The sequence below is a fragment of the Eleutherodactylus coqui genome, chromosome 2, assembly GCF_035609145.1.
Source record: "Eleutherodactylus coqui strain aEleCoq1 chromosome 2, aEleCoq1.hap1, whole genome shotgun sequence".
NCBI lineage: Eukaryota > Metazoa > Chordata > Amphibia > Anura > Eleutherodactylidae > Eleutherodactylus > Eleutherodactylus coqui.
In genome coordinates this window covers 106,643,938-106,714,936 of record NC_089838.1, presented here as the reverse complement: position 1 = coordinate 106,714,936, position 70,999 = coordinate 106,643,938, and the positions used below count along the sequence as shown (strand labels likewise).

The 70,999-nt window shown below is 46.9% G+C and overlaps 1 protein-coding gene across 4 annotated transcripts; it reads left to right on the top strand.

Annotated features, from left to right (window-relative positions):
- The first annotated feature begins 13,038 nt into the window (after positions 1-13,038).
- On the top strand, positions 13,039-44,216 carry CSNK1A1 (casein kinase 1 alpha 1). Of its 4 annotated transcripts, none has more exons than XM_066591304.1 (11): positions 13,039-13,478; positions 18,777-18,883; positions 21,610-21,736; positions 22,834-22,932; positions 26,798-26,881; positions 30,267-30,406; positions 31,399-31,477; positions 31,661-31,735; positions 33,560-33,666; positions 34,457-34,605; positions 43,155-44,216. In XM_066591304.1, the coding sequence occupies exons 1-11, from the start codon at positions 13,356-13,358 to the stop codon at positions 43,160-43,162; spliced, it is 1,098 nt and encodes a 365-aa protein (XP_066447401.1). In that variant the 5' UTR covers positions 13,039-13,355; the 3' UTR covers positions 43,163-44,216. The 4 variants fall into 4 exon arrangements, with proteins under 4 accessions (XP_066447401.1, XP_066447402.1, XP_066447403.1 ...); XM_066591306.1 differs by having other exon boundaries at positions 13,041-13,478; positions 34,457-34,569; XM_066591305.1 differs by lacking the exon at positions 43,155-44,216 and having other exon boundaries at positions 34,457-34,610.
- Positions 44,217-70,999: the final 26,783 nt, after the last annotated feature.

The following is a 70,999-nucleotide window of genomic DNA, read 5'->3' as shown; positions in this document are numbered from 1 at the left end:
CTCTGGCATTTTGGTACTTTGTTGTAACATGATGAATAAGATAAATCTCCATAAATACACTGAACCCCGTAGATGAAAGTGTTGTAAACAGTCTCCTTGTATGATTATAGCTGTTATGGCGGAGGGTGCAGGTACAGCCTCCAGATACTTGGAAAAAGAATCAACAGCAAGGAAAAAGGCCGGCCTAGAACTGGATCTGCCAAGTCCACATGTAATGTAGACCATTGAGTTCCTCGTCACGTTCTGACAGTGACCCAGCTTGTGTGGGAAAATGACCCGTGATTTCACATATGACATTTCTTTACCCATAGTTGTACCCATCAGTTCTAGCAAGAGCCTTAACAATTCCAGAATGTTCTTCGTATAGGGCTTTAAGCACTAAGTGGGAATTATCACTTTTTTTAATTGAGAGGAGACAAAAAGGTTTGACTATTTTTTAAATTTTGAATGTGGCCACCCTCTCCAAACCCATTTCAACACTGTAGCCAAGACTAGATCCATGGCAGCTATGTGACCTATATCAGTAGCTTGTAATGAAGGACTGGATTGTGATTCCAGCATAACAACTTCAAACATAGTAGCTATCATGAGTAAGTAAGATAAACTATCCGCGCTCCAAGGGAAATACAGGGCTTCAAAATAGGGAACCAATGTCCTTCTTTATTAATTATCTTGAGCAACGCGTTTCGGTAGGAAAAACTACCTTTTTCAAGCTCTATACAAAAGTTTCATCATCAACACAAAAGGGGTCTTTACTGTAAGAGCAGTGAGACTGTGGACATGCCTGAGGACGTGGTGATGGCAAAATCCGTAGAGGAGTTTAAGAGGGGACTAGATGCTTTTCTAGTGCTATGATATTACAGGATATAGACATTAAAGGGGTCGTCCCGCGCCGAAACGGGTTTTTTTTTTTTTCAATAGCCCCCCGTTCGGCGCGAGACAAACCCGATGTAGGGGTTAAAAAAGAAAACCGGATAGTGCTTACCTGAATCCCCGCGCTCCGGTGACTTCTTACTTACCTGGTGAAGATGGCCGCCGGGATCTTCACCCTCGGTGGACCGCAGGGCTTCTGTGCGGTCCATTGCCGATTCCAGCCTCCTGATTGGCTGGAATCGGTACACGTGACGGGGCGGAGCTACGAGGAGCCGCTCTCCGGCACGAGCAGCCCCATTCAGAAAAGAAGAAGACCGGACTGCGCAAGCGCGTCTAATCCGGCGATTAGACGCTGAAAATTAGACGGCACCATGGAGACGAGGACGCTAGCAACGGAACAGGTAAGTGAATAACTTCTGTATGGCTCATAATTAATGCACAATGTACATTACAAAGTGCATTAATATGGCCATACAGAAGTGTATACCCCCACTTGCTTTCGCGGGACAACCCCTTTAAATAACCAGTGGGGTTGTTGATCTGGGATTTGGAGTCAGGTAAGAAGTTTCAAAACATTGATTCAGGGATTATTCTGACTCCCATTATGGAGTCGGGAGGAATTTTTTTCCCCCCAAGTAGGCTAATTGTCTTTTGCCTCATTGTTTTTTTTTAAAACAGGCTGAACTAGATGGACATTGTCTCCCTTCAGCCTAACATATCATGTTACTATGTTACCCTCTGAGAGTTGTGGAGAGAATGATACACGTGAGACAGTGGGACAACATTCTTGTTAACGTTACTGACAGAACTCAAAAGAAATACATTGTGAAGAACTGGAAGAGTCCAAGACCTAGTTTAGCTCTCCTGGGGACAGTCTCTCAATGCCAATGATACTCAGGAATGGTCAGTTAGTGCAAGGTTCAATGCAATCGAACTGCATTCTTCTCCAGGTGGAGGGGCACTTAGTTTTTTTTATACAGGTTTTACTTGCATTTATCTCGGTCAAACGTTTGGCCAGGTCAATGGCCTATGTTCATCCCCACAACCTCAAATTCACAGCCTACAGCCCTGATCACAGACTCAACAATATTTGTGCTCTCATCTCTTTACCTCTCTTGCACCAGCCATTCCGATGGAAAGATGCTCTCGACAAGGGTATACAACTGCAATGGTTCTGGCAATCAGTTAACCCTTCTGGATAAATTTGTTACTCTCGTCCTGTCGAATGCAATCTCCTGTCAACGTAAGATTCACAACCAGACATCTTATGGGGAAACTAGCTCTCAACTTAGACTAGCCACAAACACGTCATTAGTGTGAAATGCTCATGCACTTGTGCTATCAAGTAGTCTATGCCCGCTACTATTGGGTTGCCCATCAATCATGTTGTCTAGCGCCATTTCTTCCCAGGAGCCATATTGGTAAGGGCACAGTCTGACTAAACCCCTGAGAGCCACAGCAACACCGCATTATTACAGAACAGAACCCATCACATAGCAAATTTGATGGGAGGAATAAGGAACAGCCATTTTTCCTCTTAACTCATCCTACAAAAGCATTGAAAAAAAAGTATGGCAAACATGGCAACACAGACTAGTCACTAGACTCTTTTAATTGATGGGTTTAACCTCTACTTCTTGCAGATTGCTTTGTCTGGCCCATACTGCGCATCATAGCCATTTATCATAGAGCATAAATGGTGAAATAGTTAGTGGTAAGCCCAATATTTTTGAATAGATCCAAAAGAGGCTTGTGGTCTGCTATAATGCTGGAACTTCTGTGTAAGTACTTATAAAATGTCTTTACTCCTTCCACAATGGCTAGAGCCCCATGTCATTTGCATAGTTTCTTTCTATAGTATGCAGTCCTGTGCAAACGTTTTAAACAAGTGTAGAAAAATGCTGCAAAGTAAAAATGCTTTCAAAAAGAGAACTGTTAACCCTTTCCAATCCGATTTGTATTCTTGTTTTCCTAAGGAGCTTACTCTTTTTCTGACGTTATACAACGGCCCTATCTGCTGGCTAAAGCCAGTACTGCATGAGGTGAAACGTTGGATAGGCTCCGACAGCAGAGAGGCTGGCAATATACAGTAAAAGAACCCCGATGGACATCTTCCAACATCAGAGCTGTACAGCCTTAAATCATAATGACTTCAGACGTCAGACAGTGGATTGAAAACGGTTAATAGTTTATTGTTGTCAATTAACAAAATACAAAGTGAATGAACAAAAGAGAAATCTACATTTAATCAATATTTGGTATGACCACCCTTTGTCTTCAAAATAGCATCAATTCTTCTAGCTACACTTGCACAAAGTCAGGGAATTTGTAGGATTATAGTCAGGTGTTTAATTAACCAATTATACCAGAAAGGTGATAATGATCATCATTTTCATATGTAGGTTTACATACAGTCATTAACTGAAATAGAACAGATGTGTAAAAGGCTTAAAACTGGGTGAGGAACAACCAAACTCTGCTACACAGGTGAGGTTGTGGAAGACAGTTTCATGTCACAGACATGGCAAGACTGAGCATGGCAACAAGACATAAGGCAGTTATACTGGATCAGTAAGGTCTCTGCAAGACAAAGATTTCAAAGCAGACTGGGGTTTCAAGATGTGCTGTTCAAACTCTTTTGTAGATGCACAAAAAAAACCTGCCAACATTGTTACTTCCCTTACTTAGAAATCTGAAGAAACCTGTGGGACCGAGTTACAGATATCTACTTTTTGGAGATGTCTGACCAGAAGTGTCAGGGTTTGAACCTGGGAACTCCCATGCTCCAGGCGACGTCTTTCCCTAGTGAGCTACCCTGTTTCCCTGAAAATAAGACATCCCCTGAAAATAAGACATAGCATAATTTTCCAGAATTTTTGAGGATGCAAAATGATTTTTCAGGCTTTTTGAGGATGCTTGAAATATAAGCCCTACTCCAAAATTAAGCCCTGCTAACAGTTAATTAAAGAAGTCAATTTAAATAGTGTCCAGGCAGCTATACATGTAAAAAAGTTAAACCTTTTTGAACAAAAATTAATATAAGACACTGTCTTATTTTTGGGGAAACACGGTATTCAGCTGGCTGGACAGCTACCCTGCCCAACCTTGCCCAGTTTCTTGCTCCTGCAACCCAGCTCCTGATTAGCTCCACCACGCACTATATAAACCTGGCCCCTCCCTCAATGCGTGATTATTGTGCTCCCAGCCAGTAGTCAAGCTTTCTCACCTAACACTCCTCTATACTGCTATCTGGCATATCTACCTGTGTGTTAACCTCTGGCTTCTCTGACTACACTACCCACCTGCTCCTCTGTACCACGCACTAATACCTACCCGTGTATCGATCTCTGGCTTCCATGACTACACTACCGGCCTGCTCCTATGTACTGTGAACTGATACCTACCCGTGTACTGACCTCTGGCTTTCCCTGACCACGCTACTGATCTGCACCAGTTACAATAAGAGACTCCAACCCTGAACCGGGTCGTAACAAGAAGTTACTCTTTATGGAAGAATTGTGGGCCATACTTTTGACATAGAAACTGGGGAGCAGAAAAATGGCAGCAGGTGGCCCCGACTCATGAATCAAAACTTGAAATATTTGGTTATAACAGAAGGCAGTTGGGGCTGCATTTCAGCTGATGAAATTGGGTATTTGGTCAAGATTAATGGTGTCATCAATGCTGAGAAATCCAAGCAGATACCTATCCATCATGCAATGCTATCAGGGAGGTATCTGATTGGTTCCAAATTGATTCTGTAGCAGAATATACAGCCAATGTCATCAACAACTATCTCCAGTGTAAAGAGGAACAAGGAGTCCTGGAAGTGATGATATGGCCCCTACAGATCCCTGATCTCAACATCATCCTGTCTGTCTGTCTGGTATTTCATGAACAGACAGAAGGATTTGAGCAAGCCGACATCCACAGAATAGCTGTGGTTAGTTCTCCAAGATGTTGGTAACAACAGCCCTGCTGTATTACTTCAAAAACTGTATGCACACAGTTGTCTTCTATTCATACATTGCAACATTGTCCACACCTGCCTAAAACATTTGCACAGTACTGTAGTTCTTGAATAGTAAGCAGTTTGTGTGACACAAAATTGACCCCATTCCTTAAAGGGATGCATCACAGATGAGCACAAGTGGCATCTTTAGATCACAATGCATCAGAATGCTATTTGATGACAGCAATTTCTTGACATCATTGGAAGCCTTGTCATAAATGTATGTACACTTCCAAACTGCATTGTTGGTCACCGGTCTGTGAAAAGGTTTAGTAACAGTTAGTTTGTCTTTTAGAAAGGCATAATAAAAGTTCAAAAGACTTCCGTCCTCTTCCCTGACACTCATGGGGTCAACATTATTTCAATTGACATGTGCTCAACATGTGATGTGTATTATACCACTTGATTGGGTAGGGTTGCTTTTAAATTTTGGAGTGTTTTGCTTTTCTCTATGCCATGACTAAGAGTGGTAACGCTTGAAACGCGTAGGACTGTTGTGTGCTGTCACTACCTTTGTCATTTCTGTGGATTAACAATAAAGTTGAACTTTTAAGGAAGTGCTTTTTATCATATTTTCTGGATCACTATATATCTCCAAGGGTCTATTGGAGCTTCCCTGTGCACTCTTCCAAGCAACATTCAGGATGAGAGCTACATTTGGAAGATTGGATGGGCTGACCTTTTTTGTTTTTAGACTTCTTGTCCTGCTGAGGCTTTCTGAATCAGTGTTTCATACATTTTGAACTTAAGCCAGCCCAGTTTCCGAAAGATCACAGCAAGATCGCAGTGATCATTTCCTTGCTGTCTGGTGATGCTCGGGTTTGGGTGATACCATTTTGGGAACGCAATAGTTCCACGACCTGGACCCTCTAGACCTTCCTGACTACATTCCGGACTGTTTTTGAGGAACCCGGTTGTGTGTCGTCTACCAGCTCTACACATCTTCATCTCATCTCCGCCAGGAATCTCTGAACATTGGTCAGTATGCTATACACTTCTGCACCCTGCCCGTATAATTAGAATGCAACACCCAGCCATTCCAAACTGCATTCTGTGAGGGGCTCAACCGCAGAATTATGGATGAATTAGCAGTCAGAGAACTACCCACATCTCTGGAGGCCCCATCCTCCTAGTCTCCAGAATCAACATTTGTTTCAGGTTACGTCAATGCGAGGCATAGCATGGAAAGGCAAAGGTCCGGCTGGCTCCTAGTTTCTCCAGGCTTCAACTTCCTCCTGATTCTGACACTAAAGAATCCATGAAGGTGGAGAGGGCCACGCTTACTGCAGAAAAGCATTTGAGGAGACATGAAGCCTGAGCAACTCCGCCATTTGGGGTCAATGGGAGAGACTGTCCTGGGTGACACTCCTGTCCAAGGTTTCTACTTACTGTATTTTTAATGCATGGAGACTCCCAGTTTTCTACTGAGGCTTACCTGGACTCCGGTGCTGCCAGAAACTTCATCCACCAATTCTTAGTGGCCAAATACATGATACCTACGCAACCCTTGAAGAAGCCCTTATCCATTACTTCTGTTACTTTTGATGTGATTGGGTTTTCCACTAGACCTCTAGACTTACAGATTGAAGTCTTGTACAGACAGAAAAAAGTTTCTTGCCGAGTGTATAAACTCAGCGTTTTGGGGACTTCTTTGGCTGTGTCAACATTCTCCAGTCATCAACTGGCACACTGGGCAAATTTCGCATTGGAGTACTTATTGCAATACCCATTGTCTATGTACTGTAACTCCAATCCTAAGCTCACCAGTTCCCTCTGAGATTGCATATCTCCCTCCTCAATACACTTATGTATGCAGATTTTTAGTAAAAAGGAGGCCGAGACACTGCCTCAACACCACCTTATGACTGCCCTATTGATCTATTTCCTGGGGTATCACCACCACCCAGAGACCAAGTATGCTTCTTATTCTTGCCAGAGACCCAGGCCATGTCTGTCGGACTACATTAAAGAAAATCTTGTCTTTTCCAGCAGGTGCGGGATTCTTTGTGAAAAAGAAAGATGGATGCCTTCGGCCATGCATTGATTACAGAGGCCTAAATGCTGTTACAATAAATATTAAATATCAACTATCATTAATATCTGAACTGTTTGATAGACCTTTGTGCATCTGCAGCTACATCGTTGACAATCAAAGTTTGGTAGGTCTGTTCTAGGTCCAATGCGGCAAAGACTTTCGTTTGGCTAAGGGCCATTTCACACGTTCGTTTGAAGGAGCCCTAAGACACTAAATGTTTAGCTTGACAGCAGGAACAAGTATATGGATGTTCTTGTTCTGCTTTACAAATTGTGCATTCATGATTAGCACAAATCCTCGCTTCACTATTTCCTTTTATAACCTGAACAATAGGCATGGCCCAATTAGGGTACGTCACTGCAACTAAATCAACCTTGTTCTACTAAACAATCAATTTCTGTATTTATTTTCGCACAGACAGTAAATGGAACAGGGTGTGCTTTCATGTGAAATGACTAATTTTGGATCTTTTACCTTAAGATCTGATACATTCTTCAAGCACAACATAAAAGTTATTCTGGTTTCACGTGTTGTCTTCCCGTTAATTGAATACGTAGACGTTCAGAACAATTGACTTCTCTTATGATTGCACAATGACAGCAATAAGGCACAACTTGCCTCAGTTTTTTCCATGGTATACGAGGGGCTGCTGATAAGTCTTTGGCTTTACCCAGAAAGAAACGAGATAGGAAGATGAAACTTTACATTTATTCCACATACTCTCCACTGATGTCAACACACTTCTTACATTGGTATTCCAAGTTCTGTAAGCCTAGCAAAAAGGATTTCGGTTGTGCCTCAAACCAGTCATCCATAGCAGCCATGGCATCAGAAATGGTGTGAAATTTGCTACCCTTGAGGTGTTTCTTCAGGTTGGGAAACAGTTGATAGTCGGGGGGAGCTAGATCTGGTGAATAAGGTGGGTGGTCAACCAGCTGGAAGCCTAGCTCCATCAGTTTTGCCATGCTCACTTGTGCAGTGTGAGCGGAGGCGTTGTCTTGCAGGAACAAGATTCCTTTGGACAGTTTGCCGCACCTTTTGGCCTTCAGAGCTGCCTTCAATTGGCCCAAGCGTTCAATGTAATACCTTGCATTGATGGTGGAACCATTTTGAAGGTAGTCCACTAGCAGCACGCCCTCTTTATAACAGAACACAGAAGCCATCACCTTAGTGGCTGATTTTTGCACCCTGAACTTCTTTGGGCGAGGAGAACCACTGTGCCTCCACTCTTTTGACTGCTCCTTGGTTTCATGGTCATACAAATAAATCCAGGTCTCATCCATAGGGACCAGTCGATCCAGGAAGTTCTTATCAGTCCGGAAACGCTAACAAATGGACAGGGAAGTTTTCACTCGCAAGCTTTTCTGATCTGTTGTCAAACATTTTGCAGATAGCTTCCTAATGTTCAAATGTGCATGGATAATGAATGACACAAACACGTTCATGAGAAATCCCCATGATGTCTGCTATTCCTTTAGCTGAAGTTCTCCGATTCTCCAGTATGAGGTTGTGCGCAGCATCGACGATCTCCGGAACAACAACCTCTCTCTGTCGTCCAGGACGTTCCTCATCATTAATGCTGAAGTGGCCCGTTTTAAATTTGGCAACCCAGTTCTTAACTGTAGAATATGAAGGGCATTGATCCCCCAATGTCTGCGACATATCACCATGAATATTCTTCGCAGACTTTCCTTGCAGAAACAAGAATTTTATCACGCTCTCATTTGCTGTGAATATCGCCTTAGACTCCGCCATTTTGTTTTTCCGCGTGCCGAGATCACTGTTGCCATAAGCTACAAACACAGAATTTTGAAAACATATATTAGACACATAAGGCTTTCATGTGATGTAACATTCGTTACCATAGAAACAAAGAAAGAACACAAAGCCAAAGACTTCTCAGCACCCCCTCGTACATTGGCAAAACCCCGTTAATTCAATTTCCTATTTATTAGAATTTGCAAGTCTAACTTCAGATGGTAGAATAGAAAGACTATTTATTGGCTATAATTAAAGATGAGCGAGCACGCTCGGTAAGGTCAGTTACTCAAGCTCACTCACTCATTTGTATGCTCGGGGGGGGGGGGGGGGGGGGGTGAGTGGCCAGCGGCGTGGGGTAGCAGGGAGGAGAGAGAGACCTCTCTCACTTCCCCCCCCCCCCCGCTCAGAGGAGAAGGCAGTTACTAGAGACGAGCAAGGCTCGCTCAAGTAACTGACCTTACCGAGCGTGCTCGCTCATCTCTTGCGATAATGCATGGTTTCCTTTCAAATCAAGGAATAGTAATTGCTTAGACTCCATAATCCACATCTACTTTGCATTTTACTCCAATTAATGCCCATTTAGACCCAACGATTCTCACTCAAAGCCGTCTTTTGAGCGATAACCGTTGCGTCTAAATGCATGGACATCGTACAGTTTTCGTGCATGATTCGTTCCTCACTTAATTCTAGTTTTCTAGAACTGAGTGATTAACTCTTATTAGTGGTGCAGGCTGTTATCACAATCGGCAGCGCTGATAAGATTCTTTTAGCTAGCGTCCCACTGGTAGTTTATAGCGGGATGCGAGCTGTAAGCACAGGAACAGTGCAGCTGTTTGCTTATGCAGAACAGCCATATTGTTCGCCGAGCAATAGCGGTGGTGTCCCGCTCCGCCTGCATAGCTCTTTAGTAGCTTCTTAGCTACTATAGACTATGCAAAGATGATTGCTCAAAACTGCCACTCAAACTGTCGTTTAAGCAACTTTTGAGTGATCATCTATCAGTGTAAACGGGGTCTTACTGCTACTTCAATAGTCTTCATTTCTCTATTTGTACGTTTATAAAATTCTGAAGCCTACATACATAAGGACATCAAATTCATCACTTGATACACATGCTGGATTGGGTGAGGAGTTCACCTTAGCGTGTTTGTGTTGGGTAAACCTTCTCTGTACGTGTCCATGATGTTTACATTGGTGACAGACTACATTTTTGAAATGTCACTGATGTCATGTGCGATTTCCGCCACCGCTATAGTAATTTCCGTTTTACAGGGTGATGTGTTGCTTTATGCAGACCTTAATAAGAGGCTGTAGCCTATATTCTGTATCTAATTTACATTTGTAGAATGGATATGACCAGAAGGTATCTGTCACATAAACTAGGAGGCTCCTCTGCAGCTGCCGCGAAGGGTAAATGGCTGTGCAGTGCCTCATCTCTGACACCGCACACAAGCCTGCCTTAGAGTAGTCACTCTGAACTCTTGTTAACGCCTTAAGGAATCCTCAATTACCGTAGAGGTCTTGTTTTTGCGGGACAAGTTGTATTTTTCAGTGGTACTATGCAATTTACCATATAATGTACTGTAGTCTAAGTGGAGTGAAATGGAGATAAAGCACAATTCTGACATCTTTGTGGAAGGTCTTGTTCCTACGGCGCACACACTGCAGCAAGAATGACACGATAACTCTATTCTGTGGGTCCGTACGATTGCTATAATACCACATTTAGGTTTTATTTTTTGCTGTACTACTTTTAAAGAATAGATGATCTTTGGAAAAAAATAAAATTAATATCTGCTGCCATCTTTTGACAGCCATTTCTTTTTCATTCATCTGTCGACATAGTTGTGTGAGGGCTGTTTTTGTGGGACATCCTGTAGTTTTCATTGGTACCATTATGGAGTACATATGGCTTTTTAGTATGTTTTTTATGGGGGGGGGGGGGGGTGGAGGGAGGGTTGGATTATAAATATAGGAAAGGGCTTTTAAAAAACCTTTACTTTTTTTTTTTTTTTTTAAATAATAAATAAGACTTTTTAAACGGATTATTACATTTTTTTGTCCCCATGGGGAACAAGAACTTGCGATGGTTTGATCGCTCCTGCAACATCATGTAATACCATAGAATTACAATATAGCGCAGTCTGACAGGCATGGCTTGATAGGCAATATGCAATGGCAGGCCCCGGGGCTTTCAGAAGGCCTACCCCAGCTGCCATGGCAACCAAACAGGACACAACAATCTCACCATAGAGCTCCAATTTCACTGTGTATGTATGTTCATTTTTGGTGTTTTTTGTGTATTTGCGCCTTTATTTAGGTGTGTAAAATACGTACGTCTGTATGCAATCCGTGGGTAAAAAATATGGATGCAATACAGACGGAAAATATGCTGGTGGAAATAGGTCCTTACAGCGTCAGATGGGGTAGGGGCAAGATGGCTTCTAACCCTGTAATGGTATCTTCAGAGGGCCAGGTCACCGGGGGGAGCGGAGTCAGACAACATCGCGTCAGGGTGGTTTCACACCGGCGATAAAATCCTGCGATGTGAGAGGGAGTGAAAACGCAGAATTGTGAAACCAATGGTTTCCTTCACATTTGCGAGGTTTTCTCTCCTGCACTGTTGCGAGGTAAACAAATCGCGGCATGTCCTTTCTTTCAGCGTTTCTTTATTGCCCATGTTCCCTGTGGAGCCTCCTTTTTATCACATCGGAAAGCACGAACTTGCGCTCTTTGTGCGATGCGATTTAACACTAGAATTTCCTATTGATTTTCGCGTTTAAAAAAAAAAAAAACGCAGCAAAATCACGAGAAAAATCGCAAGTGGCAGTGATGTTTTCGCGAGAAAAAGCAGCGCTGGTGCTCAAAAATCATGGGAAAAAAGCTGTGATTTTCTGTCGGCAATATCAGGATCGCCGGTGTGAAGTAGCCCTAAAGCTTGGTAGACCTCGGCCCGGATAACGCACTCGCCTGCGTGAAGGTTGCCTCACGGACAGACTTTGCTATGATTTCAGTCCGCAGCGACTCGGACAACCAATCAAAACGGTTTAATGATGTCCAATTACAAAAATTCGTCACTTGCAAAATCACATTGTGCGAAAGCCTTTACGGTCGGACAACCCCTTTAAGTCTCAGTATTTGTCCACCACGTGGTCGCGATTCGTTACGGTCCGATCCACGCGGCGCTACTGGAAGACTCTCTGAGGGTTTTCCAGCCACCAATCCAGATAGAAATGCAGCGGATTTTCTACTTCCCACGGATATGGCCATATAAGGGCATATTCAGTCCTCGTGCGCAAAACGCCCGCGAATAGGAAATCCATTCTTTTTGAATAGTTTTATGCCGCTTTCACACGGGCTACAAAATTGCGCGATATTGTAGCGATGCGACAGCACTACAAACCGCATGTACAGGAGGCCCGTGGTTTCCTTCACACTAGCGACGTTTTGTAGCGCCGATATCGCGGTCGCCCGTGTGTGAGGAGCCTTATTCACATGGAAAAAAGCTCACAGAAAGCTCCATTTTCAGGCGTTTCCTCAGAACGCCTCGCTCATTTTTTTTCAATGAGACCTAGGGCATCGCCCGTGGTGTGATGGGCATGTGAGGGCGAGGCTTTGCATTGACGTCAGTAGGGACCACTTGCCATCCTGTCACGCGGGAGGATCGCCATTTCACACTAGTGATTTGATGCGGTTTTTAATCAAAACGCTTCGTATCGCCATAAAAAGCGCCCGTTGCCTGATATCGCGCTCGCTCACGTGAGACTGGTCTGTCCGTCATCTTCCTACGTGCGAGTATAAAACGACGCTCAGTACACATGGCGGTCCTCTATACGTAGTTACTGAGGGCACACCATGGTGTGGGGTCACCTGCACCTCTCTGTACTGTAACCATGGCGACAGGCTGCCATTTATTCTTGACTTTGGCTTGTCCCTCAGAGCCGCCATCCCCCCCCCTCGGTCACTGCGGGCCTCTTGGCGGGACGGGTGGAGCGCGCCGCCATTTTGTCCTCTGGTCACTGCAGCCATTTGGCCGGTGCATACACTGACAAACGCGTGACTCCTTGGCGCCTTCTCATCACCATAACCGTCGGAAAGACGCCGGCTAGATAGCGGGAAGAGCTCCCCACACCCCCGGGGGCGCCGAGTCTACTTCACCCCAGGACTATACACGTAGCATAGAGGAAGCCAGCGCGGATAACTTATTGCGGGCGTACGAAGCCCAGAAGAAAAATGGCGGCGCAGTTATCTGGGTGTGCCGTGACGTCACCGCACAGTCACAGCTAGGGGGCGGGGCAGCAGACGGTCTGTGAGGGCGCAGCTGGTAAGAACAGCCCGCGCCCCTCCCCTCTACCCAGTGTGCATTGCGGCGCGGAGGAGGGCATTTTGTGGTGAGACTGTGAAGGCTGGGGGGAGCAGGAAGAAGAGAACACAAGATGGCGGCCTGAGGAGAGAGCGGAGGGCTGCGGCTGTGACGGAGGGAAGACCACAGAAACCCGGCGCACAAGGGTCCGGGCGCCTCGGCAGGAGCCACCTATTGGTTGGGAGACGGGGCAGCGAGAGTGAGGGGAGCAGGAACAGGCGGCTCCCCGGCGTCCAGGAACAAAGGAAGAGCCGAGACACCCAGCGCGGACTGCTGTACTAGCGGGGTCTCCATCACGTCCTCCCCGGATCATGGCGAGCAGCAGCGGCTCCAAAGCCGAGTTTATTGTCGGAGGGAAATACAAGCTGGTGCGGAAGATCGGCTCGGGCTCCTTCGGAGACATCTACCTGGCGATCAACATCACCAATGGCGAGGTAACGCGGCCTGTGCGCAGCGCCCTCTGGCGGCCGGGCCTGGGCGCTGCTGCTGGAGAGTCCTGACAGGCCTGGACGGGGCGGCCGTGTATGCTTCCCTCTGGCGGCCGGGCCTGGGCGCTGCGGCGCCTGCTGCTGGAGTCGTGTACGGGGCGGCCGCGTATGCTGCCCTCTGGCGGCAGTTACTAGTCGGCAGCTTTGACCTTCCTGCTGTCAGCCTCCGTGTCTGCGGCCTGTGGGGGATCTCAGGGTCTTGGCTGTGGGCAGCCCTTCTGTAGGGGCCACAGAGGGGCTCAGTGTGTTCACCCTGGAGAGCTGGGGCCCTTGTTCTCATTCGGTACCTGTTGGGGTGGCGGTGTAATGTGGCATCGTGGTGGTTGGCCCTTCTGGACGAGCCGATGTGTCTGAGTGCGGCCTGTGTACAGCCGGTTACACCGCTGCTCGCTCATGATTGGGTAGAAGCGGGTGAGATGGGCGACCGAGCGCGGTGTGACTGAGTGATGGGCTGTCTACAATGGCCCGCCGGTCACACGGGGCGGTTAGCTGTCACTCTGGCGGTGAATACTCTTCCCACCTGAGAGCTCCTGCGGCTGTAGCTGTGGTCAGGTGACCTCCCGGCCGTCCTGCTGGAGGGGGCTTACCTCCTAGATGGAGGACCCACATCTGATTTTCTAGTGTTTTTTTTTTTTTGTTTTTTGTGGTGAAAAAAACTAATTTGGCCAGTTTAGTGTATAAAGAGCGGGCACTGCCATGTCTGCTGAGGCAAAGGGGAATTCAAGATGGCTGCCTGTGTGGTAAAATGTCCCGCTGTCACCTGAGGGGTTATTCCGTTGTCTAGTGCCGGCCGGTGGGATCCACCGAGGACAGTGTAGGCTTCCTTCTAGTGGGACGAGGGGATCTGTGGATTATGGAAGCTGGGACAGTCATCTGGGGGGTGGGCCGTGGGTCCTGATGTCAGCAGCTATGGCCGCCGTGGTGACGTCACAGGACAGTGCGTTCAGTGACTAGTGGTGGGGCTGTACTGGGGGTCTGCCGGTGGTGGCACAGTCCCAGCCTACGGTTGACCTACTTGGTGTGCTGTCGGCTGCATGCAGCGCTCTGGGGTGGACATGGCGCTCGGTCTTAGTGATGGCAGCCTGTCTGATGGACTCGCAGGAGGTGGACCTCGCTGTAGACTTCAGTACACTGGTGGCGGTCCTCCCCCCTCGGGTCCGGCGGTCCGCACACATCTGATGCCGCCACACACCACCTACTGCAGCGCGTCTTGTTCCCCCTGGTGGTGATGCTTATAGCGACAAGCTGGTCCTGACGGCCGGGCTCACCACCGTATGGTCAGCCACTGCCTATCACTGTCTCGCACACGCCGTCATGGACTGGTTTTCGTTTCCTTCCTTTCCTCCTGTCTGTAAGCAGTGTTTTTGCATACCCCCCAACATATCCGCCGTGTAACTGTCTGCAGTGTTCTCATGCGCCCACAGGGGGCAGTAGGGCTCTAATATGATACGACATGATTTAGTCTTTCCCTTTAACGCAATGACTAGATACATGCTGAGTAGAAGCGCCACGGCTCGCTGCGTGGCCTGCGCTGGTGTGAGCCCGGGTCATGGGGTAAGCGGGGCCGACTATTGGTTTACACTGAGTGCTCAGATAACGGCGCTGCGTCCTCACGGACATGAGCGCACGTGTTCGGGGCTCTGCCTACCACGATGAGGGGGAAGATGGCGTCTGACAGACCGTCCGCATCGCCACATGTCGGCCATTATAACGCTGCCTTTACACAAGGTGGCATGTGAGCGATTTATGGGCGACCGTTGCCCCCGAGAGTGGTGATGGCTGGGGCGGCTGTCGGGCGGTCCTACCCTGTGCAACTGCTACTAGTCACAGCTTCCTGTTCACAAGAAGTAGTCTCCATCTGCTCGGTGGGGTAACCTGGCGTCACGGGCTGTTGTGGATGAGACCCGCTACTGTGAGAAATACATGTATGTTGTCAGCAAACACTGATGGTTTTTACATGTTCTATATGTGCCTGTGGGGTGGAGGGATGCCTTGCAGCAGCCTCATGGGCCACAGACACCGCAGGCAGGGGGGGGACTTACTAAGGGCTTACTCACACCAGTCTGAAACTCCTCCATTAGCAATGTTGGCCGGTGAATCCCTCATTAACGAGCGCAGGATTGGGCTTAGTTTCCCAGCCTAATATAGCTCTCGCATGTGTGGCTAGCCTAACGTGTATAGAAGAGTGCTCTAAGCCTGTCAGTGATTGTGCAGGGAGGGGGAGCAGGTGAGCTGTGCCCCGTTATGGATCGTGTTATCATTGTCGCTGTAAGGGTGCTTCTACATGGGACGACTGTTGGACACTTCATAGCCTGACCGCGCTCCCAGTGATTATCACACCTGTGCTTTCATGCAAGAGCGAGAATCACTCACTGAATGGAGGTGAAGCGCGCTGGGGATCTCTTCCAGGTACATTCACAGGTGCGTGAACAGGCCAGGAGCCAAAAACCAAGTCACTCGGGGACTGTTGGCCGGTGTAAAAGTCCCCTACTGCTGGCCATACAGATGACAAACCATCCCTGACACCTCACGTGTGCAGAAGGGAAAAAACCCGCAGCCAAAAGTCTGGCAACGGCTTATGTCCTGAGAAGAAAAGGATTGGCTGATTGAAATCCAACTGCCTGATCCTTATCTTGCCAACATCTGCCGTTGGGTGGCCCCGTACACCTAAGGGCCCGTTCATTCCTGCTTTTAGGGCTTAACAGCCCAATTCAGTCTCATGGTTCTGTTTTTGGAGCACACAATTTGCATGAAGACAGTTCTTCCGCCCCCAGCCCTTATTGCTCTCGTGTGTGTGTGTGAGATGGGTTCGGCTCTGTCGCTGTCTGACCACCCCGAGGCCGCTCTCACACCGGATGGCTTATTTGGCGTTTGGGGTGCATTATAAACCACCAACATGCTGGCGGAGACACCGCAGTTTGGGACATGGCGTCTAGTGAATGCATGCCTGAGGGTGGCTGAAGGGGGGTTTTCTTGCTGGTGTGTTATCAGGGTAGGTCATCAGTGATGGGTGGGGAGCCGACTCGCACACATCCCAGAACGGTACCGCTGATTCGCTCCCACTGAGATGAATGGAGGAGAGCCTGCGGTACCACATTGGGCCTCTGAAGCATGAGTGGAGCTGTGCTAGTTACAGCAGCTCCATTGAACGGCTTACTGGTGGAGCTGCTGGGAGTCGCGCGCCAGTCTTACATGGGTGACCTTCCCTGATGGGCCCTGCTCACACGGCAGTATGTGGGTTCTGCCTCCCATCGTGTTCAGTTGGCATTTTTGCAATTTTTAAATCCCTGTCATGGGTGAAAATAAAAATTTCCCAGGTGGCCACATTTAGACTTGTGCCACAGAATGGCAGATCTGTGGCGTTGCAAATCTGTGCCCCAGCATGGCTGGCAGTGGTGGTCAAATAAGTAGCCGTGCGCCCTCTTTACTATGGAAATACCGATGACTTGATCTAGGAAGCAGGCCTACTGGGACCGGGACTGCATTACAGGCTGGGCATCAGCCCATCTACACCCCAGTCCTAAGGACTTATGTCACAGCCCTGAATCCCTGCCAATGGTTACAGGGCAAACATTTTGGGGGGCTATTTGGGCATTGTGCCCATTCTGGCTTCTCTGCAAGGGAAACTAGAGCTGGAAATGAACACAAGGAATGGGGAGGTGATGATGGGTGTGAACATGAGGGGCACCCGGAATGTGGAGGTGATGATGGGCGTGAACATGAGGGGCACCCGGAATGTGGGGGGGATGATGGGCGTGAACATGAGGGGCACCCGGAATGTTGAGGTGATGATGGGCGTGAACATGAGGGGCACCCGGAATGTGGAGGTGGTGATGGGCGTGAACATGAGGGGCACCTGGAATGTGGAGGTGGTGGTGGGCGTGAACATGAGGGGCACCCGGAATGTGGAGGTGATGGTGGGTGTGAACATGAGGGGCACCCGGAATGTGGAGGTGATGATGGGCGTGAACATGAGGGGCACCTGGAATGTGGAGGTGGTGATGGGCGTGAACATGAGGGGCACCTGGAATGTGGAGGTGGTGATGGGCGTGAACATGAGGGGCACCCGGAATGTGGAGGTGATGATGGGCGTGAACATGAGGGGCACCCGGAATGTGGAGGTGATGATGGGCGTGAACATGAGGGGCACCCGTCGCCCTCTGTAAGCAGCATAGACCAAGCTGTGGTGCTTGTAGGTTAGTGACATGCAGTTGGTGGAGTGGGGGGCCAATACTAATGGCCCTCTCACGTGATGCTCATTGGACTGACATCCCTGCTCCTTCCCCCTTGTTCTGCCTGTTTATACAGGGAGGTCCCCGCTGGGAATTCTTCACTTCTCGTTCGCGGTTTCATATTCTGAGAGGTTAGCGAACCGCTGATTTATATGCCGGCTGAAACTGGGTGCCAAAGGGAGAAGTACATGATGGCTCGCGTTAAGGCGTCACTATTATCGCACGCACTCTCTTTAGAGAGCTCCTCGCGGGTGTTCCCATTACATCTATAGCAGTGCGCCGCCTTCTGGAGAGTTGGGCTGACGGAGGACATTGCAGGAGCCGACGATCGGGGGAGTATAAGACCCCACTCCCTGGTCACTTGCCCACCCATCAGCTGAACTAGAAGCACCACAGAGCTGCATGTAGACTGAGCAATTTTCCCTCCCCCCCCCCCCCCCCCCCCCCCCCCCTTTTCAGAAACTCATTCTAATAAGTCGGTCGTTCGGTTAACGACTTGGGCTGCCTGTCCACGGCCGTCACAGAATATCACTAGCGATTCTCCGCTCATGGATGGTGGGCTGCGCTTTCCATAGATACATTTATGGGAAGCGTTACCCGTGGCCGGATTATCGCCGTGGATAACAGTGACATATCGCCCGTGGATAACAGTGACATATCGCCCGTGGATAACAGTGACATATCGCCCGTGGACGGGAGGCCTAACTCTTCTCGGTCGTCAGTCTGTTTCAGCCGGCATAAGAACGATCGTCGGCTCGTGCCGTATAAACACTGATCGCTCAGCGCTTCATATGGGAAGGTTGGCTTAGTTTATGGCACTTCTAGTTGAGCGGTTCCCTCTGCCGCCATGTCATTCTCTGGGTTACTTACTGTTACTCCATCTGTAGCCATCGTGCTGTAGTAGTAACTGCGTGCCGTGGTAGATGCCTTTGTGCCCGGTCAGATGTAATGATGGGGGGTGTAGTCCCGGGGGTCTTCCACAGCCAGTTTGACCATTATTCTTCTCTTTTAGGAGGTCGCTGTAAAGTTGGAGTCCCAGAAAGCTCGCCATCCTCAGCTCTTGTATGAGAGCAAACTATATAAGATCCTGCAGGGTGGTGTAGGGATCCCACACATCAGGTAAGTGCTGGTGGTGATGGACGCCATGCTTGGTTTTCGCTAACCACCTACCATATATAGTTTGCTTTTCTTCTGGTCATCTAGAAGCAGTGTTGGCCTGCAGACAGTAGTGATGGGGTTACTAATGCTGTTAGCGCCATCCCTCAGGCCGGCCGGCGCACACAGCGGGCTGAGACACTTTATGGCAAATGGAGCAAGAAGCTTCCAAAGGCTGGAGCTTCACCGAGGGGTCCGCAGTGTATGATGGGCTTAAGTAAATGGGGGTCAGTGTATCAAGACGGTAATCCTCCAAGAATGGGTCATTGGGATCACTCTAAAATTATTGTACAAAAAGCGTCTTGCGGACGGATCCTCGGAGGATAATGGGCTGAATCTGTTCTATTTAGCGGCTCTTCTGCGACAGTAAAGGACCTATCTGCAGTCTCGCTATAGATAAAGTCCAATCAGTTATACATTTCATTGGCACAAACGCTATCGGGTTAGAGTTGGTGCAGACGTCTGGGTAAGGGAGCCGTGGCATGGCTGTTGCTTAATCTACATACAACCGTAATGGGAATGTTTTTTACATTGTGAGGCCCAAGGTGCCATGATGGCTCCAGACTGTGTGTGTACGGGAACCTGTCACGGTGATCGTGGGAGCTGAGCGGGCTGACATGGTGGTTTGGGTAACTCCCCGCTCCCTTCATGTTCAGGAGTCCAGCGGGCGGTCCTAGTAGTGACCTGATATGTAGTCCTAGGGAAGCACTGAATCTGTCCCCACAACACAATGTACTGGTCGGCTCCTCCTGCTCTGTGACCTGCAGCCTGCTGATTATCGGGATTAGTTCCCCTTTACTTTGTGTCAAATGAAATCTGATTACTGCGGTGTGTGGCTATAGACCTGCTCTACAGGTACTCTTATGTGCACCAGCAGTCACCCAAGAGTGATTGAGTGACTCATCCCATGTAAATATAGGACCCCCCCCCCCCAGGGCAAGTGAGTAAGAATCGCTTAGTTTTGAGCTCCTTTAAAAAGAAACAAGCAACTGCTTGCCTTTATAAACAGACAGTTATTCATCTAGCACAGGAGCAGTGATTATTGGACAGTCATCCAATGGAATCCCCCCCAGACCATCACACCAGCAGTGTGCCGCTATACAGCAAAGGCAGGATTTTGGGCCCTCACCCCGGGGTCTCCAGACACAACACAGCCGTCATCAGTGCCAAAACTGAACCTGGGAAAGTCACAAAAGACAAACTGGACTGCTACAGGGTTGTCATAAAATCTACTGCAAGCGGAGGCGACGGTGGGTGCCAAAGACTCGTCATGTAATGGGTGCTGTGAGAACAAATGTCCTTCAGCCAGGCGCCTGCAAATGGGTATAGCGCTAGTAACTCCTATCTCTGGATGGTGGAAAATAGAACTGCTGGAGCTGCTCTTGCTCAGACGATTCGCTCTACTGGTGGTCTTTTGGGGGTGTCCTGTGTGCCCTCACACATCCACTGGTGCCAACATCTCCTGACAGTCTGATCAGAACAGCCCAGGTGGGGGGGCAATTCTTCGATATGACCATCCAGCGTCTCGCATCCTGATAATGCACCTCTCGCACTCTAACTGGGCCAAATCTCCGATTGTGCCGTAGAGGCGTCTAGTGGTCAACAAGCGGAAAGAGAGGTCCCTACACACAGGTAGCCTCTGAGAGCCTTTTATGGGCCATGGGGGGCACTTCTGGGCCTCAGGTGGTAAGACCGTTCATCTAATCACTCCACAACTCTGTAGATCTGCCTGAGATGTAACCGCATGCCGAGTTATGCTTCAAACCTCAGCAACTCCTAGGGGCCTGACTTTTGTTCTTCTTTACAAGGTGTGTGTACTTGTGTAGATGAGCTTTGTGTTCATCATGTTGTTTTTTTGTAGTAGGACACACTTCAGGAGCCGGGTTGTTTGCTCATGTAGAATGTGACGCTGGGTCTTGTGTGTAGGCATTATTACATGCTGAGCTGTCAGTATTTCTGGGACTGCATATATCCATGCTCTAATTGGGTTTTATCACACTAAGGCCTGAGCCATTGATACCAGCCACTTGCACTATAATAAATGGCGCTGGTCACCTGCCCTTACCCCTTCACTTTTTGCTGCTTGTTACACTCCAGTCACTTCCTTGCTGAATTGTAAAGATCTTCTGCATACTGCTTAGGGAAAGGTCAAGTCGACTGTCAATTTATATATTTTTTTTTGGCCAAGGAAAATGCTTAACTTGACTTTAGTATCATAATTTTTTTTAATCCATTAAAGCACTACACGTCTCAGAATGCTCGTTTAGGTTGGCGAATGTATTCCTTATAAACTGCATGACTAACGTATCCCTTGATAGTTTTGCAGTATGGAGATAAATCTCTAATGGCACCTTGGGTCATCCTTTTTGCCAAACATAAGGATCTACTTTTTTCACGGCAAGCAGAATAAACGTTAGAAACAGTCGATAGACACTTCTAATATAATGCTCTACTGCAAAATTGCTAATTACCCCACCCCCACCCTTGCATCATCTATTCCCAGAGGGCCTGTCCTATTGCTGCTGGAAGTGATGTAAGAATACAGGCGGCCTGCAGTGATCCCGGGGGGCAGGAGTGCTTTCAGTTCACCACTGACCGGATCTTCTACATGTTGCTCAGGCACGGTGTAAGCTGCTGTTCCCCTTCTTTAATGATCCCCAAACCAATGGAGTTTTCTCTTCCTCTTCTAGGTGGTATGGGCAAGAAAAGGATTACAATGTTCTAGTCATGGATTTGCTGGGGCCAAGTCTGGAGGATCTCTTCAATTTTTGTTCCCGCAGGTTCACTATGAAAACTGTGCTCATGTTAGCAGACCAGGTAACTAGCTCCTCTCTACTGGTGGTTGGGGTGGGGGGCAGGGGAGGAGAATGTGCCTTGATATACACTGCTGCTCATTAATTCAATACGCCACCTAATTAACTCGTATGTATTATATAGAAACGAAGGTCACTCTAGCACAGGTGTGTAAAAACAGTTTTTAATCTCATTCGACAGCGTTTTCAATGCACGTTATCATTGCAACGGTGATGTGGTGCGTTAGAAACGCTGCGCTAAAGTGCTCCTATGAGAGGCCCTACGGGAAACAAACTGTCAAAAACCGCCTGTGTGGGAGTGGCCTACGAAGCTGCTGCAAGGGTATTTACATAGATTAATACATGTTGGAGTGCGGGGACTGTTCTGCTCAGACCACTCCACATGCTATTTTTAAATAAACATGTTCATCGTTTATCCTTTACAGAGAAATTAATGAATCTGGGGGTGTATGTAAATGAATGAGCAGCGGTGTACTGCGACATGTTGGGCTGCTTGTTGTAATGTTAAAACTACTTCCTGCCATGTGACGCATCTCCTAAAAATGTGTTTATGGAGGTCACATGACACGTCTGACAGTACTGAAATATTAGGGAGGAATTGGGGCTCCTGCGGAATATCGCAGCGGAGTCCATCACGGCGCTCTCCCCACACTCACCTCCCGGATCCTGCCTGATGCGCAGTACAGTAAATGATGTGGTGGGCGGGGTTGCATATTCACGCGATCCTTCCGCTGTGCTGATAACGGAAGTATAGCATGACGGCCTGCTTCCATTGACTACTATGGAAGCCGGCCGCTCGTATTCCCGCAGCAAATAGGATGTGCCGCTGTTTATTTCACACTGCGGCATTCCGCAGTGTGAACATTGAGCTATTAGGTTCAATAGAATCTAATGGCCGTGGATTGCAGCGGAAATCCATCCGTGGGCATTAGCCCTTACTTTCCTCTTAAAGATATTATTTTGTTTTTTGTTTTTTTTAATATACGGAAGTAATATTTGTCTTGCTATAGTAAATTAGCCTTTTTTAACCTGCAGCTTGTACCTATATTGAATTTTTTAGTATCCTCTACATTGCAAATGTTTCTTGCGTTCTGTTCTTAGATGATCAGTAGAATTGAATATGTACACACAAAGAATTTTATACACAGAGACATCAAACCCGACAACTTCCTAATGGGCATCGGACGCCATTGTAATAAGGTCAGTGTTGTGTTCTGAATAGTCGCTGTCTGCTGTTCTAGCTTTCAGTTGCTTCGTCTTGTCTCTCCATCAGACCTGCTGTGTATATAATCCTACATCACTATCACATCCTGTCTTAATCTGAATTTAAGCAAATTTGTTCTCACTTTTAATCAATATTCATTTTTACTAAACACCATTTTATCAGCTGAGTTGTGATTAAAAGCCGTTCTGCACATACACTCAGGGGACACATCACCATGGTTGGCCACATAGACACAACTATGATGAGGTGACTAGTTTGGTCAGCGCTTAGGGCTCAGCACATACCTTCTATTCTGCATTTTAGGACACTTTTGCTCTCACTGCTTTACATACAGACACACTGCATATCTCATTTTAATTGCAGCTCTCCCATTGGCTGCTGCAGATCATGAATTCCTTTATCTTTTATTTATTTTTTTATTTTTTGCATGATTTTTAAATCTATATATTTCATCTCTAGTATTTTCCTGAGCTAACATAACATGCTTCATTGAAGGTACCAATATGTTAAAAGCGGGCAGACAGGCAGCAATTGGCAAATCAATAAGCATGCTGTGCATAACATTCAACCGGGGACAGTTTACTAGAAATGAACACCAACTCTTCAGAAGCAGGATTGCCAATTGTTCTCTCTGTTATCTGGTTGTGGGTAATGTTTACCTTTGTTTGCCTGTATGAATGCCAACTCAAGGCCAGAACATGCTAAGTGAACTGGGTTCCAACAGAGGTGCTGTAGCGTCCCTAAACATATAACTCCTTTACATATTTTATTTTATATTCTACGAACATGGCGAAAATGGGCGACTATCCTGACTAAAATAAACGGCTCTATTTCAGAGGATACTTGATCAGTTTCAAGCATCATAGAATAATTTTCCCTTCCACAGCTTCAATCTGATTTTTTAATTAAAAAAAATATATATATATATTATTCCAGTGTCCTCCACACCATGTAGTTTTTTTATTTTGTACTGTGAGTTTGTAAATCAAACCAAATGGATGTGTAACATGGTCATCGCACACGTGCAGTACAAAGTAACATGCATGTACAGAGGCATTGTCTGTAGATTGTACAGGACTCTGGAACCTTTTATTTAGTCTTCATGCCATGATCCTGGCATAGAGGCAAATGAAGCTGGTTCTAGATGAGCTTTATTTGTGGTTCTTGTTTCCTCCTTGTGCATAGTCCCAAAATAAAGCTATACAATCTACTGGCCATTAACGCACTGGGTGTCATATGGCTAGGTTTATTTTTCAGGATGGTTGCCGTTCACTTTTGGGCTAACAGGTGTGATAGGATCTTTGCCCTGACTGGTTGCATCAGACAATAAACCTCCTTGTTGAATCAGTTTAAACAAAACGCACTTCTGATTTTCTAAACCATGCGTAAAGGTTTTCTGAGGACACCACTTTTTTTTCTCCAGTGTTTCTTACCAGGCTGTAAAAGTGGAAAAAATGAAGTCCTCCTCTCCTGTCACCTTCTGCTCCTTTTCTGGCAGGGCCTGGTTGCCCACTGGTCTTAGCTTCCAGCTGCAGCAAGCGCTGATGTCACCAGGAACATGACTGCTGCAGCCTATTGCTGCGCACTTTGGCGAGATTAGCTGCAGGGTCCACATGTCCCTGTGTCAGGACATGTCTCTCTGCTGAGACACCCCCCCCCACTACTCCCAAGAACAGAGGTCCTGTGTCCCCCTCTCCTCCTCACTGCCGGCTTACACACCCCTGTAGTGAGGAGGAGATGGAATTGAGTGGCAGTCACATGCGCGATTCCACCCCATTCACTTTCATTGTTTCCTTCAGGCCCATTTACATAGTGGCAGTGAGGGCATGGAACCCCCAACTATCCTTTTTTAAAGCAACTTATTAACCCCTTCTGATTGCCTGGCCTGCTGTCAGTGCCGCAGGGTCGGAGTAGGAAGCCTAATAGGTAGCTTTGTTCCTATTGAAATCAGTGGGAGCAAAGTGGCCTATTACTTTTCCAACTCTGACCCCAATGCAGAGTCTGACATGTAATAGGTGTCTTCACTACCATTGACTTCACTGGGAACGAAACCGCTTATTAGACTTCCTATGCCAATGGTTATGTCCAGCCCTGCTGCACTGACAGAGGGCCAAGCAATCAGCTGATCTCTGGGTATCCCGAGCCGTGGATTCCTGCCCATCAACCATTCATGACCTGTTCTGAGGATAGGTCATCAACAGCCTGAAAAACTCCTTAACCTACCATGTTTTTTATTTTTAAGGGCCCTTGTTCTGGTGCATCTCCCTTTTTGTGGTGCTGCATCAGAAGCCTGGCACGGGCCTCCTGCACCACGGGGAGTGCGTATTCAGCTGTCTAATGACAGCCTGGCACTTGCTCAAACGGAAGGCACCAGAGAAGCCAAGAATTACTTTAAGATGGCAGGTTTATTTCTCCTGCTTTCTGTTGTAAGGGTAATTTGCACGCACACATTTTTTTTTTTGGTGCTAAGCAAAGTGGATGAGGTAGGAAGTGGAAGTATGTCCTTCATCTGTTTTCCATTCCTTTTTAATCCGCTCCTCACTTGGGCTCAAACAAAAAAATAAAAATATTGACAATCTGCAGTCTTTAATTCACAGAAGCAATGTGTGAAAAGTTTCATGGGGGTTGGGAAAACCCTTTTTTAACTGGTGCCTTTGTATTTTAGGGGCACCCTATGTGTAGGTACTCAGTTTAATGCTGTTATGAGCAAGAATGACCTGAACTCTCCATACCAGGCGGACCTGCTCCTTGTAGAGGTGCCACTCTGGGGTTACTGGAGAAAAGTCCTCTCACTTTCGTAGTTGTCTAAAACTGTCCAGCCATTTAGAATCCTTGGTCTCCCCTTGTTTGTTTGGGGTGTTGGCCAGCAGAGCCCTCAGTATAACCGCTTTAGAGGATCAGAAGTGTGTGGCTATTAGCTGGTTTTGTATGGTAATACTTGTAGTTGGGCCTCTTGCCCATCACCAAGTGGCTCTCTACTGGTTCTCCTTAAACATGATGCCTAATGGGATTTGTTTTTGAGGGGAAAGACATTTTTTTCCCCTGTTGCCCAATAATGCCTATGTTCCTTTTTATTTTTAAACCCTTCCTCCCCTCTTCTGGCATTTCCTCTCCTTTCCTCCGGATATCATGTACCCCCCAAGCATGCGTCTCGTGTGCAGTTATCTCTAAGACTCCTAGACCAGATGGCAGACATCCAGCAAACGCTCAGTGCACGGTTTATGAGGGATGGGAGAGCATCTAGTCCGATGCTTCTTGCCGTAGAGGCAGGACGTCTGGTGACTTGTTGCCAGCATCACATTACCCCACAGGAAGGGTTTGGTCAATAACAGATATTGAGTAGTAACAAGGCCTGCATGCTTATCACTATAACTCAGGTGACAAAATGCCTTACCTCTTCCTTACTGAAGATTTCCTGCAGATCTGTAGCATTATATCAATGGGCGTTTGAGGAAGGGCATTTTGGGAAATGAAGAAGCTGTTTTGTGGCCTCCCGCACCCTAACAGAGGAGTTCCTGACTCCTGTGCTACGGAAGGGATCCACGAAATGGTTCATAGACTTGAGTAAATTGGCAGTTGCCAAGTGGACAGTGTCATAACCTTAAAATGGCCTTTTCTGAAATGCGGGGATAATTGGTAGAAATATAAATTTGGAAGGGGTATATGGGAAAAAATTATATATAAAAAAAGAAAAAAAGTTCTCCTTAGTTAGCTACTTGGTGGAAGGAGGATGGCATTTGACTCCCCTGTTACCGCCTCGGTGTTGCCTGTCTGCGCCGGCCATTGTTGCAATGTTAGCAATACTGTTTGATGCACTGCCACCCTCTATTGTCTGTTCAGTGTTTCGAATCTCCAGTGGGGAAGAGGAAAAGAAGCATGACTGTTAGTACTTCTCAGGACCCATCTTTCTCAGGATTAAACCAGGTCTGAAAACTGTCTCCTTCTCCACCTTCCACCCCAAATTCATGTGCTTTTTTTATCCTTGGTTTTCCCTTCTACTTATTTTAACCCAACAATTCAGGCCTTGCACAAGCACCTCTTATGTTGGCATTATTCAGACATACTTGGCAAACATGCAACATTACTAAGAATGTATATGCTTTATTGCTCGGTGTTTTTAGAGATTTTTTTTCTTTTTCTTTCCTTTTTTTTTCACTTTTCTTTTTTTTGTGCAACCTGCATAAGAGCATGCATGAAAGAAGACGAGTGTAAACCAGTGTAATCCCTCTTGGGATCTGGGCCACTGCATGCCTCGGACCTGTGTGCCAAAGCCATCCACTGGCACAGTTGCACGTTTATAATGTTTTACTAGTATGAAGACTTTGGGTTTAGCGGTCTTCCTGCCGTGTGGCTGTTTCCACAGCATTTCATGTGACTTTTTTTTTTGTTTGCATTGTACTTTATGTTGTTTTCTACGTCTTCGTTTGGTGATGGTGCAGGTTTGTCTACTTAGTGGCTACAACTGCTACCAAACAGTTGAAGTGGTTGTGCAGGCCTCTTCTCCTGCCTGGTATGTTGGACTAGGGTCTAGTTGGGATATTGCTGGGCATTGTATGGCTGCCTCTAACTGTACCAATCAGCGTGCAGTTGTGTGGCTTCACTGCGGGACAGTAAGCCTGGACTTGACCGTTCATCATCTGGCACGATGGGGTGTTGGGTTATGCCCCAGGATTTGGGGACGTCAGGGCTTTTTACAATTACATGGACGTGACTAGTTTTAATAGCTGTCCCAAGCCCATAGGATAACATCAGACTGTTGGTTTCCTAGTGATAAGACAGAAGCATTACAGTATGGAGACCCAGCCTGGAGTAGTACTTGGGGTAGAGCTTGCTATGGGGTATCCTCAGGCTGGACAGATGTCTTATGTATGTCACGGTTTGCATTATGTCAAGTGGTTCTCCCAACATGTGCCTTTGTTGTATAGAATATGGGAGCCCATGGGTGACGCTCTCCACTATGCCTGTGGTGTACTGACGTTGACCAGTGTCTTTTTGGCCACCTTTCTGTGAATGAACCCATACCGATGGCTTTGACTTGTAAGCCAGGAACTTCTCACATAGTCTGATTTATACTGTTTGCGTAAGACCTTTCATTTGTGCCTGGCTTTCCTTGCCGTAGCGTTACCGTTCGTCAGCCGGTGTCAGTAGCTGTCTGAGGTTAGGACATTGGCACTATGAGAACACCGGTGTACTTGGCACTGTGCATGTCTGCATGCCCTCAGTGTGACGCTGGCGGATGCCTGAAGCTGGCAGTTCGTGGCATGGAACATTGTGTCATTGAATGCAGTGCCGCACTACAAACATAAATTCACATTTTCTGGCTCATTCTAAATGTTCTTTCGTAATTCTTAAAGGAAACGTACCATCAGAAAATGACCTATTGGCTTAAACTGGACGGTTAGGTTGAAGCGGGCTTCTGGAACTAAACGACCGCTGATGCCTCATAAGAATAAGCCATCAATGGTTGGTTGGGATCTCCACCTGTCTGCTGAGAGGAGTGACAGCGGTGCTAAGTGAGCGCCGCTGTCTCTTTAGTTTGTACCAGGCACTGTGCTGTATCTTGTATAGCCGTTACGCCTGGTATTACAGTTCAGTCTCACTCACTTGAATAGCTGAGCTGATTTGGGGTGATGTAAATGAGCACGTCTGCAGGAATCCCCTGCAGATCAACTATTGGGGACCCAGAGAATAGGTAACCATTCGTCTAGTTCTGGAAAGCCCTTTTAATCATCGGTTTTGTGACCTAAATTCTCTAACTACACATGGTGATATGGAAAAGGATTCTAATATCTTGCCGCTTTCACACCGGCCACTAACAGCGGGTCCACGCTTGTTTTACCTTTCAGTCACAATTCTGTTCCGTTTTGCTGATCAGAGAAACGGAATTAAAACAAATGGATCCCCCCTTTTTTTTTTTTTTTTTTTTTGTTCCCTATTGATTTCAGCGTTTCAGTTTTATAAAAAAAACAAAGTTTCACTTGGTTTCCATCAGGGTTCGGGTGTTACATTTTTTTTTTTTTTTTTTCATTTTTGCAATCCAATTTTGGATTCATGGTTTCCTAGGGGGCTTTCTCTTTCTGCCATTAAACTGTGATATGTGACATGCTGGAGAGGCCCCCGACAACTGAGCGGCCAGTAATGTACAGTAAGAATACCCTGCTGGACGTCTTCCGACATTGGAGCTGTACAGCCTTCAATCAGAAGGTTCAGACGGTGGATTGGAAAGGGTTAACACTGCAGCTCATTTGTTCAGTTTACCAAACAAGATAAATGGAAGCAAAGTGGCGTGTTTTTTTTTTAACTCCTTAAGGGGATGGTCCCAATCCTCCTCCTTTCACAATGACCTGTACGGGTCACGGAGCATGCCCACAAGTCTCCTACAGAAGGTAACAGGTGTTGGTGTCACCAGCCGATGTATTTATGGCCCTTGAAGCTGCTGTATATTTGAATTGCATATGTAATGTACATATCGTCATGAGGAAGGGTGGTGAACAGAAATTAGTTTGAGGGTGTATTCAAATTGTGGGTGTTTGGCTCCTAGCTGGTTAATTCTCACATGCAGCTTTTTACTGTCAGACTGATAGGACGATTTTTTTAAACTCATACTATTTTTGTTTCTTCAAGAATCGCCCACTATTTTCTAGAGGAGCGTAAAAAAAAAGAGATGGTAAACTAATGCCTCGCACGTCACGCAGTTCAGATCTGCTTTTAACACGTGTTACTAAAGAGACCACAAACCAAAATCGCACTCATGTGAATGCAGCCTATCGCCAACCTGAGTTAAATGGGTGTCTTCTGATGATGCGTTCCTTTAAGGATTCAGATTTGCTTGAGAATAAAACGTGTTTTGTATCTGGTTACGTTTTAGTGTAGACGTAGAAACTGGATTTTGCTGGTGATGTAGATGTAACTCTGAAGGGTGCCTGACTAGGAGGCTTTAGGTCTCCTCTGATATCAGACAGGGGTTTCCATACAATGTAACTGGCTGCACAGTGATGGCTAAAGGACTTCTAGCTTACAGGACATGAAGTGGTTTATAAATGGACTCCTGTCTGACATTTAGCGGCAGTTTCTTGGCCTTGATCGTTACTTTTTACCTTTATTTTGTGGGGACCGTTAAAGGGGGTTTCGTCTTCCAGCGAGGGGCCAGAGCTAGTTTAGCACTGCCCACTTGTGCGGCAGGGCACGGTGTATTACCACTTAATTTGTCAATAAGCTAATATCACTTTTATGAGCAATCACAGCATGTTTTACCAAGTTTACTCTTGTGTGTCTCTGTATATTAATACTTTATCTTCTCCCCCACAAGTTATTCCTTATAGATTTTGGTTTGGCCAAAAAGTACAGAGACAACAGAACACGGCAGCACATACCATACAGAGAAGACAAAAACTTGACTGGCACAGCCCGCTACGCCAGTATCAATGCCCACTTAGGAATTGAGCAGAGGTAAGGATTTGTTTAATACCATGCATTTGCTTAAAATTTTCATAGGATTTAAAGGGGAAAATCACTATTAGGTTTGTTATTTCTAAGTCTCGCCTTCGATCACATATTTTTCTAGAATAGAGGGGGGGGGGGGGGGACCTTGCACGTTCTAATACCATTGGCATAAGTTGGTAACCACTTATACTGGCAGGATCTAACACAAGACTCTATGGAAACTGACTGGATTGTTAAGCTGTCTTCAAATGTTGTCACTTTTCAGTAACTGGAAGCTCTGCGCATTGCTAAAGGAGTTTCAACACTCCGTAGAGCCTCTTTAAATATGGAAATGTGGTCATCAGGGAACAGGCTGCACCAGTATAAACTTCTCACGAGGATACATTGCATATGTTGACTTTGCTTCCACTAACGTGTAATGTCATTTTTAGGCCACCTGCACACAGCAGAACCCGATCCTGACGGCAGCGGCGCCTGCGCGTACCTACCTGTCATTTCTGTTTTTCATCTGTACTGCTGATGGCCCCTGTGCAGTACAGTGTGTTTGGCTTTTTTTTTTTTTTCTGCGCCGTTGCTAAGCAATGATGCGGAATCCGTGAACTGTCCGCAATGTTAACTTGCAGACGGGCAGCTTGCATTGATTTCAGTGATAGCCATACATGCAAAATCTGCACAAAAATGAAGCATGCAGTGATTTTATTTCTTTTTTTTCCTTCCCTTGCGGAAACAACAATTGGTTTCCGCAAGTGTGAAGCAAAGCGTTTTTCCATAGCATGCTAAGGATGGTATTTGCTGCAGATCTGCGGTGTGGACGCCTGCCGTGGTTTCCACCGTAAAAGATCAGTTTGTGTGCAGGTGGCCTTAATGGCGTAGTCCCAAAATTGACTTGCCACCTATCCACAAGATGTATAATAAATCTTATTGTTGGGATTTAACCAGAGGGACTTCCAATTTTAATTTTAGAAACTAATTTTTTATTTTCACCCCTCTCCCTTTAGTCGTCGTGATGACATGGAGTCTCTAGGATACGTGCTAATGTATTTCAACAGAACCAGCCTTCCTTGGCAAGGATTGAAGGTAGGCCGTGTTCTGACCTTTCTTTGAAATCTATTTGCGTTCATCACAAATGTTTTGAGTGTAAAGGACCCTGTCCTCCATTCTGTAGTTCTGCTTTGTCTCTTATGTCGAGTATACCTGTATCCATAATGTGTAATATTGTATTGCACAACGTTTTTATATTGTGAACCACATGTTCCACAGGCAGCAACTAAGAAACAAAAATACGAAAAGATCAGTGAAAAGAAGATGTCTACTCCTGTTGAGGTTTTGTGTAAGGTGAGGAACTGTGCATTATAATGTCTACAGTGCAGAATGGGAACTGAAAAGTATTGGTAGAACTCCTACAATAACTGAAGACTGATAGCATGGTGTAAAGATGACAGTTAACCTGATATGTTTAGTACTCCAGCAAGGCTAAGCACAAAGGGGCCCTGTGTGACATTAGATACAGCAGAAGGACCAAACTCTCCTGTTTTGTCTAGTAGCGGTTACCTACAGTTAGTGTAACAAGCTATCAGCTGTAGGGCAAGACAAGGTCAGGATAGGTATTCAGCCTCAAAAGGTTAGAAACTTGCTTAACTTTGTACTACAATTAAGCTTTATTTGCATAAAACTGGACAGTCCCTAAAGGGCCATTTACACTTAATGATTGTCATGCAAAACTCGTTCAAACGAAGGAGAATGCCCGATCGTTACTTCTAAGCCATTGTTCACTATTCATTTACTTTTCACTTGTGGCTCAGTTCCAACCCGCATAAAAATCACTGCTGGTTCACTCACTTCTCGCTGCGTCTGAACACTCCCCACTCAGTGTTTCACGTAGAATGTGAGGCGCTGAGTAAGAAGTGAGCCATGATCTGCCAGTCTAAACGTTCTGCACGAGCGCAAACTACTATCGGTGACGTCACCCGCTCCTGCAGATCGTTTATCCAACAGCCATTCCCTTGTAAATGGGGCATTAAAGGGACTGCTGAGGATTTGAACAGACTGACTGCCATTTGTGCATCCTATGAAGAACTTGTCCTAGAACTTACCTAGGACAAGCTGAAGACCTACAAGGAAGGCGGTGGAGCGTAGCACAGCACTGTTTATCCAGACAGGAAGAACCAGTGTGGTGATGGGCTCTGCCCCATCCCTTCTCAGATCTTATCAGCTGTTTATGGCTCACACAGGAGGACCTGTGGGCTGCACATGCCTGACGGCAATAATAGTTTGTGCTTTTGTACACCGGAACCATCCTCCTTAGTAAATTGAGGCGGATTGTGCAATTCACAGGAAGCAGGCAGTCATTCATATGTGAACGACTTCCTGCTTATACAATGTCAATCCTTCACTAAGTTTTCTGCGTGCAGAAGCTGAACGACTACTGAAAATCAAACGCATTTTCGTCCGCAGTTCAGTCGGAGCATACATTTACACTGAGCGATTCATCGGCCTGTATAAACAGGCCCATAGTTACATTCTAAGACCGCTTCCTCACAGGCTGCAACGGTGGTGACTTTAAATTTTTTTTATTATTTTCTAGACAGCCCCTTTAATGCCCCTTCACACGAGCGTATGCACATTTGCGCACGCCTCAGCGCAACTTTTTTACATGCCTAACTAGGCTTTTCTTTGCGCACGTATTGGCATACTTTACTGTACTTCTTCCACTCGTGGGGTATGTTTATTCTCACACGGCAAACTGATGCAATGATTGAAATGGTTAATCCATTCCAAGTTGTAGTTTTGGGGGTTTTTTTTAAACTGATATGCGTAGCGTATTATGCATCTTTGTGTATTGCTCGCACCTATGCCCAAACGCCACTCCCCTATTTACTTTTATAGGGACTGTGCGCAGAAAAGAACATGCTGCTTTTTTGCGCAACTGACCTGTGAGCGCAAAATACGAAATATTGAAATTAATGGGTTCTGTGAATCTAGCCCTATTCAGATTTATTATCCTAACTTTATTTCCTGTCTATATTGAGCTGACCTTGTAAAGTCTGGCTATGGCTAGCAATTTAAATGCCCTGCTACGTATATGTACACTACAGCCGGTCTTAAGCAAGTTGAGCTAGCAGTAGCACTTGTGTACTAAATATATACACATCTTTACAGGGATTTCCTGCAGAATTTGCTATGTATCTCAATTACTGTCGTGGATTGCGTTTCGAGGAGGCACCAGACTACATGTATCTGCGGCAGCTCTTCAGAATCTTGTTCAGGTTTGTACATGGACTCTTTTGTATGAAGAATGTGTAGGATCATCTTTTTATTATGCATTTAATGTAAGTGATATTCAAGGAAGGTGTCTAAATGGATTATATAGCACTGTAAGGGCCCATGTCCACGGCCGTGACTGACTCCACCAGCGGAATATCGCAGCAGAGTCCGTCACTGCGCCCCTTCCCCAAAGACCCCTTTTACTCGCCTCCCGGTTCAGCTGTACGCATCCCGCCTGATGCGCATGCGCAATACAGAGCATGACACGGGTGGGGTCGCGTATTCAAATGATACTTACGCTGTACTGACAGTGGAAGTATAGCGTGACAGCCGGCTTCCGTTGACTACAATGGAAGCCAGCCGCGCGTATTCCCATGGCAAATAAAACATGCTGCAGTTTATTTCACGCAGCAGAATTCCGCAGCGTGAACTTAGTTTCTATTGAACCTAATAGCTCTAATAGCTGCAGTGAAACTCTTCGGAAATCTGGCTGTGGGCATTGGCCCTAAGGGTAAAATGGCTTTCCAGCAGTACTCCTGACTGATACCACATTGCCTCTTCCAAAATGATTTTTGGCCAAAGAAATTCAGTCCCTTTCTTGTGTTCACATTTAAATTTTATTTTAGTACGACTCTGTATTAGGTCTATAAACGCCTCCTTTAATTCCTCATGTTAGACGTTTAGAATTGGGGTATAGTCTTATACTGTCAATGTTGCATTTTTGTGCAGACCAATTTTTATGCAATTGTGCAATATTTGTTTCTAACGCCCTGTTCTGTGTTCCTATTCCAGAACTTTAAATCACCAATACGACTACACATTTGACTGGACAATGTTGAAGCAGAAGGCAGCTCAGCAAGCAGCCTCCTCCAGTGGGCAGGGCCAGCAAGCCCAAACCCCCACAGGCAAGCAAACTGACAAATCCAAGAGTAACATGAAAGGTTAGTAGCCAAGAACCAAGAGACGTTTCAGGGAAATCAAATTATCGTTAGGGAAAAAAATATAATTTTGATTTTCACAATTGAGTGTTAGATCGAGGAGGTAGTTTAAAACCAATTCGGCCTATGAAAGGAACAAAAATCCAAAAAGACGTCCTTGGAAAGTTTGACTACTAACTTTAAATTCAAAAATTTTCCTTTGTGTTACGCTATTATAGAAATCTCTTATCTTCTGGGATTTTGGGTTATCTTTACTGCATTTCTCTCATGCATTAACTCCCTTTTTCCAAATGTGGGGACCAGTTTTTTGGCCGTGTGACTATAGAGCCTTCTCTTAGTTCACATTCCTGGACCTAACACTTTAAGGATAATTGGGAGCTCGGATTTCTGCCTTGTTTCTGTAAACTATGGTATTTTCTTTCAGTCTTCCTACTGCAAAAAGGACTTCTAGCATGATTCATGTCCCCTTTTTGGTTTCTGGCTTATTAAAAATGGTGGTAGATACTCTTCTCCAAAATTGCTGGAAAACTGTGACTTAAGGCCCAAATGATGTAACATTTTAAGTGTAAAAAAAAAAAAAAAAAAGTTTAGCAGTTCCCTCAGGGTGTGTTAACACAGGTGAGTACAAAATCTGTCTGAGAAATTCTTACACTCAATTCTTTTTGCTTTAAAACTGTGTACACCCTCCCCCAAGCACGTGAATATCATAAGTTCTTGCGTTTAGTTTCAATGGTAAAAATCACATCACACTCACATGCCATGTGATTTTTTTTTTTTTTTTTTTCATAAGAAATAATGGGAGAGGGATTCCCTCTAAAGTAGCACATGCAGTGATTTAAACGTAACTTTTTTTTCATGTGCAAAGCTCCGTCCATATCGCTTTTTGGACTGAACCCGCGCATGAAAATCACCCATGTGAATGCACCCTCAGGCAACCAACGAACTTGCCTTTGTTACTCCATGCAGCTGTTTCAACTTTTTAGAACTAGAGCAGACGAGGCCCATTCATCTAGCCTGAGAAATGGCTTGTGTAGGTTTGAAAGGACAGTTGAGAGCCTACCAGAATATAGATCTGGTTGTCAATGGTAGGTCCTATTTCTATCACTTATAACCATTACAACAGGCAGTTATGTGTAGCTAACTAAAGCATTAAAGGCGTATTCCTAGACTGTCAACTTTTTCTATTGATGACTGACAGGCCATCAATAGAAGATCAGTGGAGAACCGCCGTTCGGATCCTCACCAGTCAGCTAATTCCCTGCTGCGGTCTTTGTGGTCAGCACAGGAAGCCAACAGCGCTGACCATAGCACAGCAGCCCGGGTTGGTGTTGCATTAAATTCAATGGAAGCTGCACAGTGATCCCAACCTTGGCTGCTGTGCTATGGTTGGTGCTGTCTGCTTCCTGCACTGACCATAGAGTGGCAGGGTGCCAAGCAACTGTTCCCCACTGATCATGTATCTGTCAATAATAGAAAATGTTACCTGTCCTGTAATACCCCTTTAATCTCAAAATCGCCAATTGATGTCCGTTTTTATGTAGCTGGTTTTAATTGGACTAACATCCAAAAGCCAAACCATTTGCTGTTGGCTTATATTATGCAATTAGGAACGATTGCCTGAATTCTACACTTTCTTAGTAGAAAACTGGGGGTAAAGTCCTTGTGTTGATTTGAGTTGAAATGGTAGACTGAGCTTCCCTATATTAGGTAGTGAATATTTTTTTTTTTTGGACACTACCTTTTGTGTGACACTGTAAAACCAAGCTGCATCTTTAGTGTGTGACCATGTATCTGAAGCATCTGAAAACTGTTCAAGAAAGTGGAATGTAACAGTGGTGCTTGTGTACTCGATGCTGAAGGGGAGACCTGTTGGTGTGCATCAGCCTGCATTGCCATCATCACTACTGTAAAAACTTTAGAGGCAAACGCTTATCCTCAGCCTTCATTGTTGCTGGCTTGTTTGCTTTCATGCAGCATGTTTAGACAGGCAGACACATTGTTGGCTCCATCTGCATTGTGGATTCTGTTTTTCTGCTCCAGGGAGCAGAAAAGGGGAATCCGAACGGTTTCATCTTATTACAGAACTGAACAGCGCTGAACAGACCCCCGTTTGACTATAATGGAGTCTGTTTGGTAAATGCTGGACAGCTGAGCTGAAGCCAGACGGAAAAGAGCTGCATGTAGCGCATCCTCTTTTGATATTTTGTGCCAGATCACAATCGTAAGTTCCAGCGCAGATGTGAAACTGACCTAAAAAGTTATAAAGGAAAAGCAAAAGAACCCCCCCCACAAAAAAAAAAAAAATTGTGTAGGTTTTTGGGTCACTTGAATGGACGGTTTTCTCTGTAATGCTATAAATGGTCACAGTTTTCCATGCAAGCCATTCAGCTTCTCTCTGTTAACCATTCATTTGTTTAATATGTAAATTGACATTGTAATGTTCTGCATTTCCTGAGCAAGACCAGTGTATTTATGTGCACACCCTTATTGTTGGTTGGTCATTTGTGCCTGTAGCACACATTAAACCTGTCGCTGCTGTCCACAGGTCTGCCTATCGCTGCCGCCGAACTTCAGTGAAGCTTCCACCAAAAAAAGGGAATGTGAAAAATCTGACCAGGGCTGGGGATAATGCAAAATGTTGGTTTATCAGGAGACGACTGAACAAAACCGGTCACTAAGGATTCACAATCAGATCATAGAAGTGACCTGGAACCAAATCCTGTCAAACCGTGTAAAGACTTGGTAGTTGTGGTATTTGGTATTATCTGCTGTTGATGTTTGCAGGGATTATAGATTGTCCTTGTCTCCAGCACTGTACTCGTTAGTACCTTACCGGATTAGTATTGTGTGCAGCTTATTTCAGTAATGGCCTTCAGGATTGCTTCTCTCCTTCCCGGGGCAGGAGACCTCTGAACATCTTGTCCTTCACATAAAGCGCTCTCCTGGGCCCTTGAGTTTTGTCATTAGCCAAGTCTATTGTGTTTGTCTGAACTTTTTTGCCTAGATGGAGCTTAAGCCCAGATAATTGGATTTTGTTGAAAAGGCAGCCGTGTATTATCACCTTAAGCAGTCGCATCTTGTTCTGTGACCCTTCTCTGTAGTTCTAGTCACTTATGCTTCGTCTCCTGGCCAGTAATTCCAAGGTGTGTTCATGGTTGATGTGAACATTAAATCCCCTCCCTCTATGTGCAAGCTGGGTGATGGGATAATGGGCACTTATTCTGGCTGTTCGAACGTCTAAAGCCGCCAGTACACAATCCACTAAAGTAGATGAAAACTGACCATTTCAGCCAAAGATATTGGGTGCAATATAACTAATTGATTTTGGCTGACTGATGAGAGAGCGTCATCCGGAAAGGAGTAGGTCACGCGTGAAATTCAGCACCGTAGCCAGAATGGATGAGATTTTCTTGTCTCATTGACGTATGCTCAGTTATGAAATGTAATGGGCATTATGAACCAAAACGTGTTTTACAAACCGTTAACTAAACTATTTGTTCAATGGGTGGTCAACCATTAACCCTTTCCAATCCACTGTCTGACCTCTGAAGACATTATGATTTAAGGCAGTACAGCTCCGATGTTGGAAGACGTCCGTCGGGGTTCTCTTACTGTATATTGCCTGCCTCTCTGCTGTCGGAGCCTATCCAACATGTCACCTCATGCAGTTCTGGCTTTGGCCAGCATATAGCGCCATTGTAGAACAGCAGAAAGAGTAAGCCCCCTAGGAAAACCAGGATACAAATTGAATTGGAAAGGGTTAACCTCCTATGTAATGTGCGGCCGTCCTAGCTAGTGGCTTTCTGTTCACTCTCTAGTCTGCAGATCTTGTTCCCAATCGTTTTATGCTTTACACATAAATTGGAAGATGGTCTTTTCTGACCTCCTTTGTGACTCTTGTTCATACGGAGTGAGGGTGCTGCCGCAGTAATGCCCGCTGATATTTGTGATTTGTGAGGTAACCTTTCATCATGGCAGAAAGCGAACGTGAAGCCTTCCAGGATGTTTGCTTTGACTTACCTTTTGTTGCACCATATGGAATGTGTCTTCCATTACTGGTTAGGGTTTCCTAGCTACAGTGTTGTGTTGGCACTGGTGTCCATGGGCGCAGACAATGCCTGCCTTGTATTATTGATGCAGTGATAGTGATGGATATTCCAGCTCGCTGGCACTATTGCCTGCACATTGGCCTTTAGCTTTCTTATAGTATAGCAGAACTTGCCATCTCTAACCGTGCATGCCTTTGGGAAGGTCCACTAGACTGCAGAAAACGAGTTTTACCATGATTTATATTAAAGCCTTCTATTCAGGGATAGGTCAGCAGCACCACCTGTAATGGTTACAAGGATTAATCGAAGATGCAGGCATGTGACTGTTTTGTGGATGGCTTCTTCTAGCACGGCGGTGCACAACCTGAGGCTGCCATCTTGTTCTCTGCAATCACCGAACTACTGTGTCCCCGCGGCTCAAAGACCTCGCTGGTAAAGGACAACCGCATCCTTCTGCCACAGAGTGACGTGATTATACTTGTGCTCCTTGTCCTCTTACCTGCGACACATAGAGAATAGTGCAAGTCTTGAAAGATGCAGGGAAGGGGCAGAATCGGCAAGGCTATAGAGCACTTCTGTGGGTGGCAATACAGGAGGGACACTGTGCGTTGTATGGGTGACTCTATGGCAGAGTTTTGTCTTGAGTGTTAAAGGCCTTGTTTTTAGGACTATTCTCTCTCCCCCACCCACCCCCACACACACTTAAAAGTACTGTATGAATTTTGGGCTTTCAATTGCTTTTGCAATGGGGTTTAAAAATTCAGCACTTTTTGACAGTATGTAGAAACTGCTGTCTAAAGCCTCTTGCATGGGACTGTCAGGCGCTCTATCACCCGACTGTTGTCCCAGCGATGATTGCTCAGTGAATGGAAGCAAAGTGGGTCGGGGATTGTTATGGTCACTCGCCTCCATTCACAGGAAGCGGGCAGATGCAACAGCAGATCTATTTTTTAAATTTTTCTCATTTATTTTTTTTTCCAGGTCCGCATAAAAGATCCAACCAGCGATTTATTGCAGAGTAATTTCACTGCATGTGTTCACACTGCACAATTGTGTAAGCCTCTCAATCTAACAAGAGGTTTGCACAATAATCATGCCATGTAAAAAGGGCCTGTAGCCCGAAAAGGTGAAAACAACGTCTTTGATCCAGCCTCCTTGGAGGGCCATTTTGGCCCTTTTTACACCAGCCGGCAGTTATTTAAACAACTGCACAAGCACCGATGTCACCACTAAGGCTGTTGGCTCGTGCAGAGCTATTACACTGAAAGGCTTATCGCTAGATCGCAGGCTTCTCGCTCAGCGCTTCACCTATGAAGTGGGGAGTGTTTACACAGAAGGAGAATCCTGCAATCTTGCAATTAGTTCTTATGCTGACAAAGTCATTGATAATGACAAGTGATCGAATAGCGAGTTTTTTATTTTGCGCGTTCAAATGAATTGAGTGATAATCGTTGCGTGTAAATAGACCATTAGTCTATAAAGGCCAACGTGTCATTCCAAACAAGTGTTTACACATGCAGATAATCATTTAGATTTTACTATTTAGGCGCTTGTTTGTCTGTCGGGAGCATTTACACTGAACACCCTCCAAACCATTCCCCGGTGTCTGCAAATGACGCAACGATTATATTTTAAACGAAATGACTGACTTTTTTTTTTTTTTTTGCCTGCGTTAAATGAGCAACAAATTATTGCTCATCGTTCAACCATCCGCCATGTTTTCACTGACTGTTCAGTGATTAATTGAATAACGATCGTTTATTGTAAAAGGGTCCTTTTATTGCAGTGTAAGTATATATGTTACAGTGATGTATAGATGCGACACAATATGAAATTCTTAATTAAACCCTACTGCAGAAATTGTCAGCTCAAAATGCATGCATTAGGCTGACTTAGGTGCCTATTAGGTGTTAAGTGCACCTGATGTAACTAAAGGGCTTCATTGGTTGCAACAGGTGTGCTTTGCGATAAAACGCATCAAATTCCTGGACCGGCTAGGGCTTTGATTGACTTAGAAATATGGCTAATATGCTAATGGCAAAAGAGGGGTCCAAAACGCTAAGCGAAGCGATTAGGGTACAAAGGTGGCAAAGGCGCTGAGCATGCCTAGAGGTACAGTTGTAAAGTTAGAACTGGCTACACTACCTGGACGTGGCAGAAGCTATTACTGGTTACCACCAAATTCCTGAAGAGGCAGGCGGTCAATAACCTTCAAATGACTGCAAAAGACCTACAGCAAGATTTTGTGGCAGCAGGGACTCTGGGGGCTTTTTGCACAGGAAGGCCACTTTCACGCGCAGAGAAAATTGCACAAGATTTGTCTGAGACCCATGCATTGAACCCCATTCTTTTGAATGTCGTCATACAGATGAGCCGGTGACGTGTCCCCCATCCCCCACACACATCGGGGCGTGTCTTAAATTTGGCTGTTCCCTCAGAATGCAACGCCCATTGTTTTCAATGCCAGCAAAGCATTGCACGGTGTCAGGGTGTTGAAAACAATGGGAAACACTCCGATCCTCCACCGCAGCTGGAAGCCGTGGCAGATGATCGCTCCTTCCCTGAAGTGATGCAAAGCATTTTAACAGAAAAACACCCCACAACTGTGGGGAAGTCGCATGTTGACAAGCCATAATGGGCCTTGTTTTACGGCCCGATATCGCGCACTCCCCCCGAGTGAAATTATCTTTAGGCGTTTACTAAATGCAGAAGCAAACCCAAAAGCAGAAACCTCTGCTCAGATACGCTACAAACTGAATTAATAAGCCCCAGCAGTTTTTAGGTTTTTCTATATGAAGTGATTAAACAAAACTGGAACTTTTTGGGCCTAAGGATTGGTGGTATGTCTGGAGGAAGAATGACATATATGTATACTCTGAAAAAGACCACCACTCTGCCTGAAGCATGGCGGTGGCTCAGTTATGCTTTGGGACTGCTTTGCATGATCTGGAATTAGAAACCTGCAGTGTGTGGAGGGCAAGATGGATTCAGTAAAGTATCCCAAAATCCTGGGAGTATGGGCAGTGCTCAACTCTGCAGAACAGTAATGACTGGAAGTGGACAAATGGGAAACCACCTTTTCTGGATCTGTTGGGGCCCTAGTGGTCAGACCTCCATAGATCAATCAGTTCTCACTAATGCAGTGGATGGATGAAAACTGGAGGGGGGACCTGTCTCTGGAATACCCCTTTTAAGGACGCAAACCTTACCCATCCCCTGCCCCCATTTTCGGTCACCTCTCCCCTTTTTTAAATAATCCTAACTTTTATTTCTCCATTGATGTAGCTGTATGAGGGCTTGTTTTTTGCAGGACGACTCGTATTCTTCAATGGTACTATTTAATGTACTGAAAAACATAAAAAAAAAAAAATGTGGAGTGAATTAGGGGGAAAAAATGAAATTCCACCATCTTTGAGTGCGTCTTGCTTCTACGGCGTACACACGGCTTCTGCAGGCTGTCGCTCCCTCGTGCACGCCGACAGAGCATTGCTTTCTGCAAGCGGGGCTTGAATGCCCTGCCTCCAGAAAGCTAATGCTCTGATTGGCTAACAGTCTGGCGTTAGCCAATCATAGCCATTCATTAGCCAATCACAGCCATTCAATGACGTCATGACGTAATTTTATTTATAGAAAGTTGTGCTGACCCACAGAAATACATCCCTTCGACTGCTGAGGGTATGCTGTAAAACTCCCACAAACTGGTGCAGTTTCTTTTTTCACCTCACTTAGAAAGGAAGTTTCTTTAGGCATAATACATGGTTCAATTGAAAAAATTCAACTTTCTTGCAAAAAAAAAAGCAAGTCCTCATGGTTATGTTGATTGAAAAATGAAGATTATTTTATTTTTTTTAAAGCAGAAGGGGGCGGAACACAAATGTCAGTGTCTTCTAAGGATTAATACGCTTGTGAACATGAGGCCTTCTACAAGGAAAGCTACCAGTTCCTGTGTGACTCTGAACCCCAGTGCAATCTATGGCTGCCTGTCCACGGGTGTTTTTGAATTGTGTTCCCCGCGGCGATTCTCTGCTCGCGGCAAGCAATTCGCGAATTGATGCTATTCTCTGCAATCAACCGATCTGTCACATAGGCTCACCGCGGAGGTCTGTCTGCTGGCTCCTGCTCCCCGGGGGTGGATACCACAACACCCGTGGACAGGCAGCCTTAGGCACCAGTTACATGAAAGTACTGAATTAAGTTACAGAAATCTTTGTCCATGCTCCCTCCCCCCTCTGTGCCGCCCTCAGATGGGTGTCGGGTACATCCTGACAAATCTATTAGGGACAGGTTTAAGTATATCTGCCAACCAAGTACGTGGCTTGCCTCTTGACCTTTTATACACTGCTTTATTAGAGGGGTGCAAGTCCTCTTGTTTCCTGTGTACATTCTGTGTATAGCCTACACCTTCCCTCTTAGTCTATCCCTCCTGGTCTTGCTTGTACTACTGTGACCTGTTACTTCTCCCTCCATGCCGGTTGGTAATGTGTCTTTCTCTCTCTCCCCCAGGGTTTTGAATACACAAGGAGCAGACCTCGCAGTTCCTGGCACGAGCTGGACCCGTCACTCCCTTAACGCCTAGAGATTTTTAGTTCATATGTACACTTGCCAGTTGTTGTGGGAGACCATTTACTTGGTGTAAAAGGAACTTAATTTCAGTCTAAGCTGGCTACCTGCGGCGTCAATGTGCCGACTTGTAGCTGCTGTTAATAATTGTGAATATCACTAAGATTAGTGAAACATGGTGTCCAGTCTTTTGATTGCAATTTTTTTCCCCCCCTTGAAAGCGTGGGACGGGTTGGTTCAGTTATCTGGCGTTCAACAGAGTGGTGGAAGAAATTGTGCATATGCCAATTTTATTTTTATTCCTATGGTTAATCTATTGAACCTTACACTGCTTACAACATCTACTTCAGAAGAGCAACATGAAGTGGTTTCCTAGAGACAGTTGTGACAACCCAAGTCTAAAGAGAAAACGCCGCTGTTCCTTCCGATTTACTTTTTCTTCTTCACTTCTGTGTTTTTTTAAGTTGTACACTTAAAACATTCTTGGCTGTTGCATTGTAAGGCACTCGCTGTACAGGTCGGTGTCCCTACAGTGAATGACTTTGTTCGATCTCTCGTCCGTCACCTCGTCTGGTTATTACGGTGACCACATGGCTCCAGGTTATTAGGATCTACTGGCATAGCGGCTTCTCTTCCTCAATGTTCATCCACAGCAGTCTGCCACTTCTTGATAATCTGAAACCAGTAAATGTCCCTGATGTAACCAAAGATTACAGTTTTAAGCAGATAATCTAACCGAGCTTTTCTGTGTTTTTAAAAAAAAAAGGACCTTCTATACTGCAGACCTAAAAAAAAAACACAACTTGGCAGTTCTAGTCTTTAGAAAATGGGAAATAACTTGTACAGAGCAAACTGCAGCATTTTTGTCACAATCTAGTTACATCTTTAAGCTTGTTTAAGTGGCTTAGGAAATGTAATCACTGTAAAGATGATCTGGGATATCTTTGTTTTTATTTTGAACATTTTTTGTTTGTTTACAAGATCATTAAAAACTAAAAAAATCGATATGGTTTCTGTAAATAGATTAGACTTTTTTTATTTTTTAGTTTATTTAACACTTCTTTGTTTTTTTTTAATATGGTTTAAAATGACTGTTAATGTATATGGGGACTCACCGAATAGGTGGTTGGGTTGACTCTACCTGATTTTTTTTTCTACTACTGTTAAAAGTATTTAGTATGGCACTTGGGGGGTGGGAGGGGAGGGAGGGCTGCTAGTAGTAAAGAGCCATTATCAGATGACCCTTTTATTGGGAGATGGCCCAAGTATTACTGCATGACTAAAGCTGCTTCCCCACATAAGCATCCATAATGTATTGCCATGCCAGTGGTGTAGAGGACTGTCTCATAATAGTGGCAAGATTAGTCGTCTTGACTGCTAGAAGCACTTTTAACGTATATCTATAAAGGAGTTGAATGGTGGGTGCAGAGGGGAGCCCTGCTTCTAGAGAAGGGTTGGGTGGATGCAGAGGGGAACCCTGCTATAGAGTAGAGGTTGGGTGGATGCAGAGGGGAGCCCTGCTTCTAGAGAAGGGTTGGGTGGATGCAGAGGGGAGCCCTGCTTCTAGAGAAGGGTTGGGTGGATGCAGAGGGGAGCCCTGCTTCTAGAGAAGGGTTGGGTGGATGCAGAGGGGAGCCCTGCTTCTAGAGAAGGGTTGGGTGGATGCAGAGGGGAGCCCTGCTTCTAGAGAAGGGTTGGGTGGATTGCAGAGGGGAGCCCTGCTTCTAGAGAAGGGTTGGGTGGATTGCAGAGGGGAGCCCTGCTTCTAGAGAAGGGTTGGGTGGATTGCAGAGGGGAGCCCTGCTTCTAGAGAAGGGTTGGGTGGATTGCAGAGGGGAGCCCTGCTTCTAGAGAAGGGTTGGGTGGATTGCAGAGGGGAGCCCTGCTTCTAGAGAAGGGTTGGGTGGATTGCAGAGGGGAGCCCTGCTTCTAGAGAAGGGTTGGGTGGATTGCAGAGGGGAGCCCTGCTTCTAGAGAAGGGTTGGGTGGATTGCAGAGGGGAGCCCTGCTTCTAGAGAAGGGTTGGGTGGATTGCAGAGGGGAGCCCTGCTTCTACAGAAGGGTTGGGTGGATGCAGAGGGGAGCCCTGCTTCTAGAGAAGGGTTGGGTGGATGCAGAGGGGAGCCCTGCTTCTAGAGAAGGGTTGGGTGGATGCAGAGGGGAGCCCTGCTTCTAGAGAAGGGTTGGGTGGATGCAGAGGGGAGCCCTGCTTCTAGAGAAGGGTTGGGTGGATGCAGAGGGGAGCCCTGCTTCTAGAGAAGGGTTGGGTGGATGCAGAGGGGAGCCCTGCTTCTAGAGAAGGGTTGGGTGGATGCAGAGGGGAGCCCTGCTTCTAGAGAAGGGTTGGGTGGATGCAGAGGGGAGCCCTGCTTCGAGAGAAGGGTTGGGTGGATGCAGAGGGGAGCCCTGCCTCGAGAGAAGGGTTGGGTGGATGCAGAGGGGAGCCCTGCCTCGAGAGAAGGGTTGGGTGGATGCAGAGGGGAGCCCTGCCTCGAGAGAAGGGTTGGGTGGATGCAGAGGGGAGCCCTGCCTCGAGAGAAGGGTTGGGTGGATGCAGAGGGGAGCCCTGCCTCGAGAGAAGGGTTGGGTGGATGCAGAGGGGAGCCCTGCCTCGAGAGAAGGGTTGGGTGGATGCAGAGGGGAGCCCTGCCTCGAGAGAAGGGTTGGGTGGATGCAGAGGGGAGCCCTGCCTCGAGAGAAGGGTTGGGTGGATGCAGAGGGGAGCCCTGCCTCGAGAGAAGGGTTGGGTGGATGCAGAGGGGAGCCCTGCCTCGAGAGAAGGGTTGGGTGGATGCAGAGGGGAGCCCTGCCTCGAGAGAAGGGTTGGGTGGATGGCACAACTGTATATGGAGTCCAACATCAAGCTAAAAAGGTCTGCTTAGTCAGGCAGCATTGCTGAGTGCATCAGCGATTCTGATTTGGAAAGGGTATATTGGCGGTCTCCTGGTACTGTATCTCTGCAGCCACTAGTCTAATCTTTCATAGACCTATTCTAGATTTCCCTGTTTAGTTTATTTGCTCCAGTGGTGCTTTTAATGTAACTTTTGGTTACATATGTCCCTGGGTTTACTCACTAGTCACTATGCATCACTTAGGAAGGGGGAACATATAGTATACTGGATTTTAAGATGGTCACCAAGACCGATGCACCTGAAAGTCTAGTGAGTGTGAAGGTTTCTAGTGAATACACCCCATTCACTGCAGTTAGTTCATAAAGCTAGTGCCCAACCGTCTTTGCTGACTGGCAAGTTACTGCCCCTACTATGATTTTCCATTGGACAATAAGCCTAGATGCCCACACTGCTTTCTGCTCACTGCATGATTCCTTTTCAACTTTGTTCGAGGAGACTTTTTCTAGGTATTTTTACAGCCACTGGTTATAACTTTTACAGTTTCCCTAAATTGAACTTTTTGGCTTAGAGGCAGATCCTCCTTAAAGCTGGGTTCAGAGGCAGCACTAATGTGCCACGCTGCAAAAACTGCACACGTTGTTGCAAATTGCTGCAGTTTTTACAGGTCAAATGTTTCACCTGTAAAAAAAAAAAAGCGCCACCAATAACCGCAATGAAAATTGCATGGCGTACTGCCCCCTACCCCCACCTTTAAAGGAAATGTTTGGTTTTATTTCAGCTGCAAGAAGAGAAGGGAGTTTCTGGTTCCACATGCAGCGAGACGTCCTACTCTTAGTCTATGTATTGGGTACGATCTGAGCTATTAATTTCACTTGTGTTTTTAGAATGTTTTATTACAGCAGGGATCAGAATTAATGGCTCACGTGGATTATCTGCAGAACTGTTGGGAATGGGAACCACATTGTGCATGCATGCAGCTCGTTCTCAAACGTGATTTACAGCAACTGCCTAACACTTGGAGCTGAAGTTCCCCACTTGCAGCATATATATTCAGAAGAGCAGTATGCCGGTACTGCCTATCACTTGTTCCTATGCCCAGCGAAAAAAAATAAAGCTCAAAATACTGGTTATTCCTCAACAGTGTAATCTTTCTTTTAATGTCAGCAAGAATACAAGTGATGTGATTTCAGCTCTGATGCTAGAAAGGGATAAATTATAGCAACCTCGGTGGTTTTTAACACAAGGTATCATCCCAATTACAGGGCTTTATCTTCTCTGGTAACACCCTTTGTGAGATCCCAGGCATCAAAGCCATTCCAGTACACCTCTTGTATGCTGAGGGTGTTGTCGCACAAAGCTATTGCAGTTCTACTTTAATTAGGGCATCTGTAGGAGAGTACATCTGCCTAATTAGACTGCCATACAGAAAGCTGGTCAGGCTGCTGTGGAGGATTGATGATTGTATACGCTCTCTATTGTCAGAGGACTTTTTTTTAATTTGGGTTTACTCCATCCAACATGTGTTTTAAGATTAAACAATGCTGATTTTAATGACTCGACTCCTCTGGGTCAGATATGCTAAAGGGCTCCTGCACACGGGCCGACTTGATTTGTGGAACCCGAGGCTGGTGCCTGCCCCCGTTTTCCACAGCAAATGCCGCCCATAGCCTCCTATGGAGACCCGCTGCTTCCTGTACAGGAGTGAAAATTTCCACTCATGGCAAAAAAAATCGCAGAATGCTCCATTCTGTGCGGTTTTCTGCACTGACGGCCTTCGTTCAAGTCAATGGAAGCCGTCTGTCCCACGGCCATTCTGCAGCAAGCACTGCAGAATTGTCGCAGGATCTGCAGCTTTATCTGTATTGCGTAGGTGTGACAGCCGGCGCTCCCGCAGTACTGGATAGGTGAGCGGGGTCACCAGCTGGGCACAAGGTCGGATCCTGCTGCGACATCCGGCATGCCCAGATCCAACCCTGTCGTGTGCAGGAGGCCTTAGGCCTCATGTCCACTTGTAAATTAATATTTAAAATCCGCAGCGGTTTTCCTGCACGCGGATCCGCGCCCCATAGGGATGCATTAGACACCCGCAGGTAGTTAAATACCTGCGGATGTCATTTTTTTTCCCTGCAGACGTGGATCCGCGTGCAGGAAAAAATTCAGACATGCTCCATTTGGTGCGGGTCTCCCGCAGACTTCTATTGAAGCCTATGGAAGCCGTCCAGGTCCACGGGAGACCTAAAATCAGAATATACTCAACTGCTGTGGGCCGTGCGTATCTTCCCTTCTTCCCGGCCGGATCTTCTTGCTTCGTCCCGGCGCATGTGCGCGGCACGCAGCTGGCGTGCCGAGCACATCTGCCGGACCGAAGAAAGAAGATCCAGCCGCAAAGAAGGGAAGACGCACGGCCCGCAGCAGGTGAGTATATTCTGATTTCAGCGCTTATATCTGCGGGGCAGGAGGGACCCGCTGCGGATTCTCCATGGAGAATCCGTAGCGGGCCTGATATTTCCCTGTGGATATGAGGCCTTAGTTTTGAAAGCACTGCTACTTCTAGTGCTCTAATGGCATTTGTACCCTCCATACCTAACTGGATAAACCTTATTTAGGCCACCTTAGGTTAAGCCTATAAAAACTCATCCATGTGTCCATAAATTCTCTTTTTTTTTTCTTTTTTTTTAAATCTAAGTGAAACTCCATGTCGTCAATGTGAATATGTGAAAATATATAGAATATACAGTATATATTTTTTTAATTCCTTGTCATCCAACTTTCAGGTCTACAAAAAATTAAACCAAGCGTCAATTCACTTAGCCACCGATTTGTGGAATATGGGCAGCACATGGTTGTCCAGTGTATCTTTCTCCCCTTCCTCCTTTCTTTCCATGTAATCACTGTGCCCTTGTGTAAGAACTGACTTGTGAATTGGCACATTGACAGCACACACCCATAGTAGTCGAAGTCTAGTCAGTTGTAGCCTTGGCAGCCCACGGACCGATATGTTCGTATGAATTAGCTCTAAATATTCTATCATGTTACTGCTAAACAGTTTAGTTAGAGGGGAATCAATTTTAAGTCTTAGGAAAACCCCTCTAAGTTAAGGTACAGACAGCCTGTAATGTATTGGAGATTTTACATTTCAGTAGTGAGCTCTTTGAGTATAGAGGATTTCGCAGGAAAACGCTACATCCAAGTCTTCTATATGGGAATGGAAGCATTGCAGTGAGCTCTTCACATCGTAGGTCATTGTTCAGCAGTACAGTAGAGCCATTTACATGCTAAACACAAACACTGGAGTTGAAAACTATTGCTTGACTTTCCTTTTTGGATGGGCCATCCATAGATTGGTGGAGGTCTGCTGTCAAGGACCCCTGCTGATCACATGTTCAGCTCATCAGTATGGCCTCATCTGACCAGGTGGGTTTCCACTGCTTAGTAATTCAAATTTGCCCACTGAAATCCTGCCTTTCTGTTGACCAGTTGGACAGCCATTACTGTCTGTCTAACTAATGTCTGCTCAGTGACGGCAAGTTGTGCATTCAGACACAATAGTCGGAGCAGCATTGTTATATTTGGCTCCACCTTGCTTGGTTGTTCACTGAAGGCATGGTATTGCCAGCCCAGCACCTATTCACTACAATGGGTGCTGTGCTTGTAATGGCTCGCTGGACCACTGTATAGAGCAGGAAGCTCCTTACATGTTCTGAGTGACGGCTGATCTCCCAAGTGGAAGGGTCTCCCGCCAATCTATCTATCCTGTGGATAGGGCATCAAGACCTGGAAAACCTTGAGGGCTCTTTCCCAAAAACTAGAAGGGAGAGAGGCTGAAACATTGTTGTAAAATGTTAGTCTTTTGTTCTAATGTATGTAGTGCCAACTTATTCCCCTGTGCTTTACACCTTAGAGGGTTACCAACAGTTTTAGATCTGCTGGTATTGGTACAGTACAAGGAGTCCTAGTGGTCAATATGGAGTTGGACGTGCTGCTACATGTGGCCTCAGCTTATATACCTCCACCAGGGCAGTCTTCCTTCATATGAGAATTGTCCAGAACAATGCCCCTGTATCTGAGGCCTTAAATTTCTGGCCTAGTTATAGAACAAAAGGATTGCAAGCTCTGCCCAAAAACTTATGGGCTAATGGCTCTTTTCCACGGGCCAATGGTCTTCTTTAACCGACTGCGCCAGCGCTGACGTCACGGCTAAGGTTGTCGGCGCTCATGCAGACTGCTGGCGCAGAAATACTTGCTTCTGGATCGCTGGCTTCTCGTCCTATGTGAAGCCCTGAGCATTTACACGGGCCGAGAAGCCAGAGAGCCAACAAGGTTTTCTTAAGTGGACTGAATAGTCCTCTTAAAAACCGCAAATGACAAGCGATTTTCTGCATTCACTTTGAACGATTAGCGCTTAAATTTGAACACCTTTTGAGCGATTATTGTTACATGTAAATGGGCTTTAAGAATAACCCTAAACAATGCCTCTTTTATCCCCAGGGACCTAGGTAAGTCCTGCTGTGTACACTAACTGGTCGCACTATAGAGCTTGATTGGGTCCCTTCCCCCCCCCCCCCCCCTTATGATAAAATAAATGATTACATAATTTGAAACATAACTTGAAAACCCATGAAACCAAATGTGCTTTCTAAATAAAGCTGCTAAATGAAAGCCCTTCAACGAGGTCATGTATCGTGATTAGGATTCTGTTTTTATAACCTCTCCCTCTTTCCTCAACGCTGCGTTTCACATTCCTGTGTGTAATTAACAGTCCCAAGCAAGACAAAACTGGTTCAGTGAACAGGCTTTGTCTGCATGGATTGCAGTTTATTCCTCCAGAAGCTCTGCCTAGTTCCATGGAATACGACTTATCAATGTGCTGTATTATAGGAGCTGCCAATGAGCAAAGTTCAGTTTTGGGCATGAATTACCTTAAAGGAATTGTCCATGATTGGGCAAAAAAAAGGATCTGATTTTCTTCGTGAGAGAATACCGCTACTCCCCTATTCACTTGAATGAGCTGAGGCCTCTTTCACATGGGCGTTGCTATTTACGGCCACCCGCATCGCAGCCAAGTCGCTGCTAAATTTAGCGTTTTCTCACCCATTCCGACAGCTCCTATGGGAGCTGCCAAAAGATAGGGCAATGCCTATGGTTTCCGGCAATGTGTAAAAGTGGCTGACTGGAATCTGTTGCGTATGTGCTCTATATAGATAGATAGATATATATATATATCTATCTGGTTGGCTGGAAAACTGCCTATCTGAACAGATTGGAATCCAATGCTTCAGATGGCTGCGATTTTGAGCCGAAGGTTTATCATGGCAGAATAACCACGATTAAACGTTTGTGAGAATATGGCCATAGCTGTAGTGTTATGACAGATGTGGTGCCATTTCTAGAAATGGAGGCACACACCCTTAATTCTGGACCTCTCCTTTTTAGTAACTTTAGGTCCAAGTAACAGTGTCCACTGATTTGTTTAAAAGACCAGCCAGTGACCCTTCGTACCTCCACTAACACTACTGCGACTGACTGTGGAGCCTCGGAGGTGGTCATGCACAGTACAGCATTGGTATTGATACCGTCGCTTAGCGATTATGCGGGTACCTGCAGCCCATACCCAATGTCAGCACTAAAAAGGCAACATTTCAGCTCCTAATCAGGGGCTTTTTTTCAAACCTCCAAGTGCCAAGGGATTCGCGAATTGCTTGGCACTTGGAGTTTTGAAAAAAGCCCCCGATTAGGGGTGGAAACGTTGCCTCTTTAGTGCTGATTGTGGAGGATTAATAAAGAAATTTTGTCATTTATTACTGTGCTGCCTGACACTTTCTACTATTGATCTATTGGGACAGGACTCCAGCCCAGAGTTTTTGGCGTGCACGTTCAGATTTTGCTCCAGTCGTAGCGATTTCCGGCTTATATTTCGTTGAGTGCTCTTGACATCTATCTTTTTCTCCATACCCAATGTCAATTCCGTAATTTGTAGTTAAATTGCTGAACACCTAAGTAACTATCAAGAACGAGTATTCAAAAATGTGATCATTTGCCTAATTTTTGCCCCATGTAAAGGGCCATAAAGTCAACCAACTCTTCTGCTGCTCCTCCAGAGCTCATAGGACTTGAGCATCGTTCACGTGGTGGAGGTTCAGCATGGGTTCTGTGGTTAATTGACATTAAAAAGTTATATTGACTCGGGCAATATTTACAAGCTGATCCGCATGACCATCTGTGACAGAACACCGAGGCTCGGCCTCCAAGTTCTACTGAAGATTAAACGGTCAAGGCTACGTTGGAAGTAGTCAATATGGCTCTCACCGCTATAAGCTAGTGTGAACATGCTGTCTATCAAGATTTGACGTTACTTGTTTATAGTCCTATGGTGGCACTGCCAAGGTAGGTCAGATTATAAATGAAGGCACAGTGCTTGCGTCCCTCTGGCCTATAGATTGCTCATGTTTTGGATGGATTTTAGGAAAAGATTACTAGCCACAGCGGCGTCAATAGGGGTTGTCTGAGTATGGGGGTACCTTTTACCCGATACGACTCTTGGGCCCATAAGCATCTGACAGCTGAATCGGTCACAGGAACGATGAGTCGGCCGAACAGAGAAGAGGGCCGGGGATTGTTCCAGCTGGCCTTGATTCACGGTAAAAAGGAGTCGCTCGTAGATTGAGCAAGAAGCCACTCGGCGGTCATGGAACGACTAGGGACCACTGAGCGACTTTTCACTCAATGCCCTGTCAGGGCCATGTGTACTCGGGGTGCTATTCACCCAAAATCCCTCATCTGAGCAATTTAGTCAGGTGGCAGACTGGTTACCAAGAACATAAAGAACCTTCACACATGCAGTTGGTCTCATGTTGGTCAATTGAAAGCTCCGTTGGCGAGAAGCATGAAACACTTGTCAGTATTTAAGAAATATCAAATTAAGTGTTTTTAATGTGTAAGAGGTAGTGTGCAAATAATTATATTTCTGGCTCTATGGCGAAGGTGCAAATAAGGCCTCATTCGCCCGTTTTGGAGATTTCATTAGGAGACCATGTTGCAGATTCTGTCTGAAATAGCTGAACAAAAAGCAACGCATGCAGCCCTTTATTTTATTACTACTAAGGCACCAGAAACTGATGGAAACTCGAAGAGCTTCATTAGTCATTGCGGTCTGCCAAGTGTCGTCAATGTCCGGCATATGATGGATGCAGAACCACTATTAATTTCCGTGTTCTACTTCTACAACAGAAGTTGTATTGGGCCTCAAACCCCTCCATGAACCTGGGATTACAGTGTTTGTAATGCAGTTTATGAGCTGATGACTTCAACAGCTTTTAATATATGAAAAAGGGAGTCCGTTTGCAGCTCGATGTAAATGATGGATTTGACAGTGTGGGGAATCGATGGGCTGTGCTTGCATTCTCTTCTCGAGGTGAGCCGGTGTTATCCTTCTAATGTATTGTTGCATTGCTTGACTCCCTTTAAAGGAAAAAAAATTACTCTCTCCAAAATGACCTTTTCGTAATGTATCGTTCCATGAAATAGCACTTTGGAAGTACCTAGATTCCTGTATTAATTAGTAACTTGGATTGTTCTCTACACCGCCCACTTCATTAGGACATTGAGTAGGGTAATGAACCTTCTTTGGTCTTCCGAAGCAGCAGTTCATCATGCTATAGATTCCACTAGGGGTTGAAACTGGTTTGCAGGAAAAAACCCGTACCCCATCTAATTGAAACGGGCAATTAGTGTAATTTAGTTCAATATGTACTTTCTCTGTGCAAATGTGCTGAAAATGGAGCATGCTTTGTATTTTTTCCGCAGCCGAAATGCGCGTGCCAAAAAAGCGAAAGCGCAGAATTGTGAAACCCGTGATTTTCAATGGCTTCCTTAAGATTTACGAAGTTGCAAGAAAAAAGTTCTACGAGTGTCATTGAAAATCAAGATTTTGTCATGGAAAATTTTTTTTGAAAACCTGTAAACTTTAGGGCAGTCGCTCATATGTTGAGTGAATCCTGTTTACACTAAGCGATAGCTACTCAGTAGTCGTTCCGGTTCAGTACAGAATGACTAGCACCAAGTAAGCAACTTCCCTGGCTATATGTACACTTGCTGACAGTCATCTGAAATCTCTCATTTGGGCGATTATTTAGGCGCCTAGCAGCCCGTGCAAAGTACCTTTTACCCCCTCACGCACGATGATCCTCCTGAAGGATGTACCGAAGGGTCAATTTAGGACTACAGATTTCTCATTTGAATGAGCAAACAATGTCTGAGTTCGTTCTCGTGCAGCCTGTTTATACAGACAAATGCATCATTGGCTCATTCAAATGAGATCTTGTTCAGTCATTCACATTCACTGTATAAGTGAATGAAGACGACTGAACAAACTGCATTTTAACCAACCGATAAGTGAATGAGCCAACAATGATTTTTAGGCATGCATAAAATTCACAAAAAGCAAACAATTCATCGTTCGATCATTGGCTGTGTTTACACTGAACAATTAATTTTCACTCGTTTGAACAATCGTTCCGTGTAAAAGAGCCTTTAGGAACATGCTAGGGTGGGGGCAATAGCCTGAGAATTTTCTGAACAGAGTTTAAATCCGAAATCTGGCTTAATTGGAACATAGAATGTTTAGAAAAAAATTAAAATTAGGCTGAGCACTCCAAATCGTGGCTCTACAAATCTGGTCATTCCCTCTGTGTAAGGAAGTTGAGATTGCCCAGGTTCAATGAGGTCTGAAGACAGGAAAGGAAAGACCTTTAGCTTCCTAGGACAAAGAAATGGCCTGTCTAATCCATCTGCTAAGGGTAGATCAGGTATCTGTGGATCCTCTACTCTTTCTCTGAAACTGCAGGAGCAAATTTTCCCTTAGGCAGTGATGGGACTTCTCTTCCTCACTCCCAGGGTTATCAAAAAATGGGAAGAATGATCTCTTGGTCTTTATGAAAATCTGATGCCACCTTAAGAAGAAAAGTGGGCAGAGTTTTCATTATTCTGTTCTTACGTAAGAATGGTACCATATGGCGCAAAGGCTGAAAGGGCCTAGAACCCACTAACTCTATGAGCCATTGTGATCGCTATGAGGAATGCCATCTTAATAAAACAATCTTCAAAGAAAGCAAACCTAAGTGTTCAAAGGGAGGGGCAGATAACACCAACAACTAAATTAAGATCCCATGAGGAAACCCTGTTTTTTTTTTTTTTCCTGAGTCTAGTAGAGACTATCCTAAATCTCCTAATACTGGGTTGATCAGCCAATTTAAAGTCGAAGATTATGAAATCTCCACGTTAATAGTACAAAGGGGCTGCTTTTAGACGGAACAGTATCGTTCTAAAAATCGTTCCATCTAAAATGTGTACAAATGATGAACGATAATTGTTAGCTTTTCGCCCTTTGTTCATTTTATGCACGACTAAAAATCCTCATTGGCTCATTCACTAATTGTTTGGTTTGAATACTGATCATTCAGTCGTTCTCTTTCACTTATACAGTGATTGAGAACATCTGAATAATTTCTCGTTTGCGTGAGAATGTCTAAGCAGGCTCCACCAGTAGACTCTGACATCGTTCGCTCATTTAAACGATAAATCGGCTCGTCTAGAAGAGCCCTTAGTTTTAAGGCCCTTATCTAGCCCTGTCTTTAGCAAATCAAGGATTAATGCAATATTTGGTGGCTTGAGGGGATTCTGACGGCCTTTTAAGCAAATTTTAGAATAGCGCTCTATTCTAAAGTAGATATCAGAGGTGACCTTTCTACCTGCTCACAGGTTGGTGTTCACGGGGTCTGAAAAAACACTATTTTTAATTTTATTAATCTTTCAGGCAGTCAAATGTAGGCTTGGGACCTGTAGGTGTAGAACTGGGCCTTAGTATTGGAGATCCCTCTGGGATGGTGGAATCCAAGGCTTGTCCACTGACATGGTTCTAAGGCAAGTGAAGCATGATCTCCTTGGCCATGATGGGGCAATTAACATTAGTGAGGCTTGCCTTCTGGATTTTTCTTGTCTCCTGGGGAAATTGAGCATAGTGAAGGGAAGGCATAATACTTTTCCTCTTCTCAGTTTGGGTGAGTACATCCAGGCCTGTGGGATAATCTAATGAAGTGAGAGAATTGCAAGACAAAGAAATTCTGTTTGTAAAAAGATTTTTCAACATTCCCTACGTTTTCACTATCCGTTGTGGACTATTGGGGTTGGGGACTATTCTGGGCTGAATTGGACTCTGCTTAAGTGGCTGGATAAGTGAATCAATTGTTTTAACCGTGTTTTCTCTTGCTTGTTGATAATACTCCACTGTTGTGTTGTGTGAAAATACTCACTTTTCCTTCTGGCCCTGACGAATTGCTGGAAGTTCTTTGAAGTTTGACGAAGTCTGAGTCTGCTCTTCACTTCAGCCCTGATAGTACCGTAGTTTATATCCAAGTGAGCCCCCCACCCCTAGGAACTGGCATCTGTTGTCATACACTAGCTGCTTTTGGTACCAAATGACCTCTGTGGCAAGGTGAGCCTGGCTGTGGAAGAAATAAATCTCTTGGTTTAAAGTTAAAGCACTCACGCTCCATTTTTGAAGAATATCCTATTGGAGCGAACAGGACCTGACCTGGGCCCATCTTACTACTGGGATGCATGACCTCATGAGATCCACTATTGACATTGCCTCATGAGGGAACAAGAGGGAGACAGAAAAAGATCTATCATCCCGGTTTTTATCAGAAGGTGCTTATCCAGGGGAAGAAATGATCTCCAGGAGGACTCCAGAAGTCCTAGAAATATACATGTGGTTGAAGGGATCATACAGAATTTTTTGCAGTCCATGTGCCAACCCAGTCTTGTAATGACAGGGAATGCCACCTAAAAAACTCCTGGATGACTGATCTATTTGTTAAGAGATTACGAGAAAGTCGGCTGAGACCAGTGGGAGATCCACCCATCTGATGGTCAGTATGTCATCTCTTCCACAGTCTGAGAATATTTATGTAGCTTGTAAAATGCCAAACTGTAAGCTTTGTACTGAAGAAAAACTGCTATCCTTGGGTATTTGTAATGGGAATTATGGGTTGGTATACAATGAGCAACCCTCCAGATCATTTGATGCCATTAGAGAATCTTAGCACAGTAACTGGAGGCTATGGATTCCATTTTTAACTTTTTTTTAGGCTAGAAATACATTCATTTTTTTTAGAATTTTATGACCCTGAAAGACACATTCACCTTTCTTAATAGATTTTCCCTTTCTGAAGGTGGAAAGTGGACAAGGACCCCCTTCCTGCTGAGAGAAAGGACCACCTTTTCTAGAGAAGACTTTTGCTCGATCTTTAGCTGCTTTTGTGGAAGCATATCTGCCTGCAAGAATATTCTGAAACTCTAGGTGAAAGTCTGACCTTATTGTATCCAAGATCCTGGAACTTGGTGAAATCTCTTACCATCCGTGAATAAGGAAAGCCAGATGACCACCAACTTATCTTCTGGCATAATTGTCAAGAGTCTTTAGTTTTGGTGGTTTCCTTGAGATTTAACAGCAAATTCTCTGGACTTCTTGTTAAATCTAGCTTTTTTTCTTCTGGTCTGGTTCCTTCTGATCCCTATTCCTTTTGTTCTGTGTACAGAAATGAAAGGATTCATTGGTTCTTGGAAGGGAAAAAAAACTTCTTTTTCCCTATTTGACAGCTTCTCAAGCAGATATAATAGAGAACCAAAAAGGTGTTCACCAGAGCGTGGGATTGTGCAAAATCAGTTTTTTGCTGTGATTTTTTTGGGTTTGTTTTTTAAGCAAAGCAACCTTTCCAGGTTTTAAGCCCCAATGCTCTGCTTGCCAAGTTAGAAAAATGGTTCTACAGAAGCATTCACCAAGTAGTCCACTGCAAAGGTGAGGGAAGAAAGAAGATGTGCCCCTCTGAGAACAAATCCTATCTCTAATATGTTTCTCCAACTCGACCCACCATATTCTTAGGGCCACGCAGGTAGCAGGTATAAATGCAGAGTTGGAAGCCTTCCATGATTTCTTCAGGTACTAAGCTGTACAATCTAAAACATCTTGTAAAGACCCTAGATCCTGAAATGGTAAGGAGGTTTTTCTTCCTTACCTTCTTGGCAACCTGGGCATCACTCTTATATAGTCCCAAACATTAGAGTGATCCTTATGATAAGAATATTTTCTTTCAATTACTCTAGAAATGAAAAACTTCCTGTCTTAATTATTTGGTTTTAACTAGAGATGAGCGAACGTACCCGTCCGAGCTTGATACTCGTTCGAGTATTAGCGTGTTCGAGATGCATGTTACTAGAGGCGAGCACCACGCGATGTTCGAGTTACTTTCACTTTCATCTCTGAGATGTTAGCGCGCTTTTTTGGCCAATAGAAAGACAGGGAAGGCATTACAACTTCCTCCTGTGATGTTCCAGCCCTATACCACCCCCCTGTAGTGAGTGGCGGGCGAGATCAGGTGTCACCCGTGTATATAAATCGGCCCCTCCCGCGGCTCGCCAAAGATGCATTCTGACATAGCTCAGGGAAAGTGCTGCTGATGCTGGAGCTGCTATAGGGAGAGTGTTAGGAGTGATTTTAGGCTTCAAGAACCCCAACGGTCCTTCTTAGGGCCACATCTGACCGTGTGCAGTACTGTTGAGGCTGCTTTTTGCAGTGTTGCACATTTTTTTTTTTTTTTTGTATATCGGCCGTGCAGAGCATTGCGTCCTCAGTCTGCAGTAATTTTACATAGTATAGGGCCAGTAGTGCTGAGGCAGGGACAGTGAAAAAGGTGAAAGACATACTGTCTATATAGGCAGTGGGCTTTTCCAAAAATCTGGGACAAAAAAATCTATTTGGGCTGCCTGTGACCACCCTGAGTGTACTGCGTCTCTGCTGGGGGTAGTTGTCCTAATTAATACGCAGCCAGCTAAGTGTTACAGCAGGCTTGCGCAAAATTCTTTCCTGGCTCTGCTGTGCGTTCCATAAGCGAAGTCAGCCTCCAACCACAGGCCAATAAGCGGCACATTTAATTACAGCGTTCTGTTTCTGCACTACTGGTAATACACCATGCTGAGGGGTAGGGGTAGGCCTAGAGGACGTGGACGCGGGCGAGGACGCGGAGGCCCAAGTCAGGGTATGGGCACAGGCCGAGCTCCTGATCCAGGTGTATCGCAGCCGACTGCTGCGGGATTAGGACAAAGGCACTTTTCTGGCGGCCCCACATTCATCTCACAATTAATGGGTCCACGCGGTAGACCTTTATTAGCAAATGAGCAGCGTGAGCAGTTCCTGTCGTGGATGGCAGAAAGTGCATCCAGCAATCTATCGACCACCCAGAGTTCTGCGCCATCCACTGCTGCAACTCTGAATCCTCTGGCTGCTGCTCCTCCTTCCTCCCAGCCTCCTCACTCCATTACAATGACACATTCTGAGGAGCAGGCAGACTCCCAGGAACTGTTCTCGGGCCCCTGCCCAGAATGGGCAGCAATGGTTCCTCTCCCACCGAAGGAGTTTGTCGTGACCGACACAGTTGTCTATCACTCAGGTAGTAGTAATTGGAGTAAGTCTGCACAGAGGATTCGGAGGAAGAGCAGCAGGACGATGAGGTGACTGACCCCACCTGGTTTGCTAAGCCTACTGAGGACAGGTCTTCAGAGGGGGAGGCAAGTGCAGCACCAGGGCAGGTTGGAAGAGCCAGTGCGGTGGCCAGGGGTAGAGGCAGGGCCAGACCGAATAATCCACCAACTGTTTCCCAAAGCGCCCCCTCGCGCCATGCCACCCTGCAGAGGCCGAGGTGCTCAAAGGTCTGGCAGTTTTTCACAGAGTGCAGACGACCGACGAACAGTGGTGTGCAACCTTTGTCGCGCCAAGATCAGCTGGGAGCCACCACCACCAGCCTCACCACCACCAGCATGCGCAGACATATGATGGCCAAGCACCCCACAAGGTGGGACGAAGGCCGTTCACCGCCTCCGGTTTGCACCACTGCCTCTCCCCCTGTGCCCCAACCTGCCACTGAGATCCAACCCCCCTCTCAGGACACAGGCACTACCGTCTCCTGGCCTGCACCCACACCCTCACCTCCGCTGTCCTCGGCCCCATCCACCAATGTCTCTCAGCGCACCGTCCAGCCGTCGCTAGCGCAAGTGTTTGAGCGCAAGCGCAAGTACGCTGCCACGCACCCGCACGCTCAAGCGTTAAACGTGCACATAGCCAAATTGATCAGCCTGGAGATGCTGCCGTATAGGCTTGTGGAAACGGAGGCTTTCAAAAGCATGATTGTGGCGGCGGCGGCCCCGCGCTACTCAGTTCCCAGTCGCCACTACTTTTCCCGATGTGCCGTCCCAGCCCTGCACGACCACGTCTCCCGCAACATTGTACGCGCCCTCACCAACGCGGTTACTGCCAAGGTCCACTTAACAACGGACACGTGGACAAGCACAGGCGGGCAGGGCCACTATATCTCCCTGACGGCACATTGGGTGAATTTAGTGGAGGCTGGGACAGAGTCAGAGCCTGGGACCGCTCACGTTCTACCCACCCCCAGAATTGCGGGCCCCAGCTCGGTGGTGGTATCTGCGGCGGTGTATGCTTCCTCCACTAAACCACCGTCCTCCTCCTCCTACGCAACTTCTGTCTCGCAATCAAGATGTGTCAGCAGCAGCACGTCGCCAGCAGCCGGTGTCGCGCGGCGTGGCAGCACAGCAGTGGCCAAGCATCAGCAGGCCGTGCTGAAACTACTCAGCTTAGGAGAGAAGAGGCACACGCCCCATGAACTGCTGCAGGGTCTGACAGAGCAGACCGACCGCTGGCTTGCGCCGCTGAGCCTCCAACCGGGCATGGTCGTGTGTGACAACGGCCGTAACCTAGTGGCGGCTCTGCAGCTCGGCAGCCTCACGCACGTGCCATGCCTGGCCCACGTCTTTAATTTGGTGGTTCAGCGCTTTCTGAAAAGCTACCCACGCTTGTCAGACCTGCTCGGAAAGGTGCGCCGGCTCTGCGCACATTTCCGCAAGTCCCACACGGACGCTGCCACCCTGCGCACCCTGCAACATCGGTTTAATCTGCCAGTGCACCGACTGCTGTGCGACGTGCCCACACGGTGGAACTCTACGCTCCACATGTTGGCCAGGCTCTATGAGCAGCGTAGAGCTATAGTGGAATACCAACTCCAACATGGGCGGCGCAGTGGGAGTTAGCCTCCTCAATTCTTTACAGAAGAGTGGGCCTGGTTGGCAGACATCTGCCAGGTCCTTGGAAACTTTGAGGAGTCTACCCAGATGGTGAGCAGCGATGCTGCAATCATTAGCGTCACCATTCCTCTGCTATGCCTCTTGAGAAGTTCCCTGCAAAGCATAAAGGCAGACGCTTTGCACTCGGAAACGAAGGCGGGGGAAGACAGTATATCGCTGGATAGTCAGAGCACCCTCCTGTCTATATCTCAGCACGTTGAGGAGGTGGAGGAGCATGAGGAGGAGGAGCATGAGGAGGAGGGGGAAGAGACAGCTTGGCCCACTGCTGAGGGTACCTATGCTGCTTGCCTGTCATCCTTTCAGTGTGTATGGCCTGAGGAGGAGGATCCTAATGAGGACAGCCATGTGTTGCGTACAGGTACCCTGGCACACATGGCTGACTTCATGTTAGGATGCCTTTCTCATGACCCTCGCGTTTCACGCATTCTGGCCACTACAGATTTCTGGGTGTACACTCTGCTCGACCCACGGTATAAGGAGAACCTTTCCACTCTCATACCCGAAGAGGAAAGGGTTCGAGAGTGATGCTATACCACAGGACCCTGGCGGACAAGCTGATGGTAAAATTCCCAACCGACAGCGCTAGTGGCAGAAGGCGCAGTTCCGAGGGCCAGGTAGCAGGGGAGGCGCGGAGATCAGGCAGCATGTACAGCACAGGCAGGGGAACACTCTCTAAGGCCTTTGACAGCTTTCTGGCTCCCCAGCAAGACTGTGTCACCGCTGCCCAGTCAAGGCTGAGTCGGCGGGAGCACTGTAAAAGAATGGTGAGGGAGTACGTAGCCAATCGCACGACCGTCCTCCGTGACGCCTCTGCCCCCTACAACTACTGGGTGTCGAAGCTGGACACGTGGCCTGAACTCGCGCTCTATGCCCTGGAGGTGCTTGCTTGTCCTGCAGCAAGCGTCTTGTCAGAGAGGGTGTTTAGTGCGGCTGGGGGAATCATCCCGGATAAGCGTACCCGCCTGTCAACCGACAGTGCCAACAGGTTTACACTCATAAAGATGAACAAAGCCTGGATTTCCCCAGACTTTTCTTCTCCACCAGCAGACAGCAGCGATACCTAAACAATACGTAGGCTGCACCCGCGGATGGAAGCATCGTTCTCTATCACCATAAAAAACGGGGACCTTTTAGCTTCATCAATCTGTGTATTATATTCATCCTCCTGCTCCTCCTCCTAAAACCTCACGTAATCACTCCGAACGGGCAATTTTTCTTAGGCCCACAAGGCTCAGTCATATAATTTTTGTAAACAATTTTTATACGTTTCAATGCTCATTAAAGCATTGAAACTTGCACCTGAACCAATTTTTATTTTAACTGGGCTGCCTCCAGGCCTAGTTACAAATTAAGCCACATTAACCAAAGCGATTAATGGGTTTCACCTGCCCTCTTGGTTGGGCATGGGCAATTTTTCAGTACAGCATTGTGGGCTATCGCCCCGCCCCTTTTAAAGAGGGTCGCTGCCTAGCCGTGCCAACCCTCTGCAGTGTGTGCCTGCGGTTCCTCCTCATGGCAGACGCACTTATAAATAGACATGAGGGTGGTGTGGCATGAGGGCAGCTGAAGGCTGCGCAGGGACAATTTGGTGTGCGCTGTGGACACTGGGTCGTGCAGGGGGGGGGGGGGTTGAGCAGCATGTAACCCAGGAGAAGTGGCAGCGGAGTGTCATGCAGGCAGTGATTGTGCTTCGTTGGAGGTAGTGTGGTGCTTAGCTAAGGTATGCATTGCTAATGAGGGCTTTTCAGAAGTAAAAATTGTTGGGAGGGGGGGGGGGGGGGGGAGTCTTGCCGCTATTGTGGCTTAATAGTGGGACCTGGGAACTTGAGATGCAACCCAACATGTAGCCCCTCGCCTGCCCTATCCGTTTCCGTGTCGTTCCCATCACTTTCTTGAATTGCCCAGATTTTCACAAATGGAAACCTTTGCGAGCATCGGCGATATACAAAAATGCTCGGGTCGCCCATTGACTTCAATAGGGTTCATTATTCGAAACGAACCCTCGAGCATCGCGAAAATTTCGTCCCGAGTAACGAGCACCCGAGCATTTTGGTGCTTGCTCATCTCTAGTTTTGACTACGTATTTTAACGTTTTTATGGATAGGAAACTGATTGCAGCCTTGGTCCTAGTCCTGCAAACATAGCATCTTCAATTGACTTCGGCTTCTGAAGCTCTTTAATGTTTCATCGCTAGTTTGTTCCTTATTAGAGATGAGCAAGCACCAAAATGCTCGGGTGCTCTTTACTCGGGACGAAAATTTCGCGATGCTCGAGGGTTCGTTTCGAATAATGAACCCCATTGAAGTCAATGGGCGACCCGAGCATTTTTGTATATCGCCGATGCTCGCTAAGGTTTCCATTTGTGAAAATCTGGGCAATTCAAGAAAGTGATGGGAACGACACAGCAACGGATAGGGCAGGCGAGGGGCTACATGTTGGGCTGCATCTCAAGTTCCCAGGTCCCACTATTAAGCCACAATAGCGGCAAGAGTGCCCCCCCCCCTCCCAACAATTTTTACTTCTGAAAAGCCCTCATTAGCAATGCATACCTTAGCTAAGCACCACACTACCTCCAACGAAGCACAATCACTGCCTGCATGACACTCCGCTGCCACTTCTCCTGGGTTACATGCTGCCCAACCCCCCCCCCCCCCCCGCGCACGACCCAGTGTCCACAGCACACACCAAAGTGTCCCTGCGCAGCCTTCAGCTGCCCTCGTGCCACACCACCCTCATGTCTATTTATAAGTGCGTCTACCATGAGGAGGAGCCGCAGGCACACACTGCAGAGGGTTGGCACGGCTAGGCAGAGACCCTCTTTAAAAGGGTCGGGGCGATAGCCCACAATGCTGTACAGAAGCAATGAGAAATCCAATCCTGTGCCACCTCCATCAGGAGCTGCACATGTGGGCATAGCAATGGGGAACCTATGTGCCACACACTTTTCATTCTGTCAAGGTGTCTGCATGCCCCAGTCAGACCGCGTTTTTTTTATAAATAGTCACAAGCAGGTACAACTCCGCAATGGGAATTCTGTATGCACCCACAGCATGGGTGGCTCCCTGGAACCCACCGGCGGTACATAAATATATCCCATTGCATTGCCCATCACAGCTGAGGTAATGTCATGTTTAATGCAGGTGGGCTTCGGCCCCCACTGCATGCCCCAGTCAGACTGGGGTGCTTTAGAAGTGGACACATGCAGTTACAACTCCGTGTGGACCGACAGCACGGGTGGGTGCCAGGAAGCCACCGGCGGTACATAAATATATCCCATTGCATTGCCCATCACAGCTGAGGTAATGTCATGTTTAATGCAGGTGGGCTTCGGCCCACACTGCATGCCCCAGTCAGACTGGGGTTCTTTAGAAGTGGACACATGCAGTTACAACTCCGTGTGGACCGACAGCATGGGTGGGTGCCAGGAAGCCACCGGCGGTACATAAATATATCCCATTGCATTGCCCATCACAGCTGAGGTAATGTCATGTTTAATGCAGTTGGGCTTCGGCCCACACTGCATGCCCCAGTCAGACTGGGGTTCTTTAGAAGTGGACACATGCAGTTACAACTCCGTTTGGACCGACAGCATGGGTGGGTGCCAGGAAGCCACCGGCGGTACATAAATATATCCCATTGTATTGCCCTGCACAGCTGAGGTAACGTCAGATAAAATACAGGTGGGCTTCGGCCCACACTGCATGCCCCAGTCAGACTGGGGTTCTTTAGAAGTGGACACATGCAGTTACAACTCCGTGTGGACCGACAGCATGGGTGGCTCCCTGGAACCCACTGGCGGTACAAAAATATATCCCATTGCAGTGCCCTGGACAGCAGAGCTAACGTATGATTAAATACAGGTGGGCTTCGGCCCAAACTGCATGCCCCAGTCAGGCTCGAGTTTTTTATAAGTATACACAGGCACGTACATCTCCCTAATGGGAAGTCCATGTGGACCGACAGCATGGGTGGGTCCCAGGAAGCCACCGGCGGTACATAAATATGTCCCATTGCAGTGCCCAGCACAGCTGATGTAACGTCAGCTTTAAAGCAGGTGGGCAAAAAATTAATTGGATTATACTGTAGGCGAGGGCCCAAAAAAATTGGTGTACCAACAGTACTAATGTACCTCAGAAAAATTGCCCATGCCCAACCAAGAGGGCGGGTGAAACCTATTAATTGCTTTGGTTAATGTGGCTTAATTTGTAACTAGGCCTGGAGGCAGCCCAGTTAAAATAAAAATTGGTTCAGGTGCAAGTTTCAACGCTTTAATGAGCATTGAAACGTATAAAAATTGTTTACAAAAATTATGACTGAGCCTTGTGGGCCTAAGAAAAATTGCCCGTTCGGCGTGATTACGTGAGGTTTCAGGAGGAGGAGGAGGAGGAGCAGGAGGAGGAGGATGAATATAATACACAGATTGATGAAGCTAAAAGGTCCCCGTTCTTTATGGTGATAGTGAACGATGCTTCCATCCGCGGGTGCAGCCTACGTATTGTTTAGGTATCGCTGCTGTCCGCTGGTGGAGAAGAGAAGTCTGGGGAAATCCAGGCTTTGTTCATCTTGATGAGTGTAAGCCTGTCGGCACTGTCGGTTGACAGGCGGGTACGCTTATCTGTGATGATTCCCCCAGCCGCACTAAACACCCTCTCTGACAAGACGCTAGCTGCAGGACAAGCAAGCACCTCCAGGGCATAGAGCGCGAGTTCAGGCCACGTGTCCAGCTTTGACACCCAGTAGTTGTAGGGGGCAGAGGCGTCACGGAGGACGGTCGTGCGATCGGCTACGTACTCCCTCACCATCCTTTTACAGTGCTCCCGCCGACTCAACCTTGACTGGGGAGCGGTGACACAGTCTTGCTGGGGAGCCAGATAGCTGTCAAAGGCCTTAGAGAGTGTTCCCCTGCCTGTGCTGTACATGCTGCCTGATCTCCGCACCTCCCCTGCTACCTGGCCCTCGGAACTGCGCCTTCGGCCACTAGCGCTGTCGGATGTGAATTTTACCATCAGTTTGTCTGCCAGGGTCCTGTGGTATAGCATCACTCTCGAACCCCTTTCCTCTTCGGGTATGAGAGTGGAAAGGTTCTCCTTATACCGTGGGTCGAGCAGTGTGTACACCCAGTAATCCATAGTGGCCAGAATGCGTGTAACGCGAGGGTCACGAGAAAGGCATCCTAACATGAAGTCAGCCATGTGTGCCAGGGTACCTGTACGCAACACATGGCTGTCCTCACTAGGAAGATCCCTTTCAGGATCCTCCTCCTCCTCCTCATGCCATACACGCTGAAAGGATGACAGGCAAGCAGCATGGGTACCCTCAGCAGTGGGCCAAGCTGTCTCTTCCCCCTCCTCCTCATCCTCCTCATGCTCTTCCTCCTCCTCCTCAACGCGCTGAGATATAGACAGGAGGGTGCTCTGACTATCCAGCGACATACTGTCTTCCCCCGCCTCCGTTTCCGAGCACAAAGCGTCTGCCTTTATGCTTTGCAGGGAACTTCTCAAGAGGCATAGCAGAGGAATGGTGACGCTAATGATTGCAGCATCACCGCTCACCATCTGGGTAGACTCCTCAAAGTTTCCAAGGACCTGGCAGATGTCTGCCAACCAGGCCCACTCTTCTGTAAAGAATTGAAGAGGCTGACTCCCACTGCGCCGCCCATGTTGGAGTTGGTATTCCACTATAGCTCTACGCTGCTCATAGAGCCTGGCCAACATGTGGAGCGTAGAGTTCCACCATGTGGGCACGTCGCACAGCAGTCGGTGCACTGGCAGATTAAACTGATGTTGCAGGGTGCGCAGGGTGGCAGCGTCCGTGTGGGACTTGCGGAAATGTGCGCAGAGCCGGCGCACCTTTCCGAGCAGGTCTGACAAGCGTGGGTAGCTTTTCAGAAAGCGCTGAACCACCAAATTAAAGACGTGGGCCAGGCATGGCACGTGCGTAAGGCTGCCGAGCTGCAGAGCCACCACCATGTTTCGGCCGTTGTCACACACGACCATGCCCGGTTGGAGGCTCAGCGGCGCAAGTCAGCGGTCGGTCTGCTCTTTCAGACCCTGCAGCAGTTCGTGGGCCGTGTGCCTCTTCTCTCCTAAGCTGAGTAGTTTCAGCACGGCCTGCTGACGCTTGCTCACCGCTGTACTGCCGTGCCGCGCGACACCGGCTGCTGGTGACGTGCTGCTGCTGACACATCTTGATTGCGAGACAGAGGTTGCGTAGGAGGAGGAGGAGGAGGAGGAGGGTGGTTTAGTGGAGGAAAAATACACCGCCGCAGATACCACCACCGAGCTGGGGCCCGCAATTCTGGGGGTGGGTAGGACGTGAGCGGTCCCAGGCTCTGACTCTGTCCCAGCCTCCACTAAATTCACCCAATGTGCCGTCAGGGAGATATAGTGGCCCTGCCCGCCTGTGCTTGTCCACGTGTCCGTTGTTAAGTGGACCTTGGCAGTAACCGCGTTGGTGAGGGCCCGTACAATGTTGCGGGAGACGTGGTCGTGCAGGGCTGGGACGGCACATCGGGAAAAGTAGTGGCGACTGGGAACTGAGTAGCGCGGGGCCGCCGCCGCCATCATACTTTTGAAAGCCTCCGTTTCCACAACCCTATACGGCAGCATCTCCAGGCTGATAAATTTGGCTATGTGCACGTTTAACGCTTGAGCGTGCGGGTGCGTGGCGGCGTACTTGCGCTTGCGCTCCAACACTTGCGCTAGCGACGGCTGGACGGTGCGCTGAGAGACATTGGTGGATGGGGCCGAGGACAGCGGAGGTGAGGATGTGGGTGCAGGCCAGGAGACGGTAGTGCCTGTGTCCTGAGAGGGGGGTTGGATCTCAGTGGCAGGTTGGGGCGCAGGGGGAGAGGCAGCGGTGCAAACCGGAGGCGGTGAACGGCCTTCGTCCCACCTTGTGGGGTGCTTGGCCATCATATGTCTGCGCATGCTGGTGGTGGTGAGGCTGGTCGTGGTGGCTCCCCGGCTGATCTTGGCGCGACAAAGGTTGCACACCCTTGTTCTTTGGTCGTCTGCACTCTCAGTGAAAAACTGCCAGACCTTGGAGCACCTCGGCCTCTGCAGCATGGCATGGCGCGAGGGGGCGCTTTGGGAAACAGTTGGTGGATTATTCGGTCTGGCCCTGCCTCTACGCCTGGCCACCGCACTGCCTCTTCCAACCTGCCCTGCTGCTGCACTTGCCTCCCCCTCTGAAGACCTATCCTCAGTAGGCGTAGCAAACCAGGTGGGGTCAGTCACCTCATCGTCCTGCTGCTCTTCCTCCGAATCCTCTGTGCGCTCCTCCCTCGGACTTACTCCAATTGCTACTACCTCAGTGATAGACAACTGTGTCTCATCGTCATCGTCCTCCTCACCCACTGAAAGCTCTTGAGACAGTTGTCGGAAGTCCCCAGCCTCATCCTCCGGACCCCGGGAACTTTCCAAAGGTTGGGCATCGGTCACGACAAACTCCTCCACTGGGAGAGGATTCGGAACCATTGCTGCCCATTCTGGGCAGGGGCCCGAGAACAGTTCCTGGGAGTCTGCCTGCTCCTCAGAATGTGTCATTGTAATGGAGTGAGGAGGCTGGGAGGAAGGAGGAGCAGCAGCCAGAGGATTCAGAGTTGCAGCAGTGGACGGCGCAGAACTCTGGGTGGTCGATAGATTGCTGGATGCACTTTCTGCCATCCACGACAGGACCTGCTCACGCTGCTCATTTGCTAATAAAGGTCTGCCGCGTGGACCCATTAATTGTGAGATGAATGTGGGGACGCCAGAAACGTGCCTCTCTCCTAATCCCGCAGCAGTCGGCTGCGATACACCTGGATCAGGAGCTCGGCCTGTGCCCACACCCTGACTTGGGCCTCCGTGTCCTCGCCCGCGTCCACGTCCACGTGCTCTAGGCCTACCCCTACCCCTCAGCATGGTGTATTACCAGTAATGCAGAAACAGAACGCTGTAATTAAATGTGCCGCTTATTGGCCTGTGGTTGGAGGCTGACTTCGCTTGCGGAACGCATAGCAGAGCCAGGAAAGAATTTTGCGCAAGCCTGCTGTAATACTTAGCTGGCTGCGTATTAATGAGGACTACTACCCCCAGCACAGACGCAGTACACTGAGGACGGTCACAGGCAGCCCAAATAGAAAGTTTTTTCCCAAAGTTTTTTTGGAAAAGCCCACTGCCTATATAGACAGTATATCTCTTTCACTGTCCCTGCCTCACCACTACTGGCCCTGGACTATGTAAAATTACTGCAGACTGTTTCCCTCTGGACAGGATGACAGTGGTGATGTAACGGCCAACGCAGAGCCAGGAAAGAATTTTGCGCAAGCCTGCTGTAACACTTAGCTGGCTGCGTATTAATTAGGACTACTACCCCCAGCAGAGACGCAGTACACTCAGGACGGTCACAGGCAGCCCAAATAGAATGTTTTTTCCCAAATTTTTTTGGAAAAGCCCACTGCCTATATAGACAGTATACGTCTTTCGCCTTTTTCACTGTCCCTGCCTCAGCACTACTGGCCCTATATTATGTAAAATTACTGCAGACTGTTTCCCTCTGGACAGGATGACAGCGGTGATGTAACGGGCAACGCAGAGCCAGGAAAGAATTTTGCGGAAGCCTGCTGTAACACTTAGCTGGCTGCGTATTAATTAGGACTACTACCCCCAGCAGAGACGCAGTACACTCAGGACAGTCACAGGCAGCCCAAATAGAATGTTTTTTCCAAATTTTTTTTGGAAAAGCCCACTGCCTATATAGACAGTATATCTCTTTCACTGTCCCTGCCTCAGCACTACTGGCCCTGGACTATGTAAAATTACTGCAGACTGTTTCCCTCTGGACAGGATGACAACGGTGATGTAACGGCCAACGCAGAGCCAGGAAAGAATTTTGCGCAAGCCTGCTGTAACACTTAGCTGGCTGCGTATTAATTAGGACTACTACCCCCAGCAGAGACGCAGTACACTCAGGACAGTCACAGGCAGCCCAAATAGAATGTTTTTTCCCAAATTTTTTTGGAAAAGCCCACTGCCTATACAGACAGTATACGTCTTTCACCTTTTTCACTGTCCCTGCCTCAGCACTACTGGCCCTATACTATGTAACATTACTGCAGACTGTTTCCCTCTGGACAGGATGACAACGGTGATGTAACGGCCAACGCAGAGCCAGGAAAGAATTTTGCGCAAGCCTGCTGTAACACTTAGCTGGCTGAGTATTGATTAGGACTACTACCCCCAGCAGAGACGCAGTACACTCAGGACGGTCACAGGCAGCCCAAACAGATTTTTTTGTCCCAAATTTTTTGGGAAAAGCCCACTGCCTATATAGACAGTATATGTCTTTCACCTTTTTCACTGTCCCTGCCTCAGCACTACTGGCTCTATACTATGTAAAATTACTGCAGACTGAGGACGCAATGCTCTGCACGGCCGATAAAAAAAAAAAAAGTGCAACACTGCAAAAAGCAGCCTCAACAGTACTGCACACGGTCAGATGTGGCCCTAAGAAAGACCGTTGGGGCTCTTGAAGCCTAAAATAACTCCTAACACTCTCCCTATAGCAACTCCAGCAAGACAGCGCTTTTCTGAACTATGTCAGAATGCATCTGTGGCGAGCCGCGGGAGGGGCCGATTTATATACTCGGGTGACACCTGATCTCGCCAGCCACTCACTGCAGGGGGGTGGTATAGGGCTTGAACGTCGCAGGGGGAAGTTGTAATGCCTTCCCTGTCTTTCTAT

Coding starts and splice junctions, on each gene's coding strand:
- CSNK1A1 (XM_066591304.1), top strand. CDS start 13,356: ATGGCGAGCAGCAGCGGCTCCAAAGCCGAGTTTATTGTCGGAGGGAAA. Junction 30,407..31,398: donor CACTTAGGAATTGAGCAGAG/GTAAGGATTTGT, acceptor CTCTCCCTTTAG/TCGTCGTGATGACATGGAGT. Junction 31,736..33,559: donor CTGTTGAGGTTTTGTGTAAG/GTGAGGAACTGT, acceptor ACATCTTTACAG/GGATTTCCTGCAGAATTTGC.